General features: G+C 40.4%; 4 protein-coding genes and 1 gene segment (V, D, J or C); 1 reads left to right on the plus strand and 4 right to left on the minus strand.

Moving 5' to 3' along the window:
• Positions 1–1047: 1047 nt before the first annotated feature.
• On the minus strand, positions 1048–6864 carry LOC113583926. The segment is given in 3 exon segments: positions 1048–1186; positions 6379–6694; positions 6779–6864. Coding segments are annotated over 3 exon segments (504 nt in total).
• A 2300-nt stretch (positions 6865–9164) lies between these two features.
• Positions 9165–13039, minus strand: LOC113583930 (solute carrier family 2, facilitated glucose transporter member 1). The gene is given in 11 exon segments (XM_027020567.2): positions 9165–9311; positions 9313–9429; positions 9725–9928; positions 10058–10159; positions 10381–10479; positions 10776–10960; positions 11212–11374; positions 11495–11735; positions 11879–12039; positions 12602–12700; positions 13025–13039. Coding segments are annotated over 11 exon segments (1449 nt in total). The 3' UTR covers positions 9165–9248.
• A 7393-nt stretch (positions 13040–20432) lies between these two features.
• On the minus strand, positions 20433–53440 carry smoc1 (SPARC related modular calcium binding 1). 6 transcript variants are annotated; one of them, XM_027020562.2, is made up of 15 exons: positions 53098–53440; positions 43525–43690; positions 43294–43374; positions 40004–40116; positions 39423–39522; positions 37977–38027; positions 37217–37264; positions 35767–35820; positions 35388–35468; positions 29665–29857; positions 28511–28593; positions 26964–27069; positions 26309–26556; positions 25841–25891; positions 20433–21221 (listed from the first exon to the last, which is right to left on the minus strand). In XM_027020562.2, the coding sequence occupies exons 1-15, from the start codon at positions 53197–53199 to the stop codon at positions 21112–21114; spliced, it is 1587 nt and encodes a 528-aa protein (XP_026876363.2). In that variant the 5' UTR covers positions 53200–53440; the 3' UTR covers positions 20433–21111. The 6 variants fall into 6 exon arrangements, with proteins under 6 accessions (XP_026876363.2, XP_026876361.2, XP_026876359.2 ...); XM_027020560.2 differs by having other exon boundaries at positions 26309–26553; positions 35767–35853; XM_027020558.2 differs by having other exon boundaries at positions 35767–35853.
• Positions 53441–59075: 5635 nt separating this feature from the next.
• On the plus strand, positions 59076–67220 carry ccdc177 (coiled-coil domain containing 177). Of its 4 annotated transcripts, XR_003411362.2 has the most exons (4): positions 59076–59383; positions 60204–63334; positions 66601–66684; positions 67135–67220. XR_003411362.2 is itself a non-coding variant. In XM_027020570.2 (2 exons), the coding sequence occupies exon 2, from the start codon at positions 60210–60212 to the stop codon at positions 62718–62720; it is 2511 nt and encodes an 836-aa protein (XP_026876371.2). In that variant the 5' UTR covers positions 59076–59383; positions 60201–60209; the 3' UTR covers positions 62721–65193. The 4 variants fall into 4 exon arrangements, 3 of the variants coding, with proteins under 3 accessions (XP_026876371.2, XP_026876369.2, XP_026876370.2); XM_027020570.2 differs by lacking the exons at positions 66601–66684; positions 67135–67220 and having other exon boundaries at positions 60201–65193; XM_027020568.2 differs by lacking the exons at positions 66601–66684; positions 67135–67220 and having other exon boundaries at positions 60204–65193.
• Positions 64303–72089, minus strand: part of plekhd1 (pleckstrin homology domain containing, family D (with coiled-coil domains) member 1) — an 8647-nt gene continuing 860 nt past the window's right edge. Inside the window, exons 2-13 of one of the 3 annotated variants that reach the window (XM_035533048.1) lie at positions 71913–72006; positions 71562–71651; positions 71381–71457; positions 71131–71222; positions 70764–70816; positions 70233–70327; positions 69941–70034; positions 69543–69769; positions 68221–68353; positions 67205–67349; positions 66615–66758; positions 64303–66265 (exon numbers count right to left, since the gene is read on the minus strand). In XM_035533048.1, the coding sequence (XP_035388941.1) occupies positions 66111–66265; positions 66615–66758; positions 67205–67349; positions 68221–68353; positions 69543–69769; positions 69941–70034; positions 70233–70327; positions 70764–70816; positions 71131–71222; positions 71381–71457; positions 71562–71651; positions 71913–72006 (1399 nt within the window). In that variant the 3' untranslated portion in view covers positions 64303–66110. Of the gene's footprint in view, positions 66266–66614; positions 66759–67204; positions 67350–68220; positions 68354–69542; positions 69770–69940; positions 70035–70232; positions 70328–70763; positions 70817–71130; positions 71223–71380; positions 71458–71561; positions 71652–71912; positions 72032–72089 lie in introns of those variants that run through there. The other 2 variants (XM_035533050.1, XM_035533049.1) reach the window with 2 other exon arrangements.

The following is a 72089-nucleotide window of genomic DNA, read 5'->3' on the forward strand; positions in this document are numbered from 1 at the left end:
CTTTCATGTATACATACGCACACACACAGACCACACACACACAACACACACACACACACACACTGTCACCTATACTGAAACTTCTGCCACCGCTACACCTAACAAGCACAATAATTTATTCTTCAATATCAGCTGAAGTGTTCTCTTTTTCTTTTTTCTATTTTTGACAATGGGACACAGAATATAACATCACATCAATATGTAATTATACATACAGGGCCACACATCAGGGCCACATAGCATCTATAATGTGAATTAAGTTGGAATTATTTTTGGCTCTATTTTGGGGACTTAGTTACCAGTATCTGTAAAGAAATAATGACAATGATAAATGCGACCATAAGTTGTTTTTTGTTTTGTTTTGGTTTTTTTTGTCATATTGGAAGTATAGCTTGAAAGGAATAATAGTAGAGCTGATTGGCACTGCAGAAGGTAATGATCAATGACACCTTTTACAACACTTTTTTTTTTTTCCTATTCTGTTTACTCTGCCAAGTATAACTTTTTGATTTAGTGAAAAAAAGTATAGTATAGTAAGTATAGTTATGACGGCCGAGTTCAAACTGGTCAACTTCAGGTCTTCTGGATTGTGGCAGACACATGCACACATATATGTAATCTTTTATTGCTAGACTTTTGGGTTATTTTCATTGGTGTGTATTAAAACCATGCCCATACCTAAACCACAGCTTAAAGTTAGTAATTCTTTTTTATTTTATTATTTTTTTACAATATGAATTTTTATAATTATGACCTCTATTCTTTAGTTGCAGTTTTTGTAAAACATTTGAATTACCTTTCCTCTGAAATATGATATTCAAATATATGTGCCTTAAATGTGGGTACCAACTTATCATGGTAACACCTGTGCTTCAAAAATAGCTAAATACATGCATGCACATGTACACACACACACACACACACACACACACACACACACACTTACACTTTGTTTTTGTACATCTCTGCCCTGTGGTTATGTCACTGTTTACTCTTTATACATTGCAATGTTGGTAGAATGCAGATCATTCACTGTAACGGCTACTCTCAGGAACTGTCTGTTTTGCTGAATTTCCAGTCTATGGTGCCAAAGCTGGTCATGTACACAATGAGCTCTCCCCATGGTGCTGACAGTACCAGTACATCCTTTTGAAAGTTGAACCCTTGATGTGTCATTGTGGCATAACTAGACCAAAACACGAAAAACACAGCAAAAACAAGACAAAAATGTGACAAGCTATAAACGTTCTGAAAACATAACAGGAACGCCAAAATGTAGCATACACAGGGTCAAACACTGACAAAGAACAATAACAAAACAGGACTTTAAATACAAACGTTAACAAGGGCGATAACAAGGGACATATGTGACACATAGACCAGTTAACAAGGGAGAGGTGTGGCAATGAAGACACACACACACACACACACACACACACACACACACACACAAACAAGACATCACACAGACGTGGGGGGAGCTGATGGTTATATTTGCAAGGAATATTTACATACAGCAGCTCATCAGGTATATTTTGATATCAGAATAAATTTTGTGACCACTTACTGATCAGAATATAAAAGAAAATAGAATAGAATAAAAAAAGGAGCATCAACAATAGAATGATATGAAAAATGTATGTTTCCATACGTATAGTAAATCCAAATGACTTCATTTAGATGTCTATATGACAAAGTAAACAAAAACGTATCAGGTAAAACAAGATGTATGTCTACTGACTCACTGTTATGCAGAAGCACATGCTCAAAATATATGATAAAGATCATTGTGAGAGGCTGCAGGTTTGCAGTATTATATTGGCCCCTTCAGGTGGTTTTCATTCATTCTACATCACACATACAGGCACAGTGTGTTTTTGTATAGCTCTGTACTGTGATTATGGCACTGTGCTTACTCACAGCACAGAAATACACTGCATTATCCATAGAATCCAAATCATTTACTGTAAAGGAGCCACTCTCAGGAACTGTTTTATTGACTGAAAATTTATGATTACTGAAATTTCCAAAGTCCACAGTGCCAAAGCTTGTAGTAAAAACTATGAGCTCCATACTCTCTCCATAGTGCTGACGATACCAGTACATCTGATTGTGAAATTGGTCCTTGGTGTGTTTGCAATTCATTGTGGCTGATTGGCCCAATGTAGCCCAGAGTACATTAGACTGAAAGAAATCACTTGCCCCTTCAACACCTGTGGATAAACAGATAAACACTTCACATTTACTGTAACAAATATGTGTTCCCTGTATGCTTAGCAGATACATTGTTAAAATAACTGCCATTTAAGGTTTTTTTTTTTTAGTTACCATAGATCCAGAGTAGTGGCTGAATGAGTATTATAATAGTTCTAATCATCCTGGTTCTGAATAAGATCAACAGATGGAAATGGGACAAGTCAAACTCTGTTTACAGTTACAGGATATGACATGAAAAGGGACTGTTTCAGGCCAGCCAATTAACCCTTCCTTTAGTATTTTTATAAGGTGATATGTAGAACAAAAAAAGTATAACATATATAACTTTATAAATAAAAGTAATTATAACCACAACATATTGTTTAACATATGATATGGGATATAAAATTAATTGTGTGTTTGAACTGGTTTAAAAACTAAATATTCTTTCACAATATTGTTTTACATGCCTTTCTTATATAGTATATTTACTATATATTTTGCACTAAAGCATTTTGAAAGAATGTAAAGGTCACAACTATCATACTAATGTTGCTTTCATTATAATTTTGTAAACTTAAAAACAATGATTTGCATCTGAGTTATCAATAAAGAAGCTTATTTAAAATGTGATGAAATGTCCACATGGTATATTATTATTATTATTATTATTATTATTATTGTTGTTGTTGTTGTTGTTGTGGTGGTGGTGGTGGTGGTGGTGGTGGTGTAAGAATTGGAAAGGCACATTTTAAATGACTGATTAATAGCCACACTACTACAGACTTGCATACAGCATATTGTATACAAGCTTTAATTTATGTTTGTTTATTTTATTATTTATTTGTATGTCTGTTCATTTTTTTTATTTGAACATGTATGTACATTGTCTACATCACATCTTTTTTTAAGCAAGTTACACTATTCCAACCAATATGTGTGTGTATATTATGTGTTGGCAAGAGTATTTTTGATGCATTGGCAACAGTGATACTAGTATAGTCCAACACTGCTGTGTACTGGTGTTTTTGGCTTTGTTCCTGTTTCTTTGCTCACCTTGTCTTTGCATACCTTGTCTTTCCTTATGCAAGGCTAGTTAATTAGCTAATTATTCAAAACAAGTTAAAGATCAAAATACACATATAAGAAAGCACAGGTTACTAATGTTATGAGCAATGTTTTACAGACATTCTGAAATTTTTTTTAATGTATTATTATATAATATAGAGCATAAGTCATGGATACTTAAAGTTTAAAGTATGAAATTTAGGAAACTGCTGAATTATTAACAAGTGACACAAATATTTTACTACAACATTTTTGGGGTATTTCAATTGCTATGTATTCTTGCTGATGCAAGTTCATCCCTGAAGCATAATACCTGCTTCTGCCCTTCAGACCATCCTGACCACCATGGACCCTCTGGCTCTACTGATCAAAGACTGCTTGGATTATCATGGAAACTTCAGAGAACAGCCCTTCACCACCTCCATCGGCTCTCCTGGTAGACCTCGATGTAGCCTTGACTTGCTCAAGGATCTGGATTCTCTGTATAGGAGATTCCTGTAAAGCTACAAAGTGAACTGGATTAGATTAATGTCATGCCTACACCTAAAGCTAACCTTAGCTTTATTTACCTTTCCACCCAAAGAGAAAATACGGAATACAAATATTGGAATTATTTCATTGTTAAATCATTTTTGCCTTGCGGTAAGTGTGGATTGCACAAGGATTTGTGGTTAAAGTTATCTAAATCATTGCTGCATATCTTGCACAGAAAACCACAACATTTCTATCCACTGAAAGCTTGGTTATGGTGAATGAGTCGGACGCTGCACTGTAAAGTCAAAATGTCTTGTAGGAAACTTTCCACTCAATCTTACCATTGACCGGCAAGCTAACACACATATGATACACACCAAGGCTTCACCAAGAATGGCTTTGTGATGTCCTTATATAGGAGTGTGACCACCTATGGGTTATCAGGCTAATGTACACTATTTAATTCACAGCACATGGTCTCTGGTGGCAAAAGGCTGGCACTGTGAGCCACCTGTTATACCATGGGCTCCCCCTACTTGGATCACTGGGAATAACAGACATTGTTTTGATGTAACCTATAACTGTGACAATACATGATATAAATATTGCAGTTAGTGCACAAGGCATTTTGACTTTAGGTTAATGTGGCTCCTATGAAGGTGTTTGTGGTTTTTGGTAATAGATATATCACTGCATTCATATTTGAGTATTGGAGTACTCACTAACATTGGCATTCACAGTTTATACTAGTGTCCACTGAATATGCATGAAAAGTTAGATTCATTTTTAAGCCTTCTACAAGAATAACTAAATGCAGGTGTGCTGCAGTTGATAATCAATCTGTGGTAGAGTGCAACAATTTCCAACAGCAGGGTTTATTGTACAGGAGAGAAGTATGAGACACTGTGTAGATGCTGCACAGAAATACACTGCACTTTCATCTGTTGTTACAGTATTTATCCTCAGTGCGGTTTTACTATTTCCAGTTCCAGTTAAATTTACTTTATTGCTGAATTCAGGCTCCAACTGGGGTGGTGATCTAAGAAGATATCCCATGAACCTGAAATGCTGGTCTTGGGTTTGTTTGTACCACAGAATGTTTTTGAAGCTGTTACTGGTTTGGGAACACTGAAGATCTGGAGAATCTCCTTCCTTTATGATCAGGTGTGTGGGAAATTGGGAGACTTCATTGATGACAGCTGAGACTGTGTGAAGAAAAAACATGACAAGAAAACACTTTGTAACACGCATATCAAGTGAAAATAGATTATGCAAGTGAAAAGAAGCTGTTTTAACATGTTTGCTATGTGCACATTGCAAGTAATTGCAACTCTGTTCTTTCACTTCTGCCCACTACGAAACAGCGTTTCCAAACACTGTAATCGACTTATACACTGTTTCAGTGCAAAACTTAGAGTTTGGTATTCATAATTCTAAAGTTTCATAGATATGCAATTTAAATTAAACAAAATGTACCTACTAATTGGATTAAATAAAAAATGAATATTGCGAGAATAAACCGAACCATGGTTTGTTTGGGTTTTTTTTTTTGTTTTGTTTTGTTTTGTTTTGTTTTTTTCTGGGAGATTAAGAACAGCTTGAGAAGAGTAAGAGTTACTGGTTCAAGAAACCCAATATAAAATCTGACACAACAGAATTTGCTAACACTGTGTGCTGAGAAGGAGGTTTACAGATACAACAGATACAACACCGCCTCCTCTTTTTCCAATACCAAATTGCACTGCAAAAAGCAATTAATAAAAGATGAGGGAAGGGGGGAAAGAAGCAAAGTTATGACACTATTTTGAGTCATGCACTTTACTGTCACCAGAATCCAGATCGTTCACTGTAAGGGAGTCACGCTCTCAGACTCTCTTCATAGTGCTGATGATACTAGTACATCCAGCTGTGTAACTGGTCTTTGGTGTGTTTGCATTTCATTGTGACTGACTGGCCGATTTCCGTGTATGTGAGGCTGAAAGACAGCAATTACTTTGTTGAAACTGCTGCCATACATTTGAGCTTTTGTGGTTTTTTTTGTTTTTTTTTCTTGTTATGTTGACTAAGATCTACAAATTAGAAATGGAATCATTCAAACTCTGTCGTTATATACACAATATAAAATGATAAAGTAGTGGTCATGTCCATGCAGTATATTTAGAAATTACAATGAAAAATAAATAAAACATTAGAATATAACATAAATATAAATAAATTATAACCTATACATATTATGTGACACGATACATCATATATGTTTCTTTTATGTCTTTACAGGTTTAAAACTGAAATATATTCCCTAGTACATTGTAATGTTTTACTATACATTTTGCTACCAGCTATGCTGAAAGAGCCATTGTTTCTTCCCTCTCGTCTCATTTTTTTTCCTTCAAATTCTGCCCCTTTGATTGGGGTCTGAGCAAAGAGTTACCTGTCACAACAATGTGGCAGAAAGTGGGATGAGAACAGTATCCATGATCACCCTCTGTGCTGTGTCGCTCTGCTCTGAATTACAATCTACACCATATTGTGTTATTAAGTGTATTTTGATGCATTGGCATTACAAATGATAGAGTTCCCTCTAGTGGGCAGCATGGTGTATGTTATATTTGATTAAAATGGGATTTTGTGCAGCTATACCATTTGTCTGTCACACTGTGCTGTCTTACTGCGCAAAAATATAAACCACTGTCTTCTGCTGTCAGTTTGTTCACTGTGAGAGATCCATTCGAGGCATTCTTTTTAGCAGCATAATACTTATCTCCACTGAAGGAGCCAAAGTCTGGCTTGCTACTGGGAGTTGTGAACACTATGAGTGTCAGTGATTCCTGGTGCCGCTGACGGTACCAGTACATTTGGAAGAAAGCATCACCCTTGGTGTGTCTGCACTTTAGATGTGCCTCATGGCCCTCTGAAGTGAAGATTATGCTGGGATTCTGTATAACATCATTCTCCCCTGCCAAAGGAACAAAACATCTAATAAGTTTGTTAGCAAAACAATCCTCAAGTTTATGCAAACACAGTTAGGAATCCATGTTACCTGAAACACACTGCAGGCTTACAGTTAGTACAATGAGAAGTCTTATCATGTTGGTCCTCAGGGTAAAAGGGTACAGACTGGTTCTGATTTTTTGGTACAGTATGAATATAGCACACAGCCCTAATTTATAAAGATGTTCAGTATGCTGAGAAACCCTAGAGATGTGGTTATGAGTCAGTTTGGGAGTAAACATTTCAGTTAACAATTGCTCGTAGTAGTCAGACTTCCTTGCACAAACCTCACACTCATGTTATGACTTGGCACCAGTTCAAAACCCAGAAGTCATGTGTAGCTAACCCGATGCATTTGCTAGTAACACAGTGATAGATTAAATGCTTTTATTACCCATAGCACTTTAGAAGCCGGCAGCACAAAAATACACTACATGCTGCAAGATCCTTAATGATTAGGTTGCCACCCTTAGTAACATTGCCCTCGGAGTCAATTCTATTTATATATTCAGGCTCTTTATTACCTCACCAGATTTACCTGTTGTGTAATCTCTTGGCACACATATTGCTTGTATCATGGTGTAGCACTGTAGTATGGTATGTTATATAGCTGTCACAACTGGCCACTCTCCTAGCCTCCCTGTCTCATGTTGTTGATTCCCTTTCTCTTTTTCTTTCCCATTCCAGTCCTTGTGGTTTTTGCTGTTTTCATTATTTGCACCTGGTCTCGTTTAAGTCTTAATAGTTCATGTATTTAAACCCTGTCTTGGTCCCTGTGTCTTGGCTGTTCATTGAAAGCTCATGTGTGAATTGCAAACCAGTGGAAATCAAGCCATTGTTTGTTAATCGTAGCCTCCGTGTATGTGAATTGAACCTTGCATCCCCTGTTCGTCTTCGTATGCTTTTGTTTCGTTTATCATGTATTCTCAAACTCTCCATATTGGTAATTTGACCCTGAACTATTAGAATGACTATGACTCTGGATTTGTCCCTAATAAATCTCTTGCTGTTCTCCACATACACACACACACACAAAAGTGTGAAAAGACAAGATAATGGAAATATGTCTTTTATCATAAAAGGATATATAACTGTCTGATTATTTATGTTAACAACCTTTTTAAATGACCTTTTAACTTTAAAACTGTAAAAGTTTTCACAACTTTCACAACTGGTTCATGTGCAATGAAATACACAGATCAGCCATAACATTAAAATCACCTGCCTAATATTGTGGTGGAGCTCCCTCATGCTGCCAAAACAGCTCTGATCCATTAAAGCATGGACTCCTTAAGATCTTAGAAAGTGTCCCATGGCATCTGGCACCAAGACATTAGCAGCAAATCCTATAAATTGAGAAGTGGGACCTTCTCACACATGCGCCCAGCCATCCTCAAGATGTAAAAGAAAACGTGACTCATCAGTCTAAACCACCATCTTCCATTAAATTGCTGCGGCTTCTTTCAAGTGCTGAATTTTTTCATTCTACAGCTTTATTTTGTTTGTTTTGTCTTTTTTTATAACTTTAAATCCTATAAGAAACTCCCTTTCTTCTTGTAATCCCCTACTCACTTGACTTTCTTTGCCCCGCCTGACCAATTCTTTTTGCCACTCCAAGGCCTGGGGCCTTAGTTCTGGGGTTGCTGGAGTGCTCAGATCCCCCGCATTCTATATCATAACACAGTCATGTACCCAGTAACCCAACTGCACCACTGCCTCATTCCTGGTGTAGAGTGGTGCATATATGTTTGTGATCTACACCTGAGGTGTCACTACAATGGCTTGGACATACCAGATGGCTCCAGTGACTATCATCTTATTGTATGCTGGCATGTCATATTTACTTTAACATTCACAAGCATATTATAAATGATTACCACTGTGGGGCACCTTTTAACAATCACAAAGAAACAAAGTTTACAAGCATCATGTATTCTATTTATCAGTGCCAAACTTAAATGTTGGTTCCCCTGCCTTCTGCTCCTGTAGAGAATTTATATTAGTAAAGAAGGAATTCTCACAGGCTCCCCTTCTGTTCCTGTAAGGTGGTGTGGGTTATTATCTCATCCACACACTACAAAGTGCAGGCAAGAAAAAGGTCAAACTTTAGAGACACATATTATCTCAGATAATTGCTTTTGAGGATGTAAGCCAAGGACTACACAATAAAGCATTTTTTGGGGGGGTGAAGTCTTTGGTTATATAACCAAAGTATAACCAACTTATTTGGCTAATAAGTCTTTGGTTTTGGGATCCATGTTAGATTACATGTTTCACTCTGGTGATACCTGTTGAAGGTCTCAAAGTACTAAATTACTTCATTTTCTGTCTTTGTTTTACCACATCTTTGCTCTTTGTTTTATTTGTACAATTAATAAAGGCTTTGAGCTGCAGCTTTTACTCAATGAAAAGTGACATAAATGTATAGAGTTACTACTTTTACATTATAACTAAATCATGTACAAGCATTGAGGCAGAAGAGCCTGTGGGCTGGACTTAACATGTAGTAACTGTTGTCCTCAGGTGAAAGTATTGAAACCCATCTTGTATGCAGGGGAATGCAACTCAGCCCCACGAAACTCCTGCAGCAATGTCATCAAAGGTCCGCCCCTTGGTTTCTGGTAGATGCAACATGTGGACATGAATGCGAACAGGGCCCATCGCCATGAACATAAGATAGACGTAGGCACCACACAGTTTCTGCAAGAGCCAAGCACATTCAGAATGCCTACTGTTACCACAGTCAAACAACTAAATTTAGATATATAAAGCAAAATAGTCCAACACTGTTTAGAATCAAATTGTGTTATTTACTGACATTTGTGCAGCAATGGTGATAATAGAAGTAGATCCTGGATAATGTCTGTATGCAATTTTACTATACGATACTAACATATACCATATGAGGTCATTTCCATCAAAGACTTGGATTTTATCATTCATTCTACAGTGGGGTAATTCTCAGTTCTTCCTCGGTTCAAAAAGATGAACATACCAATAGGGGTGGGAAAAAGAGGGCTAGCAAGAACTTTCCTCCCCAGTTAAGCATGCTGGTGAAGGCCATGGCAATGGGACGGGCAGACTGGTCAAAAAGCTCAGCAGCAATGAACCAGGAGATGGGCCCTGGTCCCACCTCATATGCTGAGATCAGGAAAAAGACCACCAGTACCTGAATACTGCGAATGTCTGGGGCTACATGCTGAGCAAGACATACAACAAACAGGAAGGAGATTAGGGAAAATCAAAGTGAAAAAAATATATATTATTGAGTAGTGTGTAACCTTATGATATTTTTTACGATTATTTTCCAAATCAGAGTTAATCTCACCAGCATGGTATCTGTGATGGTCATAAGTAAATTGCAAAGGGCTACAGACAGGAAGCCAGTGAGGAGCAATTTCCTGCGCCCTGCCCTTTCTACCAGGAAGAACTTTGAAGAACAGAAAGAAAAAAGTAAAATCATTCAGTACCACAAAATTATTCATTTTAGCCATTTGTTGTTAAAGGCAACAGTGTCAGATAAAATATTGTTGTTAATACAGATAAATGAAAACAATATGGTTTGGAAATATTTTAGCCAATAGCTGTAAAGTTTTGTGTTTGTGTTCTTGCATTACACAATACACTGTATATAGTGTTATTAACACTTACCGCTACTATGGTGAATGCCACATTAATGGCTCCCACTCCCAGTGTCAGATATCTTGCTTCCTCAAATTTGACAAACATTTTAGTTGAATAGTTTATGATCTGTAGGAGAAGTCAGAGACATGAGAAAATCCTGGGGAGAATTCTGAAATATGAACCAAAGATTTTATCCAAGAAAGTAAAGGAGAGTCATTAGCATGACAAGTGTGCATTATTATTTTTCTTCAGATGGGATTTATTTAAAAACACCCAGGTGTATGTTATTGGTTTTATTACTGCACAATGAAATATATTCCTGTGACAATTTAAAAAAAAATTTATTTTTATCAAGTGCATCTCATTATCTAACATAAATATGAACATCAATGTGAGTATTCAGTTCAATTTAGAAAACTAACCGCATTAAATCCAGATAACTGGCTGCCCAGGTTTATAATCAGTACAAGTATTATGGGATGTCGGTAGCGACGCCTTATAAAGAATTCCCTGATAGTTACTCCTGGGTCGCTATGGGAGGCTTCCTCTCTCATCTCCTCCATTTCTTGCATCACCTGGTCATGGTTTCCTCTCAACCTTCTCAAGGCTGCAAATTTGAAGATCAGATGTCAGATGCATGTTTTCAGGTAAGATACTGTCAATTTGCTAGTGCAATGTGTCTCAGCCCTATCCTCAAGTATTCTGAGTCAGGATCTTTGCTATAACCCAGGTATTATGGTTTTTAATTGCATTGTTCCAGTGTGTTGAGAGCTCCAATGTTGACTGTCCAAGGAAACCCCGGATGTGAAACCCTCCTCTATAGCAGAGCAGGGACTTTCTACACCCTCTGAGACTCACCAGCCTCTGCCTCTTCCTCATTGCCATGATTGATGAGGAGGTAGCGTGGGCTCTCGGGGCAGAGGGGCAGGATCATGTACTGGAGGAGAGCTGGGATGAGGGACAGAGAGAACATAAGTGCCCAGTGCTTCTCTGTGCCAAGCACTGTTTCCAGTCCCACCACCTGAAACATACACCACAAACAGCTGAGAGGTTAAGCTTGCACTGATGAGAACTAGGCCACACATAATTATTTAGCATTTGAGGGCAGCTTGAGAGATGAAAAGTGAGTAGGTTGTCTCACCATGCCCAGGAGAATGCCTGTTGCGAAGGAAACCTGGTTGAGAGTTGCAAAGGCACCACGGAGGTTAATCGGGGAGACCCCCTGGATGTAAAGTGGGTTCAGACTCATCACTAGGCCGCAAAACACTCCGAAAATCAGTCGGCCCACTATGAGAACTTCAAAGGACTCAGACGCCTTGCTGAGGAACATCAGACATGCGCCTACAATAGACAGGGAGTTCACTATGAGAATGGCGTTCCTCCTGCATGAGAGAAAAAGGGGACACAAATTAATTAATTATTATTAGTTAATTAACAATTAATTAATTTCATTAATTGAGGACCCAACAATAGCCTATGAGTAATCAATGTTTCAAAAATCAATGGAACTTTGTCAATTTGCCACCTCCCAAAGAAATCAGCAAGGCCTTTGACTCCTAGTGCCCCAAGAAGGGCTCCGAAGTCCTTGATGCTGACTGAAAGAGACCACATAAAGGTAAGACTGTGCTCCGGCATGGATTGGTTGTTTCTTGATTTCCATGTCACATTGAAGAATTCTTCAATGACCTGAGTAAAGGAAGAATAGCAGAGACTGGCTAAGACAAGGACATATTTGGCACTGCTTTCACTAAAAATTTTAATTTTTGGTTCTACTGTAATTGCATTGTGGCTGAGAGATGTGTATTGTTTTACAAGATGTTAAATTGTCATATTTTAAGAGTACTCCACTAGGAATGGTTTCTGGGAGCATAATGTATTTGCGATGTCAGATGCCATTTGCCTGCCTTACCCAGTAAGTCTAAGCACGCATTGTGTGAGGCTGCATTTCACTAGCTTGAAAGACATGACTAATAGATGAAAAGCCATTCTGTGAATTTAGAACCCCCACCCCCCACTCTCCCCAATGAAGAGAGCTGGTGTCCACGCACAAGGCTGGTAAATCAACACAGTCCAGACATCATAGCTACTTGTCTGTAAACACTAAACCTTCCAAAAACCACAGCCAGCGGAATAGAAAGATTTCATAGGTCTGCAATGTTTACCCAGTTTTTTTTCTCAAGGAAAGTGAGGTAATGATGCTAGGAAATATGACATGCTATCATGGGTCTTTTGCTCATAATCTACTCACTCTGGCTGGAGAGTTGATATTCCCAGTGTGATATCCAATCTGCAGGGAACCAAGTACGGCTGCCACCACGGAGGTTACCAGTGTCACTGTAAACTGGCTCTGGCCATGGATACACACTCAGTTCAATTGGCTAAGTACAAACATGAGCTGGCTAACATGAATGTTTGCTCTCTCAAGAAGCAAACATTTTTTCTCATTTTCCCTCAAGACATTTTTCTCAGCACACTTAGTTCATCATATTTCCAAATTTTAAACAGAGCGCTTGACTGAATAAATTATATCCAAATGTTTTTATTCACTTTACTTATTCACTACCATTGCCAACATTATTAATCTCAATTATTCACCATTATTATTCACAAAAAATATTTTTTCATAAGTACAAAAATGTAAGTAATAATTATAAAAGAACAAAAAACAAACCTGTTGGAATGCCATCAGCCTGTCATATGACTCTCACTCCCTGAGTATCACAGAAAACAGGTTGTCTTTTTAAAATGTATTTACTTAAGATCTTGTATTTCCAGCTATAGCACCTCAGGTTCTTAAAGTGTTAAGGCACATTAATGAAAGCATATGAAAGCATAGGCTAGCTCTCGAATATGTATCATGAATCAATAGAGACAAGAAGACATTAATACACATAGACAACATCTTTAAGTGTGAAAAGTGCTTATGCACTTTAATGACCTTTTAGGACATAATAATGACAGTAAGGTCCTAAATAATTAAGATACTTATAAGGGACTAAACATCAAATTCTTAATTAAAGCACAGCAAAACACTTGGTCCCTTACCTGTATAGGAGTGAGAATTGACAGGAAGTCACCAGATGTGTACACGGTTGGCTTTTCCAAAGGTCCTCACTCTTTCTTGGCACCTCTTATGTGTCTAGACTTCGTACATGAAGTAGTACATCACAGTTCACAAGCAGCAGGGGTTCCAGATCCCTCATTTCCACTCCACCACCCTCTAGGCCCACTGCCCCCTAGGCCCACTGCCCCCTGCCTACTGACTTTCAAGAAAACCATTGCTGCCACGCTTGTACTTAGCCGAGCCACGCGGCTGCTTCCCCGCAAACCCACATGATGCGTGATGAAGTCTCACCACTGTGGTGAATTTGAGCAGGGCCTGAAAGAATGGCAGCGATGGGCCCTTTGTAGGCTCAGAGGCTTGGGTTATCCCAGGCTCACACAAAGCTCTTTTTCTCTTTTTCTTTTCGATGCCAAAACATACATCATTACTTTGTTATTTTTGTTTTTTAATCTTAAAGGCTTCCAGGAATTTTATGAAAGGGCTAGTTTTATTACTAAGAAATTATATTAAGTCCACATAGTTCAATTTCTTTTTGTTAACAGTGTTTATTGAAAAGTGATGATTAAAATATATAAAAAATTTAATGTTTTGTAGAGTTATTTGTCAGTCCCACAAACTATTCAGTTATGTTTTAGTTAGTTAATGCATTAATGGATTAAGCTCATATTTGCCCTGGTTGGGTATATGTGTGTTATGAGTATATATATATATATATATATATATATATATATATATATATATATATATATATATATATATATATATATATATATATATATATATATATATATATATGTATGTGTGTGTGTTTGAATGTGAGGAGGTTACTATCTGGTGCTTTTCACATGTACTTGTCAGAATCCACAGTAACTGGGATTTCATTGGCTACATTGAGTGATAAGAAAAGAACATTACTTTGGTGAAGAAGCATCTGTGTGTGTGAGTGTGTATCAAAGAGCACAAGAAAGAGAGATGCCTCGTGAACGTTGCACCTATTTTCTTATTTATTCATATGAATATATACCATAAATGTTCTTTGCTTTTGTTTTTACACCACCTAAAATGAAGTGTCATCCAATCAGAAGGCCAAAAATCAACTCATGCTTTTCTGCGGGTTAAATGAACAAATGAAACACCATTCTACTTTCGTGATAATGGAGACTTAACAAAGCTTGCTTTTTTAACCACTTTGTGGTTCTGTCAGCCAATAATTCAAAAAAAAAAAAAGTCTGTGGTTGTGTGCCACAGAGTGTAGACAGATGGGCATGCTTTGGGGATGGTCTTGCTCAAACTTTAGAGGACTAGCTAATCTAATCCAGATTCTAATGGAGACAACATGTAAAAAAAGGAGAAGCAAAAGAAGTATGAGCATCCTGACTTATTGTGGGGAAAAAATAAGAAACAAAAAACAGGAAAACACATTGTTGATGACAAGTTAATGGCATAATAAAAGGGCTAAATATACAAAGGGATAACCACAATGTGGGGTCAGTGACTCTCTATAGGTAATTTCTTGTGTTCTCATTGTGTCCTTGAGACAGTAATAGCTAGCAAATGTCAGGAATGTGTACATTTTAACTAAAGATTGAGAAATAATAAAGGTTCTCATGCAAAGACAATTCAGTAATATAAAATGGGGAAAAAAATGTGTAGGTAATAAACCTGGGTGAGGAGACATTCCTATGCAAAGACCATGTGATTTAACAGAGAACACATCACAGGGAAAGTTGAGTTAAATACTATAAAACTGTGGTGCCCCCTGTGTGCCCTGTTACTTCCAGGTAATGCCTCCCACAATACCCTCTTCCCCCACAACCAACTTCAGATAAAAGTGATTCATCACATATAGTGTGTTCAAGTATGTGTGTTCTTTTTTGCTAAAATGTGGTTTTGAATAGCATTCATTGTCTCTGCAATTTCTATCATTGAGCAAAAAGGTAAGAACTTCTAACAATGTGACTATGGATGGTAATACCTTAAAATAATACATCAATGTTTAGACGATCATCACAAAAACAAGAATAATATTTTTTTCTTTATGGTACCAGCAGGGGGCTCACTCTGACATATAATGACCCTGGAATCTTTTAGTTGAAATAGCCCCAATGGAAAGCACAATTAAAAAATAATGGCAAACGTTACCTTTCTAGAACCAAATACGCCAAGAGTATATCAACAATTACTACATTGTATTAGCATGAATAAAATATATCGGCCCTTGAAAATCTAAGAAGAAGAAAACACTAATTTGTTTTTGCATCAGTGTGCATTTGTAATGAGACAGATGCAGCATGAAAAGAGTATAGTACATGGATAAAAATGTGCGGTCATAACTTTGACCCCTTTAACTGGCTATAAGAAATTTTCCAGGCTTTTATATATGGCATCACTGGACAGAGACTGGATTTCAAAGTCAGTCAAAACATAATTAGTACCCATCCAAAATGTAATAGAAAACAGATGGTTCAATACCAGCTCTAAAGGTGCATACGTTCTCAAACTTACTTGCATTTTTTTTCTGATGTATCTCTCCTTTGTTAATGACTTTTTGGAAAGAATGTACATACGCTTGTGTTTAGTAACGTCATAAGCTATACAAGATTCCACTGTTAGTTCCAAACTGAGAATGCCTCATAAAGACGCCCCCTTCCTACCCCGCAAAAAAAAAAAAAAGGTTCGAAGAACAAGGAGTAGAAAAAAGACAGACACCTGCCCCAGTTAGGCCAGCTGTATTCTCAATCAGTCAATCCTTTCTGAGACTTGACCTTTGACAATGGACATTAGCCGCCTGAGAGGTGACCTCTGGGTCTGGGGATCCACAACACAGTGAGCAGGTGCTGCTGCTGAGAGCAGAGCAGCGCATCAGACAGAAATACTTAACACTGCTCACCTCCCATATTTAAACACACACACACACACACACACACACACACACGCACACATACCCCCATTTATTGTAACTATTAACTATGTGATCTTCCAGCTAACCTACTTTAATAAGCTGTAATGGCCTTTAAAATATCAGTGAGGGCTGTTTGATGCATGTTGGGAAAGCTGTGTGCGTAACATCTTTGTTTTGCATGTTTCTAGGGGCTGCACTGGTAAGAGTACAAAATCCTCTACATTTTACACATTTGGCAAACACGCTTATCAGGCAACTTACAATTTTTAGATTATTCTATAGAGGTAGGAGAGCAGAGTATTAAGAGTTTTGCTCCTGGCCATATTGCTATAGCATGGAGTATTTGCTCAGACAAGGACTGAACCCCAGTCCCCCAGGAGAAGCAGCAGCATTACACATGACACTATAGCCACCTGCTAACTTACCTGCTCGCCTTTATAGGATTGCATGATTTATGTTTAGTTTACAAATATTTCAGAAATCGAGCAACAGTTGACATACTTTTGTTCTTTATGGCCATATTTGATGTGATTATATGTGACTTTTTGACCAACAGTGCATGTGCTGGAAAAAAACCCAAAAGTTTCACCTATCTATTCATACACTCTTTCTCTCTCTTCCTTTGTCTGTCCTACACACACACACACACACACACACACACACCCCTAAGCAGCTGCGCCATTATAAAACTCTTTTGAACTTCACACTGGAAGTCAAATGCCACATGTGTCAGTGTAAGACAGATGTACTGCAGCTGCCAGTAAGATCCTTTTTCATCCACCCACCCAGCCACCCATCACCTCTCAGCCCCATCAGCACCACCCTCGAGACTCTCTTTGACACCATCAGCATCTCTGTCTTCAGAGACGAGCCAACGTCACTCAATAAGGCCCTCCTCGGTTTCAGCTTCTGTCTGCCCTCTCTTGACACTTTACTGCTTTCTTCAAGCTTTGACTTTTTACATGTGTAGGACTTTTTCACACTGGATTTCTAGCCATTGGTTAAGCCCGGTCTTCCATTCCATTAAAACTGATGCTAGTTTCCCAAACATACCTTCAGCTTAGGCCTGGACTGCAAAAATACAGCCAGTAGGTCATAATATTATAGAATTTAATTTCACAAGGAATCTGATGTAATATGAAATATACAAATAATTTAAATAATTTAAATATTGTGGCATAAGAAAATATCATATTAATGGAATAAATATTGCCAATTTAATTTAATTTTGGAGCCCCAATTGAAAATTCAATTTGTGACGAACATGTGTTGTACACTGCTCAAATATGTTAACTGTGTATATTATGAACTGTGGCGTTCTATGCCGGCATGCCCTAATGTGTCAATTCTATTACAATACAACACTGAATGAAAGTGACCCTGTTTCTTCATTGAAGGCACAAAGGTTTTGTTGAAAAGGAGGTTTGAGATGAATTAGTTGCAGGTATCACTGTGACTGATGCATCCTGACCCTGTAGCTTGGACAGGAATCTGTGTGTCTTCACCCTAATGATTTGATTGGATGTGATTGCAGCCATTCTCTCTCAGTCAAACAATGTGAAACACTTGGAGCAGCATGGCTGCCCAGCTGCAGTCTGGAAGCACTTGGGGGGTGGGGGTGGGGGTGGGGGGTAGAGGGCACAATGAGCTAGCTGCCCCTCAAGGTGGGGGTTGGGGCAAATGGAGGGCAGCTGTGACCAGAAATGAGAGGCCCTTTTCCCTAAACCTACATAAAGTAACATGCTCCTTTCAAAACCTCATCATTTTGCATTAATTTAAAAAAAAACAAACCAAACAAAACAAAAATCAGTCAACCACATACATGCTGATGAAATAATTATATAATGAAATAGCTTATTGTGACACTGACAGTCAGACAAATAAAAGTGAAAGTCCTTTGATTTATTTTTTTCACATTTTCTTGATTAACTAGAATTTTAGCTTTTAAATTTTTGAAAAGCACATTTATCAAAGATGACTAATAAATATGTAAAGCAACAATTTAAAATAAACAGACAAACAAGAAAGTACATTAAAATGTGTATTTTGACTGACAGTCATTAAATGTTATTTGTTTATGACTTTCAAACAAATTTATGATGAGAAAAAATATTTTACTTTTTTTACACATTTTTTTCAAAAAAGAAAAAGCTCTAAATGATGTTGATGCTGTGTTTGCCAAAGATTGTTGCAAGATTTATGCTGAAAAAGAAGACCAAGAGCACATATTATACATATTTACAACTTGACTATTTCATTTCTTTTCTTCCATGAGCCAAAGCAATGGCCTACCAAGGATATGTCCATAAACAAACAGATACACACATGGAAACCAACAACACATACACACGCACAAAAAAGAAACAACAAGCCTCATCTTTCTTAAATTAGAAGGATGACCACATCACTGTTGGGGTACAAATTGATTTTTTTAATATTTTTGTTTATTTCTTTGTTTTTGTTTGTTTTTGACAATTTTTCTGTTTGTGTGATGAAGAGATTATTCTGTGGAATTACTACTACTATTATGATTATTGTTGACAGCAACCGCAGTCACACAACAACATACCATATCTCTCAACTTCCAAGTCAAAGTTCATATTTCATAAAGATTGTATTAGTGTCATCTGACACCTGTTTAACTAATTCCATATCTTTTGCATTTTCAGTTGTGAAAATGGGCTGACATCCAAGAATCTTCAAGAATAATAACACCGAAATTCAGAGGTTTTAAGAAATATGGACCAATTGCCTAGATTAATTTACAATTAAAGACCCAGGGAACAGATCATATTATTATCAAAGTATTATCAAATAATATTTGAATATTTTGAAAATATTCAAAATATTGATGATACTATAGCATAATCTTATATAATTCATTCAGTATTTTTAACTAAAAAAATATAACAGAAATGATAAAACGCTGCTCAGACACCACTCAAATTGTTTTAGCAGTTCAGTCCTAGCTAAGAACGGTCCTAGCTAAAGACAGTCGTAACTAGAACAGTTTCTAGATAGGAACAGTCCTAGCTAAGAACAAGCTGGGTGTGTATCTAATATTCCTATAAGCATACCTGACCGACAGCTCACTGTCCCAGGCTCATAGCCTGCTACACTGCTTAAAGCATAGCTGGATATAACACAATCAGGGAGAATCAGAATCATACTATGTCTGAATGAACCTACTAATTAGGCTTTTGCAGATAATTCTGAAATTACCAGGTGCTGGCAGAATGGTATGTTTTATGTTTTCTGTCTTATGTTTTTCTATCATAATGAAAATTAAACTCTAGGCACAGACATAAATGGCTAGCTCTGTGGATGAAAAAAGATTGCATCAACTTCACTGCGAGATTAGCACCTTATCACTGTCTACCCTGGATTGTTTCTGCAGTAAATGTCAGTATATCTTATATTGGTAAAGCTTATTTAAACTTTACACAACATAAGACCAGACATTTTTATATTAGCAGGGGAGAAATTCCTTTTAAAATATATTGGCTTTTACTTGACTTTGGAACAGCATTAATTTCTATTTTAAATATGTATATTGTGTGTCCATGAGAGCAAGTTTAACCTAATTAGAAGATAACACATGTGTAGGATTCCTGGAGCTTTAATAATAATCCTCCAATCAGCCACTACACAGAGGAGGACAGGGTTGTAATGTCCTCTATCTGGCAGGACTGAAGAGATGTCTAAGGAAGAAAAGATCATGTGAGTCTGCACCTCTGCATGGGCTCCAGCTGACTTATCTCCACATCAGGCATCTCTTTTGAGTTGTACTACAGTCCCAAAGCACTACCCAGTCAAAGCAAAGCAGTGAAGCACTATGACTACTTTACTGCATGGTCATTACCATTATAGTCATACTGTTTATGCACATTACTGGACCTATTAAGGCTTTTTTTGCTAACAAAAGTAATAAAGTATATCACCATGGTTCTAAAATCAGTGTATTTGTCCTAATGTAATATAAGACCTAGTTGTTAGGGAGTCCAGAGCCTTGCTGTGCGGAAGCCTAACAAAAGTAAAACAGAGCAACAGTTCATTAAACCACGGCGTATCTGATATGTTGCAATAACTCAAGAAATATAATGTCTGATATAATTAACGGCACAGGCAAACTGTTTAATAAAGCATACCAGAACATTTTTTGCCCCAAGGAAACTAACAAAAAAATGTGATATAAGTGTTTAAACTGGCAATTATTGAAAGCGCTTTGATCTAATAGTTAGAATTAAGTAGACATGAGTGGAAACTATTATTGAATGTGTTCTGAAAAATCATTCTGTTCAGTTTATGCTTACCACAAATGTTCCACTTGCAATTGCTAAAAAAAAAAATGCGGATTTATTTATTTATTTTTAAAGGTAATGAAAAAACAAACCAAAAAAAGTGACCATGTAAGAAATTGGCCATGTGGAACTTTAAATGAAAATCTGTCACCAACAAACTCCTGCACTCTAATGTTAATATGAAATGTTACTTCCTAATAAAGACTTGCCTGTTATGTACTGCTGTACTGTAATACTGCCTAAGTCTTTATGCGAGTTTATTTCTCTTTAGAACACATCATAAGTCGCTCTGTGGATTCAGGCAGGTAGTGAGTGACTTGTACGAGTGCCATATTCTTATACAAAGTTTTTGTATAAGTATTCTGTCCAACATCATAAAATGTTTACACACAACTAGAGACAGAGAACATGTCTACCAAGGCAGGAGAAAGTGCAAACAATTTGGCTCCATAATTTTTGCCATCTTTTTCTTTAGGAACCTCATTCATGTTTTAATGCTCCAAAACTCTCTCATTCCATGATGGGCAGATGCTTTTTTCATTGTGCCCTCTGCTCCTGGCTGATCTTCTGAAATCTTCTATCTTTACACCAGACGACCCTACTGGGAACAAACACGGAACAAGGGTGAAGAGCATGTTCGTTTCACTAGCCGTCCAAAAGACGCACTGACACACACGTTGCGTGACGTGACACCGGCATTCCTGAGCCTGCTTTGTTCTCATGCAAGAATCCCCACCCCCACGCAGACACGCACACACGTACCCCAGTTGCACCTGGGAGCATATTACAGAGGGTGAGGAGAGAGAGACTGATGGGTCAGGCAGCCCGCCGCTGACCTGAACACTGACAGCATGAGAAGTGGCTGTAGGAGCAGGGGGCCTCGTGTGCAAGCAGAACCATGCCAGATGCGCGCACTCCACTGATGGCAACTCCCAAAATGCACTCCATTGTAGTGGAATGCTCCAAATGCCTAGAGTTGCCTTGACGCATGATGTGTGTGTGTGTGTGTGTGTGTGGGAGAGAGAGAGAGAGAGAGGACAGCCTATAGAATGAGAGGGATACAGGCAAGAGTGTATTTTGCTTGCTCCTGGAAGTCCATGTGGGAAACAGATCGTTTCTGTGGTCAAAGCGTAATTCTTTCTCTGCCACTTACCTTCTTGTTGCTCATCCCTCCTTTTGTTCTCACTATCTTTCTCCAGTCTCCAGTGCCCTCCCTGCCTCTGCTCTGCACACTATCACAGCTTTAGTCAAAACATTTCGAAATCATCATAGACCCCATGAATGCAAAGATGTACAGTTATTACATTCATATCCACTGAACTATGAGATACTGTAAAGTATATGACACGACACTTGCAGAAGGCCCCATCAGAGGCGGCAAGATGGGGCAGGGGACTCCCTTTTGGACCCATTAATCACTGCAGAGTTGAGAGGTTGAGAAGATAGGTAGGAAGCCCAGATTGCTTGCAGATGGCTTCTAAACAAGGGGGTGGGAGAGTTGTAGAAGAGCATTCTCCCTCACCACAGCCCACGGGGGAAGGGCCAGCTAGGAGCCTTACCCTAGGGAGCCCATCACATGTTTGCCTGTGTGGTGTCTTTGTGTAGAAGAATGGAAGGTTACCAGCAGGTTTTTTGGGGGGTAGGGTACTGCAGGTGTGCTCCACAGCCAAGTCCTGGTATGTTTGTGTTTTATTACCACCACCCCCCACCCCCCCACCCCCTGCCCCCCAAAAAACAACAACAAAAAAAGAACATACTGCTCACACTACTTTAACAGAGATGTAGATGCTTGCAGACATATCACAACAGAGTGCCCTATCAAACGCAACTATATATTACAGCAGCTATGAGATAACGCGATGTTTATGTCTGTTCTTTAGAGAAGGGACATTAAAGGTGCTTTTGGAGTGAATTTGAGAGTTTGTCTTGTTTGTTCAGCAGCCCAGAGGAGCCACTGAGATCCTGGTGTGAGTGTCTGTGCCCCCTGTCTCCCCTATAGCACTGTCCCCTTTGGCAATTAAGAGGCTCCAGCAAAGCAGCCCACTTTAGCCTCTCCGCATTCAAGCCAGGAGAGAGCAGTAAAATAGCTGCACCAATTAAGGACACAAGCGTCTCTGCAGACACCATGACCCCTCATCTGATAAAGCGAGGGAAACCAGATCCAGTGTGTTGTGGAGCAGCCCCGCTGAACTACTGATCTCTGATTAGAGCAAAGAACGGGTCAGGAGGCCGGGAACAGAGACAGAGCTCCAGGCCAGGAGAGGCCACACAGTGCTATAGTGAAGAAACAGCACTGATACTTAGAGACCAGAGCCTCATAATCCTCATTTTACTCCAATATCAATATTCTTCATACTCATCCAGTACCTGTAAATGACCAGGGATGCCATTAGGGCAAAAAAAAAAAATGTCGGTAGACCTCAGTTATATTATGCAGAACTGTAGAATATGAATATGCTACTAAATTGTTTTGAACCTACAGTACATATAAAATATAAATAGTTCATACATTCTTATATAACTCAAATAACTGTGGACATTCAAAAATGATGTAACCCCCCCCCCCCCCCCCCCCCCCCAAATTGCTAAAAATATTACAGGTAAGACCTTTCAATAGGTGTGTCTCTTCTACTCTTCTAATGTACTCCACAAAATACATCAACATGATGTCAGATGTCTGTAAGGTTGTTTCTAAGCAAGTACGTCAGTGTCTCTAGCTTGTGTATAAAGCTGCTATTTCATAAGGCTAATGACCAAAATCCAGACTTTCTCTGCCTCTCTTACACACTCCACACACACACACACACACACACACACACACACACACACACACACACACACACACACACACACACACACACACACACACTAACTTCCCTCTAGAAGCCAAGGGAAAAGTTGACAGGACAGGACAGAATGAGTAGCAAGAAACATTTTAGGTTCAAAACAAATGACCAAACAGACACATCTACATTATCCTTGTTCTTAAGTTATAAGTATTAAGTTATTACTAAATAATGATAGTGTTTGTCTTTAGATTGTTGGCCCTCCTCTTTTTGATCATTTTAGAGCATCTAAAAGTGTAAGAGCTGTAATCAAGGGTACAGTTGTCTTTCAGAAGACAATCTATACACTCTGTTCTAGCCAGAAAGCACCAAACAATACTTCCAGTGCAGAAGGAGAGCTTGGAGAATGGGCAGAATAATGTATAGAGCAGGTGGGTCTCAGAGAGAGAGAAACAGCCACCCAAACAAATGGTGTTGAACCACTGACCACCTCTGTTTAACAGCCCTCCTAATTTCCAAACAAGGACATTAAAGTTAAGATGTTCCACTGGGAGGTAATGATTATTCCAGTTAGAGCCCTGTGTTTTTTCAGGGAAAGCAGAAGAATGGACAGTGTGACATTAAGATGATGAGGTAGCGAACTGTTAAGATTCCCACACTGTTAAGATTCCCTTAGTTTTAAAGACTGGTAAATAGCACACTACAAACTCAGTTTAGTCACTTGCATGACCCAGTTTAATTGTATTTTTTTAATTACAATTCCTAAATACATAAAGCATGCTTTATTCAATTCATAAAGCATGCTTTATAGTTGAAAGTGCCTCAGATCTTTCTGACATTACTATGTAAGAAAACATATCAACTTTGCTATTACAATGTCAGGAAGGACCTTTATCTCCTTCTTCTCAGATAAGAAATCATCTACTGATTAGACACCTCGGGTGTGAAACAGTGTAAATTGACCTTTTCAAGTTCTGGATGGATGGTGTTATTTTCCGTGTAGAGCTATAGGGCTATATTTTAATCCAAGTTCCTTACAGTGCTCAGAATCACAACCAAAGTGTATGTTTTGGAAACGTTTCTCTCTTGAGATACATTCACTGTCAATTCAGCTGCTGCCAGATTAAGTTCAGGAAATGTCTATTGGCTCTCATCATGTCTTAGATATTTTGGCAGGGCTGAGTATTTAGATATTTTGGCAGGGGTGCGTCCCAAGCACCGACTACATTCATCAGTTTTATATTTAGTGTGCTCCAGTGACATGACATAAAACTGTCCTTACAAGAAGCTTTATCTAATTTATCAATCCCCCGAGTTTAATCGAGGAAAGGGGTGCCTGGGGGATGAAAGAGAACCCACTGGCTGGGGGTAAGAGAAGCCCCTTCGGTTCCCCAAACGAGCTCACTGTTTATCCTGGCAGCGGTGGTCGATGTCTGCCAGTCCCTGACGTTATGCCCACTCCCAGCCACTGTTTCTCAGCTTGGAGCGGTCAGCGCCAGGGTAAACACATGAGCTCAGCCCTCACTGGATCTCAGCAGGCCCACCACGGACCATAGGCCAGGGTAAACAGGCGCAACGCGACTCATAACAAGGGAATCCCATCGGTGAGAGAGATGTGTGTGCGCAGAGGCTGACAGCCTGTCATCACACGCTAACCACCTTGCTCAGAACAAGATCTTGGGCTAAGAAAGAGACCCAGAGTACGAGAGCAGAAAAGAAAAGAAAGAGAGTAGCTCATGGTCTCAGAAAACAGCGCAAAAGGGAACACACAGTAGCATTTTACATAAATTGTTCTGGACATTGTGAAATGTGAAATGTTTATGTCTAGTCTTAAGAAAATATATATAACAGATGACATTTGACATCCAAACGATAACCCTCCCATAGGGTGAGTGGGTATAACTGTAGAATAACCTGCAGTGCTCCATAAAAGCCTGGTGTGAGAGGGAAGTGACCCAGTTGGTGATCAAAGGGAGATCAGATCCCACATAAGATACAATGAAGAAAATGATGTGTGAGCAGGTATATCCTTCTGTGGCAAACCAAGCTGGCTTGGCCAACTGTAGTTATTCCCTCTAAAGGCAAAGCAGGAGAAGACATGACGATCATCAGAACCCCTGTAATTCCAGATCTATAGCTGTTCAGTACACTCTGAGTTTACAATGTGTGCTGAAGTTGTTCAGCTTCACAAAACTGTGATTACCAGCTTATACTGTGATTCTCTTTTAAGAATATCAGAGCATAATGTAATTATGCAGTATCTTTGCTATGACCCTATGTAATTAATTGATACCCCCCCAAACACACACACACACACACACACACACACACACACACACACACACACACACACACACACATACACACGGATTACATTTGGAGCCATCTGCTGTAGTTGAAGCAAACATTAGTAAAAGCGATTAGGGGGCCTTACTCAAAGGTTTTGTTCCTTGCCTTGTCCCCTGACTGATGCTTGCTGTAGTCCCTGTGGAAGGCAGAGAGACACCTACATTAGCTCAGGCAAAGCACTCTACACATGCACACGCACATGCACACACATACTTTTAAATTAATTATGTTTCAATGAAGAAAAGGGATTATGAATGGTTGAACCTCTGTAATCCCCACAAAACTAATCCTGGTTCCTATGTTTGGTTAAATATTCACTTCTCTCTACATGGAATATCCCTTCTCTTGTACAGGTGCACTCTGTAGTTATAAGTATGCTTGTGCTCTCAAAAAGACACTCTCTACAACCTCAGTTAACATCAAGCTGAATATTACAATGGCTTTCAGGATTCGTATAGTTTGATATGGGGAAGGATTCCCATTTATTCATCCATACTGTTATCTATTCATTGAGCAGGCCTGTTGAGCCCCCTCATTGCTCTACAGTGATCACCTTCTCTGCTGACTCCCAGGCATCCTTTCAGCTCCTGCAGAGAGATGGCTTTGTCCTTGTTCAGGTCACAGTAATCACTGAACTTGCGTGCGCACCGCTTGGGCTTGGCTTTCCGCTTCACATATCGTTTGAAAGGCTTCATCTCCTTCCTGCTGATGTCCTGGCTGCCGTTGCTGTCGAGCTGAGCAAAATACCAGTGCACGACGCGCTCTTCCAACGTGTGGCTGCGCTCGGGCTCCACAAACCTGCTGGATAGGGGGGTGGGCAGAGGAGGGGCGAGGTAACACAGGGGCGAGGCGTGCCATGCCACATGTTCAACCATGAAGAGGTTAACCCTGGGCTACTGGGCTTTCCAAACCATTTGCCCATCATAGAAAATTACATAACTTGGCACTTCTACCATTAGACTTCAAAACATCTGACAGCATTGTTTTGAAATTGGCAAACGCTGGCAACTTTCATATTAAAATTAAGAAGGAGAGAGAGAGAGAGAAAGAGACAGAGAAATTGCAGGACATTTCAAACAGAGATACCTCATCAGCTGTGCAAGCAAAGCACAGCACACATTAATAATTTGAGGATTTGACCACAGTATCAGATTAATCATATTACAGTGTTTATAAAGAGAAATGTTACTGGTAATAGCCCTTCTTACCTCCCACCACCAGAGGGAGTTGGCGAATTAACAGTCTCGACCATGTCTTCTGTAAGTGCATCCATCAAGCTGGTTATGAATTCTCCTTTCTTTCCCTCTGGACAGCCTGCCACATTGAAACCAAGAAGGATCCACATGAACACAAGCACACTGAAGCTGCAAAATGTCTTTACCCATAAGTCGGGCACTCTATCCTCCCCATCGTCCAGAACAGCAGCCCTGAGAGCTGTCGCAGTTAAACACTCAGCGTGATTCTTGTTTTTTTTTTCACTACCTGACCTAGAAAAATGCACAAATGGTCACAAATATATTCTCTTGGCTGCACTTACTGTTGTGGAGAAGGTGAAGGTGTATTTGTGAACACAGAGGAGGTACGAAAGAGCTTAGACACAAAAGAGCTGAAGGTGGCACAAGCGGTCATCGAGCACCCAGTTAACTTTTACGACGCATCAACGAACACCTTGGTTTGCGCTATTTAATTGCTCCAGATTCAGGGCCCCAGCAGCATGGGTCAACAGCCCCAAAGCTTTCACCCTAATTGTGTCTCTTAAAGCATGACTTCAAACAAGAGAAGGTAATAAACTAATCTACTAGTTTTACAGTTTTGTCCCTGTCTTGGTCTCTTTGCATTTCTCTTTAAGCTCACAGTGTCTTCCTGCACAGCCTCTTGTCTCTTCATTGCCTTTCCTCTGGCCTCTGGTGGTCCACAGTCCGTGGGTGGACAGTGGGCTTCTCTGGCATGCCAGGTGAATCCAATTAGTATCAGTGTAGCAGGGACCAGTGATGGGATGTGCCATTTCATTGCCTTTCATCCCTTAAATTGGAGTATATGGACTTGGGTCCATGTGTTTCAGACATGAAGTTTTATACACCTTGGATGCACAAAATGTGAATGCAGCCAGAAAAAAAAAAATAATAATAATGTGCTTACTTGTGCCTTCTTTTATTTCTAGCTCAACTGTGTTTCACTCAGGTGAAAGGACTGACTAGCTGCTGGAACTAACCTCATGACATGTCCAGAAATGTGCTTCTCTTCATGGCTGTGGCCATGGAGGCTGTGATGTGGCAGCGCATCCAGGCTAGAGTACGTAAAAATAATTCTCCTCCACCCCCCATGGCCAGCACCACCCGCCCAATCCCCCCTATTGCAGGCAGTCGACAGCGGCCCAACCAGCCATAAACCAGGGCACACATCTGCTGCACAGTCAGGGGCCATGTTTTACTCTGTAAACGTACCAGATGGGGAATTAAAGGGGGCTAACAATGAAATTTTAAATGAAGGGGAGAGAGTAGATCAACCAAAGTAAAGGATTTAGGAACCTCATGAAAGCCTGCAAGTTGAAAAGGAGACCACCGTGAGGTGTCAACACATGGCAAGCATAATCTTATAACTGTATCAAACAATGTTCCTGAGCACAAACGGATACTAGAAGAACTCTTACTGTGGTGCTCAGATGTTTATAGCTAAAACCAGTATCAGCAGGGATGTCTCTTTTAACTTGAAGTTTACCAAGACCATTCTGAAACTGGATAGCCTCTTTCCTCACCTGTCAGGTCTCTGTCTCTGAAAGAGTTCTCCATCTCGGACACCTGGGAGTGGGCTGTATTGTCACACTCTGGCTCTTTATACCTGAGAAGGAGAATGAGAAAGAGAGAGAAAGAGAGAGAGTGAAACAGAGAGAGAAAGACAGACAGACATTAAAAGAGAAGGATGAAAAGAGAGAGTCAGAGAAAAACAGACAATCAGATATTAAGAGAGAGTGAGAGAGGGAAAGAGAAGGAAAGAGGTGTGGGAGAGCGAGACAGAGGGAGGGAGACAGAGGGAGAGAGAGGTAGGGAGAGGGAGATGGGGGGCGTATGAGATTCCACATTCCTGGTAGAGCTTTAAACTCAATATTAAGGAGCTACAAAATCCAAGGCCATGAGTCCAGACCTGTTAATTTTAAGAAAAGAGGGGTCTATTGTTATAACAATCCTGGGAAAGTGATCCGTAAAAATCACTTTAAAGCAGAAGTGTAAACCTAATGCTATTTAGACTAATGTCTTTGCCTGTGATTTAAGGGAAGTGGCACAAAAAGAGCTTGTTTGCAGAACCTGGTGTGCCTATGCTTTATGTAATAATCATTAATACTGACAGACAGACAGAAATAATTGTTTTCCAAACACCTCTTCAAACGAAGGAAAGTGTAAATGAATGTATTTTTTTTGAATACCATCAATAATCACTCTTGCTGATTCTTGGACAAGTTGATGTGGATTGTGCATTTAATTTCACTTTTTGATCAATGGGCTTGCCTTTTTTCCCATTTCAAAAACTTTCAGTGTTCCAAGCACAAGTGTCTGAGGCAGGAAAGAGGCACGTTGTCTCACACTTAACAAGAGTTAAGACATCCAAAACATCTGTCTGGCAGTTAAAACTCTCAACCTGAGCAGAAAACATAGGTAGACTGCAGTCTTTTTGCTTCAAATTTAAACTGCAAACTTTTCAAAGACACTTCATTTATCACCTGCTCCATTCATGTGCCTGGCAAAGAGAATCCAGCCATGTATTTCTCTCCACAAGATTTCTCTCCAAAGAAAATATTTTAATTCTCAATAGATTTTCTAAAGTTTGATTCTAGTTGCTTTTCCATAAAGAAGATAAGACATAAAAAAGACAACGGGATATTTGATAAGTTCTTTGTTCTTTCCCTGTACTTGCCTGGCTGAGGTTCCTGGTATGGGCCGCCCCGTGTCCACCACGACACACCAGCAGTACCCAGTGGACTGGTGGCACTGGACTGGCTTGTACAGGCCCATTGACCCACAGTCCGGAATGAAGGTGGCATCTTGTGAGTTCACCCGAGCCTCCTCCAGGGCAATGTGCCGCTCCTGGTCACAGGAGGGAACTTTCTCTAGAACCATGAGAGACATGCTCATTTTACCCAGGGTTCAGGCAGGAGGACAGCTCAAGAAACAGAAACACATAAATATCAGAGGCATTTGTGTGGAAAGCACAAGCGCAAGTGTGGAAAGCACAAGTGCAATATAATACCTTGAAGAGACCAGAACAAAAGTTGGTGGAATAAAGTGTTGAATGCAGTATTTCATATTGATACTACAAAATGGAAATATACTACTGGGCCTAAAACCAAGTTGTTATTATGCAACATATAAACATATAACCATCCTTACTGGAGTACAAAATTGTTTCTTGTTGCCCATATTGATCAAATTACAACTGCAATCTGAAATTCTGTATTGACACAAAACATTTGATGGAATGTGGAAGTGTTTATTTAAATTATAACAGGCAGAAGCTCAGTGATGGGAAAATTCTTTAACCTTTCTCTGAGGCCTGAAGCCTCACACAGGATTTCAGCCACCCAACCTCTCCAAAACCCACACAGTTAAATTTATTAACACAATGAACACTTAAAAGATGTTCGTTTAAATGTTTTTACGCCTTGTCTCATAAATCTCTATTTATGTTGAAAATCCATTTAGTGCATCACTCACTCACTGTGACAGGGCCCAAACACGGCAGCTAATCCTGCTAGTGCTCCTCTGAAGAGGGTTCTACTGCCTCTAATTCATGTCCTATTTAATCGAGTGTGTTTATGGAGCATTAAGCTCAATACAAGAAGCCTCCTCAAGCTCTCTCCCTGCAGTGGATTGCCTCTGTGTGAGCCTTTCACTCAAGCACACAGTTCAAGCTGGCCAACAGGTGGGCCAGTAAGTCAACTGTGACCTTATACATGCTGTCTGTCTCTCTCTCTCTCTCTCTCTCTCTCTCTCTCTCTCTCTCTCTCTCTCTCACACACACACACACACACACACACACAACACACACCACACACACACCACACAGTCTTGTATTATCATCTGCGCGAAGACCTTTACTGTGGCTAACTATTCCTACACCTATACCCTTGCCTTTAGTTACTGAAATAAAACCTCTTGGTTTTTTTATTGCTGCTAATAAAATATGTGTGTGTGTGTGTGTGTGTGTGTGTGTGTGTGTGTGTGTTGGTCAAAAAAGTCTTTTTTTTTCTTTCGTAAACTCATGCAAATTTTTATGTGCAAAGCATGTCAAAATGTGTATGTTTTCATAAGGACATTTGAACATCTTACAGAGATGAACACCTTCATCAACACACACACACACACACACACACACACACACACACCACACACACACACACACACACACACACACACACCACACACACACACAAACCCACTACACAGCAACCGCCCCCACCCCAAATAATCTAATGTCCCCAGTCATGTTCTACCAGCTCATATTACTCCCTGGGTTTGTGTTGTGGCTAAGCAAATTTCTTGGATAAAGAGGAGGGGGTGGGCTGTATTGGGCTGACTCCAAACTGTGGGAGATTTAAATGGTAAAGCATGCCCCAGGCCAACCTAAGGCTGCAGGAGCCAAGAGTTGTCGGAGCCTCCAAGTAAAAAGCATGATCTACAGCTTCACTGTCTGGAAGCAAATGCTGCTTTTTTCGCTTGTGCGTCCCTTGCAAACAGTTCTGGTGCAGAGCTTCACAGTGCTGGCATGCCTTGGATCAGGCCTGAAGCATCTGAAGTGGGACCTGGCTGGAATGGGGGTGGCAGTGGTGGTGGTGGGGGACCTGTTTTCAGCAAACGTCTGCCATCCAGGCGCGAGCATGAGTCAAGATGCATGCTTTATGCTCAAGTGTTCTGAGTAGCCTGTGCTTTTGGCCAAGGCTCTTCACATCCAAATTATTTAGCACTGTTTATTATAGCGAGGGTATACTGGCGCCAAGCAGCTGCGATTCCCAAAAGAATTTTTTTTTCTTCCCTTTTTTTATATACACAAAAGTGGGGGAAAATGTTGGACAGTTGTAATTCAATCTTCTTTTTTTCCTAGTATGCATGTTCAACTTTATCAGTGACTCTTCTTCTATGTTGACTGCCTTTTGTTACTTTGGTTTTTGTCTTTTTATTGTTGCTGGGGCATGAGATGTCAGGGAGATTCTGCGCAAACCAATAAGATGTGAGAGGACAACTGAGCTGGGAGCACATTGCCTCGCTGTATTGTTTGCCATTTCTCCATGCTGTTTAGTCTTGTATGGATTAGCTGAGATGAAGTGAGCTGAGATGAAGTGAGGTGTCATTTCTCCACTATCGCAGCCGAATAGAGAATCCCTCATTCCCATGCAACGACTGCCAGCCAAAAAAACAGCTGTGAAGTCTGAAGTGTTCAAACTTATCAGTCTCCTGTAAACATAATGTTCTTTTTCTCATGTTCATTCTCTCTCTCTCTCTCTCTCTCGTCTCTCATCTCTCATCTCTCTCTCTCTCTCTCTCACTTTCACACAAACACACACACAAGGCACAAAAGTCATCTGCTCAATTATTTTCAGCTGTGGTCACTCTTATACCAATGCTCTTAGAACAGATAAACTAGTGGGAGATGCAGGCATGGTTTGCATTGGTCAAGGTTATCTGGATTAGACTCATAAGGGCACAATTTTTTCTTTGCCTTTTGTAATATTTCCCATATACACAGTGGCAAGTAGTAGTAGGAAGAAAATTAAAGCAATAATACCTCATAATACATTATGTTGTATGTCATCAATGGTCACACACTCTAATACTTCGTTGAACTGCCTTTATCTTTGATTACGCCACACATTCGCTGTGGCATCATTTCCACAAACGTCTGCAATGTCACAACATTTATTTCTGTCCAGAGTTGCATTCATTTTTCCCCAAGATCTTGTATTGTTGTTGGGAGATTTGGACCACTGGGCAAAGTCTTCTCCAGCACATCCCAAAGATTCTCATTGGGGTTCAGGTCTGGACTTTGTGGTGGCCAATCCATGTGTGAAAATGATGTCTCATGCTCCCTGAACCACTCTTTCACAATTTGAGCCCAATGAATCCTGGAATTGTCAGCTTGAAATATGCCTGTGCCATCAGGGAAGAAAAAAATCCATTGATGGAATAACCTGGTCGTTCAGTATATTGAGGTAGTCAGCTGACCTCATTCTTTGGGCACATAATGTTGCTGAACCTAGACCTGACCAACTGCAGCAACCCCAGATCATAGCACTACCCCGACAGGCTTGTACGGTAGGCACAAGGCGCCTCTCTTGTTACCCTGATGTGCCCGTCACTCTAGAACAGAGTAAATCTGGACTCATCAGACCACATGACCATCTTCCATTGCTCCAGAGTCCAATCTTTATGCTCCCTAGCAAATTGAAGCCATTTTTGCCAGTTAGCCTCACTGACAAGTGGTTTTCTTAAGGCTACACAGCTGTTTAGTCCCAATCCCTTGAGTTCCTTTCGCATTGTGCATGTAGAAATGCTCTTTCACTATTAAACATATCCCTGAGTTCTACTGTTGTTTTTCTACGATTTGATTTGACCACACATTTAAGTGATCGCTGATCACAATCATTCAAGATTTTTTTCCAACCATATTATTGCCTCGAAGATGATGTTTCCCCACTGTCCTTCCACTTTTTAATAATGTGTTGGACAGTTCTTAACCCAATTTTAGTAGTTTCAGCAATCTCCTTTGATGTTTTCTCTGCTTGATGCAGGCCAATAATTTGACCCTTCTGAAACAGATTAACATCTTTTCCATGACCACAGGATGTATCTTTCGACATGGTTATTTAACAAATGAGAAGCTACTCACGGCATCTGTTAGGGTTAAATAACTTGTTGCCAGCTGAAACAATCACCCATGCAGTAATTATCCAATGGGAGGGTCTTACCTATTTGCTTAGTTAAATCTAGGTGGTGACCTTTTATATATATATATATATATATATATATATAAGGTATATATATATACCTATATATATATATATATATATATATAAATAAAAGGTGTATATATATATATATATATATATATATATATATATACACTACAGTGTTAAAAAGAATACTTTTTCTTGTGATTGCAGGTGAAATGTCAAAGCAATAGATAATGATCTAGGCTGTCATAGTGAATTATTTTAAACTTCACCCAAAGCACATCATAGTACCTGGCTCTCTTGAGAATCAACATATGGCCATGGGGCTTTTGAATATAAAAAAAAACAGATCGTGCAACCAGCTCAACAACCTTCATGATGTGCCCAGAACTACCACTACATTCCCCTGATCTAGGATCGAGGGGTTTGTCCTCCCAGACTGTAAACTCTAATCAGAAGCAGGAGCAGGCTTCCAAAAGGGTCCCGAACCGCTGAACTGCTGTCAGCACAGATCAGGCTCCGCCCTGCTCTGAGCGAGACCTTTCTTCATCACAGAATGCCCCACCATCACAACGACATGCTGCTTTTGCTTGTGTTTTGCGGGAGCCTGCAAACAGCCCTGCCTGCTCCTCCCCTACCAGTGTAAGGCATGCTGCACACACTGTGTTCCCCTGGCCACGTCAGGGACCACACAAGCCTTTTTACAAGCTGCCGGAATTTCTCATACATGGAGACATACATATATGCACGTGTGATACATATATGCAAAGGCACAACATGCATGCACGATCGCACGCATATGCCACTCTGCTTCCAATCACATCAGCCACACTCCCATAATTCAGTCCCCTCTCCATCCCGTCCCATGCTCATATGTGCGACTCCCCTAGATGGATGGAGCTGACCAGGCAAAACCAGGGTGAGGTCAAACTTATTAGAAGTAAATTGAAGAGGAGACAAAAAAGAGCTAAATAAATTACACTGAGGAGAGCAGAGAGAAGAGGGTGTCATAGTCCTAGCGGAGTTAGGTTTCCCATTTCTGGACATGTTTTATATTGAATCTAAAACAATTGAAAGAAAAAGAAAAAGAAAAAAGGAAAATGTTGCGCAATAAACATCCCTCAAGTGCTTGAGCCTGGATGCTGTTATTGTAATATGACTACAGGAGAGGAGCTTCATGGGAGTGTCTTTGAAATGTCAGATCAATCCACAGACACATACATTACACACCCCTGCTAATGACAATACCACTTAAAGAGAAGTAACATAAAGAAAACTTCTATGCAGTTTCAGTTTTGTTAACATTTACTAACTAAACTGAAAACAGAACTCAACAGTAGTATCAGACAGCAGTGGTTAATGCAGTATCAGGTAACACATCCATTGTGTCCTCGTACTTGTTTAAAGGTTTATGAAGTAAGCAATTCATGCTGCTGGTATACAGAGCGGCCTCTGTACTAACTCTGTATTCAAACCTGAAAGACTGAAATGGTGCTGCCTGTCTGAGCAAAGAAATTAAACCAGAAAGACAAAAAATCATTCCGCAAGCACATGGATCATTTACAATATACAGTGCAAGAATAATGTAGATATGCATTATTTCAAATGTCATCGTTCTTACACGGTGAGAGTAAAGCGATTCTACTCTGTGATAATCCTGTGAACAGGGTGAGGCGACAGTGTGGAGTCCCACCTGTCCTCCTGCTGCTGGAGTTGTTCTGTTTGTTCTCTTTATAGACCAAGTGCTTGATCCACAGCGTAGGTGCAGTGATTTCTGGCAGCCCAAACACAACACAACAGTGCATGATAAGGCACACGCAAAACACACTAAAAACACAAAACACACAACACACAAAAACACACAAAACATATAAAATACACAAAACACCTAAAACCCTCAAGATTCATAACATACAAAATACATAAAATGCACAAGATCCACAAAACACATAGAATGCACGAAACACATAAAATACACAAAACACATAGGATGCACAAGATCCACAAAACAACATGCAGAAGAACAAAGCAGCCTCTGTCATGATTTTCCTTCATTTGGGAGCTGGACTCACCGTCGCCATCGGGGCGATGGGTCTCCATGGTGGGCGTGGGCTTGGAGCCATCATCTGGGTTCAGGGTGAGAAAGAAGCGGAAAGAGACTACAATTATTGAGGTTAATACGATCTACTCTCCAGAACTGTTGAATGGTTGGGATTTGCATGTAGCCCGGCCAAGAGCACAGAAGACAGACAGATAAGAGGAGCAGAGGTACAGAAGATACCAGAGACCAGAGCAACATTCAGCACATTCAGGATTCAACATTCAGGATTGTGCCTCATCCACTCATCCATTCTATGCTTTTCTCACACGATCCTTCACACTTCACTCACATGTAAGGCACTGAGAAGACCTGTAAGCCAGCAGGGTCTACAGCAGATTTCTCTGGGTCGTTTCTCTTTGTCCGAAGGTTCAGCAATTGATTAAGGTCAATGTGCGGTGCAGTGGCAGTAGGCTCCTCCGGTACTCACCCAGACATGTGCCAGACATTCCCTCTTTTCTTTGGAACCCCATCAAGCATATGCCAGCCCTGGCAATGCTCAGATCGGGTTGGTACAGGAGGTTGGGGCACAGAACATAATTACTTAAACTGTCATTAGAGAAAGAGACAGCGGCCAGAATAGGCCTCTCCACTCGAGGGCCCACAGTGGAACACTCCACTAAAGATTTTTTTTTTTTTAACTAGTCTATCACTAAATGACAGCAAAGTAGTCAAATTTAAACAACAGTGATTACATTTCCATATAAATCAATTATGTATAATCAATTATGTGCTGGCATGCTAAACTATATAAGCAGATTAAAAGTCCTAGTTTTTCTCTAAATGTCAGAACATAATTTGTCCTTTGAGGATGGAACTGGTTGCTAGCACATTCACATAACGAGTAGCCCATGAAGATCAGGTGCGGTACGGGTTCGTCACTGCATAAAGTGCAGCATCATCTCTGTGTGCCCACATCTCTGCTGTTAGCCTCTGTTGTTAACGCTTGCTTTAGTGGTTTGGGATTTCACTGCTGCAGTGGGGAGTTCGAAGACACTGGAGGTCATGGCGCAGAGAGAGGGGCAGGCCGACACAACTCACCCTTTGATCAGAGGTAAGGCCTCTCCTCTGGCCGTAAAACCTAACAACTGGAATACTTTTTCATTGTTTATGGTCCCTTGAAGCCAAGCACCTACTTACAGAAAAGTAAACCCAGGGTCAAGCTTGACTCAAATAAGCTGGTGTTGTCTGATACGAACAACATAACAAGATGACCCCCAGTCATTTGAAAAGATATCCCCTATAGTTCTTGATCATTGATATTCCAGTTTCCAAATGCATTTTTACACACACTCATGCATGTGCAAGCTCACACACACACACACACACACACACACACACACACACACACACACACACACACACACACACACAAACAAACAAACAGAGTGATACAACCACATTCTTTGAGGATCTCAACTCACCTTTTCGGCCAGAACTAGGGGGTCCTGGGGGTTTATCAGTTACTGAACCTTTGGAGAGAGAATACAAGGTTGGTAAACCCCTGATCATGGAGCATTTACGTGAGCTTCAATTACATATAACAAACATGATTTAGAAAAGTTCACCATTTGCAGAAATGTGCTGTTGATGATGAAACATGTACATGTTCTAACACAGTCAGGTACAAAAAAGGCAACGCCTGTGACAACTGCAACATTGTTTGGATATAGTCTGGAACTTGACAAAGATCAGACAATGAGCAGGTTTAAATAACAATTTAATGTCTATTAAAGACTGAAAGAAAAACATTGAAAAACTCCATGCACATCTGAATTTAACTTACTGTATGTCTACCCCACTAATTCTACCAGACATTTCTAAAATATGCAGTATCACCTAATGACAATATTATTTGTTGATTCCTTCACCAAAGATAAAACAATTGAATGGGGACAAGGCTGCATTAGGATGCCAGACACCTGTCACCTATTCTGCAATTATTCTTATTGATTAGTCACACATAATCTGTTACAAAACAGCACTAATGAAAGCACATTCAGTGTAAACAATTGCAATGTTTATTGTTACTATGTACAAGGTCAAAAGTCAGTGGTCATGGATCCAGGTATGTGCAAACATTAAGGCTGGCATGCAAAAATCCACCAGATTACATTTACACCAATCAAAATGTGAGGGAGAAAGGAATCTGAATGAAAGGCAGTTTGAAGGAAACTTTACTACCTGTCAATCCACTTGTCCCAGTATGAGTTCTCATAAATTCACGGAAGTTTCCTGCAAACGTGTGTGAGATATTTCACTTTTGTCATGATTCATTATATTATTTTGTTTAATATTCCATGATCTTCATCATTTGATCCTCATCATACAGGTCCTCATCGTTTGAACATTTAACGAAGGTTCTGACACCCTAGTTTGATTTATAATTTATAATGAATCATTGGCAGAACATAATTAATGTGAGATCTCACAGGACCTAGTTTAAAATCAGTCATAAAAAACAACACAGTTCTGAAAGAGTGTGGACGTCTTCAGGAGCTCATAGACAAAAGTGTGACAGGATACCTTTTCAAGAAACAATAATGAAATTAATGAATCTTATGCAGGACAACAGGGCAACAGGTAGTGAGGCTTAGTCCTAACTTCAAAGCAAAACATATTCAGTCTGACAACTCCTGAGGAGCTTGAAGAGCAAATTTTATGACAGGTTTCAATGGTGTGTCTATGCTTGGACACAGTTGGGCTCAATGTGGGAGTAGTGACCAACCATACGAACAGCCTGGGGAATCCACGGAAGCTCAGGTCAGTGTGAGGTAACCCGTAACTACACAATGTAAAAACGTGAAGAAAGAAAGAAAGAAACAAACAAACAAACTAGACTAGAAACAGGTGCCCTAATCATACTGCAATCTAATTCTGGCAGGAGACCAGGGTATTATCTTCAGTAGGGAAATTATAGCCATTACAGTAAAGTTTTCCCATTCACTTTCACAAAGAACCACTCCTCTCACATCAAGTATCTTCCTCAGAAAGCAAATTGCATATGTGTGTATGTGTGTGTGCATGTGTGTGTGTATGTGTGTGTGTATGTGTGTGTGTATGTGCATTGAATGGTGGGATGGGGGGGGGCAGTTGTGGAAGAAGCATTGTGATGTAGGTAGAGGGCAAAAGTAGAGAGAGACAAGTTTGAACATTTTAAGTTTGAAAAACTCTTCCAAGACATCCATCAAGAACAGACACAGTGCACAAACAGAGGACATGTAGAATAAACACAGAAGTAGCTGGCCTTTAACATCGTGGTGAGTCAAACAAAGAGCAGAACCTGGATCAAAGAAAGTCTAATAGGTTTCTTGGTTTTGATGCACAGATCTCTGCTGCTACACTACAGAACACATACCTCTTAACACACACACACACACACACACACACACACACACACACACACACACACACACACACACACACACACACACACACACACACACACACACACACACACACACACCCCAAACACAATACATTTAGCTGAATTAACTCCAATTTAAACTAAATCAAAGCTACTATCATATTCATGTTCATCCTATCCTATGTTCATGCATACACAAACCCACCCACACACACACACACACACACACACACACACACACAGACACAAACGTTCTGGAGTACCTGAGCACACTGGGGTCTTGTTGTGCACTGAGGAGCCACTGACAGGCTTGCCGTCTGTGGTCACACACCAGCAGTAGCCCGTGAGAGTGTGGCACTGGACCTACCATTGACACATACATATATGCATGCACACATCCACCCACACACAGAAACACACATGTGCACAAACACACACACACACACACACACACACACACAAACACACACACATACACAAAGAGACCTCCATGAAGCTGAAGATGACAGAAGATATAGGCAGACTGATGAAAAATAGCTCACAATATTCACTGACAGCTAATGTGGATTTGGCAAGCCTTTCTGACAAATTATTGCATAGATGGATCCAGTGGGCAGAACAGGTCTCTGAAGTGACTTAAGGTGCACTTTTCCAAAAGTGATCCCAATGTTTAGCTATTGATGAGAAACACAGATGAGCACAACGTTCCTTGGAGTCAGACCAAGGTTGCAGGCAAATCTCGGAAGACTCTTTCCCCAGGGTACAGTGCTGTACAGAGAGTCCTGCACGCCTGTGGGTGTCAGAGGTGAGATGTGGAGCATAGTGGTAGAAAGTGCTGTCGGACCTGTGCAAATGTGCCATCTTCATTGCACTCTGGGATGAAGATAGCTTCCTGGGGCCGTTTGGCTTGCTCCAGTGCCTGGCTCCTCTCCACCCGGCACTTAGACTGACCTGCTTCTGCAACATACAAGCAGCTAAACTCACTCTCAGGCAACTGCTCTTCGAGACACACTTCATTAAAACATACAGCATCTGTGTCACTGGAATATATGTGATATGTACTTAATATATTGTCTGCCATGTCAAGTGTCATGGTTTTCAGGGTGCTATTGGGAGACCATTAGAAAATCTGTAATACAAATATTATAATAAAATATTAATCATGTACCATCACAAAAGACATGATGCTTTTTTAAAAAATCATAGTGATGCATTAAATACATTGGCAAAGTAGGAATAGACAAAATTCCTAGTTTTTAACAAACTAGAAGGTTTTAATTGGGGTAGGCCATGACGTTCCAGTATGCAAGCACTTGGACACTGAGCAGAAACACATGGCCAGTGAGTAGCCAGTCATTTTGGACAAATAAACAACACTTAAACCCTGGATCACAGTCCTGGACTGATCCCAGGGAAAAGAGAGCCTAACTACCATAATAGTGCTTAATTTTCTCACTGTTAAACAAACAAGTCTCTGTTCAGTTTTTTTTCTTTTTCTTTTCACATTCTTACAAATTGCTAGACTGCAGGTAAAATGTGTGCATGCAAACTAAACTCCCACCCAAGAAAAAACACATCTACACACCTGTAAGCAACTTGGAGAATTTTAAGGTACCAACATAACCGTGCATGTACAGAAAGACAAATGAGGATCATTTGCTGGAACTATTAAGTAAGTAGGAAATTAGTTGACCTTCAGAAACACACAGAATTTCACAATACATGTGTACCTAAGTGTGACTTCTTTTACCCTTCTCCTTCACCCTAATGACTGAACAGGTGTTTGAAGTGATTAAAACTGTAAGAGATACTTCAGGCCCACAGGCAAGATGGAAAGTAGGTTTCTACTCTCAGTATACACACTGACTACTGCTTGATTAAGCATAATGGCACACAGCAGGAGAAGTTATCTCCAAACGGATAACAAGCTGCCAGTTATATTGGCCACGACAGTTAGGTGTGAAGCTGATGAAGAATGATCTGAACCCAGGGAAGGCAGTCCATCCAGCCTTCAATCTTCAATAAGTATGGGAATGAAGCAATGGGGATGTAAAATGACCTACACACACACACACACACACACACACACACACACACACACACACACACGAAACTCCCCTAAGCTTTGTGATGACAACTTTGGTACATGATTGAAACCTGGCATAAACACATTGATTAAAATGATGTTAATGATAACTTAAATGGGTCATCTGAATTCAGCTGCATTCATTTTTGTGATTACTGTTTTCCCAAGAGAATGAATTCCACTTGTATAAGCCCAGAAAACATTGTCAGAGATTACAAAATGCTAAAAGCAGTTCTTTATAAGAAAACCTTTCTTGCTTTTGGTCTGCAATAGTAATAATATTTTATTAGATTTCACTGCCTTTTCTCATTTCACTGACTTTTCTCATTGAATGTGCAATAGGGGAAAATCAAAATACAAAAACTAAATGTGCAGTCAGTGATCAGTAATTTTTAGCTACTTTTATTTTTTACTTATTCATTTTCAGGGATTTTTTTTTTACTTGTTACATTTCATAAGCTTCTCAATGTACATTTTAGATATTGCTTGTGTCCCTGATTTCAGCCTCCTTTTGTTTAAATGCCTTATATACTTATACACATACCAATGTGCATAAAGAGCAAACCACACTGTGTTGTGGTGTTCTAATGTTTTAACTGATCTAGTCTATACATCTTGAGACCTGTACTGTTAAGCTTCAATAGCTAATGCAAGTGCACCTTCCTTTATACTGCCATAATCTGACTCAGTTACTTCAGAGACCGATACAATAAATCTACTCCATGTGAACAGCAACTACATTTCATTTAGCTATTTTTTTTGTCACTATGACAAAGAAATGTGAATTACTTTCCATCTATACACAAAAGTCAGAGAAAACAAGTCCCCCCAAAATGTTGTACCAACAAGCATGTATGCACCATCTGGAGCAATGTTATATTAAACAATGTAGCTTGTGGTTTGTTTCTTTGTACATGTGTATTAAGGTATAATATAAAATGCAGAATTTCCATCCCTTGCACCTACACAAGGTCAAGATATCACAAGCACAAGCAGTTGCAAGCACAATTTAATATTTGGTTGTTTTCTTCTAACACAGAGAGCAAGAGCTGAATTATTAATTTGGTGAGCCCATAAAAAGGGAACATATGTCTTGTACAATGTTACTTAAATGCTAATATTTAATTCAACACTATTAGTATTATCCTTTAGCATCATTTAGTATAGTTGCTAAGAAATCCAATCTGCTGGATTAATGCTTTAGTTTCAAGTGGAGTGGGAGTTTGGGTTGAAAGCCTACGCCACTCAAAAAGGTGCTTCAGTACAGTATTGCAACATTTATTATCTTTGGGATATATGCCTACTGTTGCTACTGGCTCAAATAAAGGCACTGGTTCAATTCCTATTGGCATGTTAGGAACTTTGGTCTGGCAGATGGAAAAGTATTGTCATAAAACAGAAAATCAATCAGAAAAACAAACAGAAATGTAATTGTTATCAGAAAAGGAATGAACTGCCTAAAGGCAGTTCTGTGATGAAGGCTGAAGGCAAGTACCCTACCCAGGACTCAAACCCAGGTCTGACAGGAGTTAAATGTGAGCTCTGACCACAAGACCTAAAAGCCACCTCTGTGGCATAACAGTCAGAGCATCCATTTAACCTTCCTAAGGAACAGCCTCCATCATATCATCCTCCCCTTCAGAGCATGTCAGTCTCCATCACAATAACTTCACCACCCAGGAGTGCCCCTGTGCATGATACTGTCCATGTGCACACAATTGCCCTTCCAATCAGGGTCATGCCCATGCCACTCATCAGGGGTCCCCACACTGGGCTACATGATCCCTTCACAGCAGGACAGGGCTCATCAACATGGGGCATGCTCCCAATGTCCTCACTGCCATCCCACTTCTGACACCATGTGTGATGAAAGCTGAAGGCAGGAACCCTACCCAGGACTCAAACCCAGGTCGGACAGGAGGTAAATATGAGCTCTGACCACCAGTCCAAAGAGTAAACTCTTAGGCAGAGCAGCCAGAACACTCATTTAAGTCTCCATCACACCTTCAGGCTTACACAATACTGAGTAAGGACCAGGTGTACCATACCTTTTAGTTCCAGCTCTTTAACCTCTGGAATCAGTGTGGAAGCAGGAAGTATGGGAGGCTGATCAATCCGAAATGATTTCCCTGAAATTAGAGTCAACAGTCCTGGACAGTGGATTTAAACTACTTAACCTGAATCATTTAATGCCTGTGAGACATCTTATGCATAATAGACTAAACTGTTGTAACAGGAGGTTATTATGCCAAGAAAGCTTCTGGTCTGTGGATACTGACCTCTGCAGCGCCCCCTGTAGGCTAGGCTGAGTGTGCGGTCTTTGCATTTGGCCTTCTGCAGGTCACAGCTGGTATCATAATTGCGTCCATCTGAACCACAGACGGGTTTGCCGTGGGTCTTGGAACAGATGATTCCGCAGTGGCTGTCTCTGTCCCCAATTAGCCACTGGACACATGGAGCATGAACAGTTAGATACAGTTCATTACATGCAGCTGTCCAAATATGGCCAGGTTCAGCTAATATTCACATACACTGACCTTCATGTGTCACATACAGTTTTTACACAATGAAGTAAAGAATGCAGAGCACACAGCTTTGACTCCCGAAACGAAGCAAGCTATAGCTGAGAAAAGTGGATTCCTTGGATTTAAGATGTTTCGAGTAGTAGGACCAACCATCTGCACTGCTACATTTAGTTGAATCATGCGTCTGGAAACGCTGAAACCAAATTACCCATGGTGTTATTATTACTGATGCATTGAGTTACCCAAACAAAACTGAAGAATAAATAGGCAGTCAAACATATCTATTCATGTTATAGTTAATAAATGCATAGGCTTATATGTTTCCCAGATTCACACAGAATCTGTTCACTTTCTGCATCTAAAGTTGATCCACTAGCATGATAAAAACCAGGAAGGCAGCTGATAGAGAACAGTGACAGCACTTTTCCCTCCTGCAAATGAGCCTCAGAGCTCGGCCCTCATTCCTTGTAGCTCTACTGTCCTGACACCAGTGGCATTACCACTCTCCTCTCCTCAACACAAGCATGTCATATTTCACTTTGCAAGATTTCAGCACAGAATTCAAAATCAACCCAGAGAGAGAGAGAGGGGGGGGGGGGGGGGGATGTGGAAACACAGTAGCCATGAGTCATCAGTAGCCATGAGTCATCAGTGCAGGAGCATGGCAGTCATGGCAGCAGACGCTTGCCATCCAGCTATTAGCTGATCATGCAGCAGGAATAGTGATTAACTCATAAGCCAGCAAGTTATACTCATGAAAAGAGAAGCAAAAAAAGAACAAAAGAAAAAGCTGACGTTTTCCTCACAAGAAATCTGAATTCTGACAACACACCTGCACATGCTTTGAACTACAGAAGAGAATGTTGTTTAGTTACTGATCGTCCCATAAAAAGCAAGTTGGTAAGACTTTATATATTCTTGAATGTTTGAACCAAATCTAATTAAAACAGCATTCAATATCAGTAATAAAGCTGTGAAGATATTTGTCCTCTTAGTAATACTACTGGACATACACTGAGCTACCACAACATCACCGACCAATAACTATCACATATTTATCCGTCTATAACAAATAATATTAGGTAACCACAGTATAAACCTACAGCTCTGAATGTTTGTAAGTATGCAGGCATGATAGTGGCTATATGTGAGAAGCATCCAGTTTAGCCTATAGGATCAGCATTATACAACATGCTTATATATAACTATATAACCCTGCAAGTTTTATATATATATATATATATATATATATATATATATATATATATATATATATATATAATTTAGGTATTTAATTATAGAATTATGTAACTTATTTAGGTATTTAAGACCCCATACCACCTTAATTGGCTGACTTCTCTGCCTCTAGAGTAAGGCATAATAACTGCAATTTCATCCTTATGGCATTTTATATAGCATTTAAGACTAAAATAAAAGGATAATGTTGAGTGTAAGGTAAATATGATGGATATTACGTCTTGGTCACGTCTTGGTGGAGTGGAAGCAATCTTTTGAAAACAGGGTAAATAAACTAAATTGCTGTTGCTGTGGCAACAGTTGGGGTGGGAGGTTACTTGCCACATTTTCACTCTTCATTTTTATATCTTCTTACAGGCTTTACTCAAAAACCCAGTCAAGAAAGCCTGAAAGCCTTATTGAGACAAGCCGAATTGTTCTGGGTAAAGTCTCTCCAGTTTAAACACTAGGCTATAAATGCAGTATCTGAAGCAAGCTGTTTCAAAAAGGTGAGTAAGAATACAGCCAGCTTTCATCTACCATCTTATGACTGCTCTCACTTTTCTGTGAGGGAGAGAGGTTTTGGGGGGACACCTCATGGGAAATGTCACTATCTCTGACTTACCACAATCCAGATTTATTACAGACAGCATTTGCTGTTAACTGCGCTGCTAATGGACGGAACTTTTTGAAGTTCATTTTTTGTTTCATGCGCACCGTGCAGTCACTAGTGGTGCCTCCGAAGGAATTCTCTACCTGACTATTCTGCTGCCATCACCCTGCCATGGCTTCCAGTAAGACAAAAAAGCAGCATGCTTATCTTTACCAGATAACACCATAAATCTCAGCGCTTCAGCAAACTGAGATACTAATTACAGAGTGGCGAGAACCAAATGAAACCCTCTGATAAAAGTGAATTCCTGTGATTAACATTCTGGAAATTCAAATCAGATGGCATCCCCAGAAGCAAAAGCAATCCAAAAACAAAGCTGAAGCTGAACCATGGTTTACACTGGGAGGCAAACTATGAAGATGCACTTCTAACAGTCCTTGGCAAAATGAGTGTCTCAGATGGCACCAATTATCAACCAAGTTTGGAGCTTCAGCAGTGCCAGAGTGGCAATCCTTAATTAAAGTTTAATGTTGACAGTTCTCTTGGAAAACCTAGACATGCTCTTTAAATATTATATTGTCATATAATATCAGAATGAAACCACTTTAGTAGTGAACATTTTAAGAATCCTTTGAGATGTCCTACTCAGTTCACATAACACTAATAAAATTCAACCCTTTTGTAGAACAAGTATATAAATGCAGGATTTTACCATCACTGCAAAGAAATACATTTTACTCTGGTATAGATTCAGCTACAACTACAGATTCAGATTTGAATAGGTTTTTCACTCTGAAACTAATCAACTCCAGAGGTATAGAAGAGGTATCCTTTCACGGACTCTCAACCTACTTCGACACCTTTGTGGTGTAATGTGTGTGTTCTATGACCATTAAGTGAATTCTGCCATTGACTTTTCTCTTGCTGGACAGACTCATTTAGACTGCATTACAGCACAGCATAAAACTTCTCAGAGTATCCCAAACTATTTACAGCTTATTTATCTACACCATAAACATTAATTTATTTTTGGGAAAGAGGGAAGAAGTCTTTCAGAACCTCAAAAAATAAATGTCAACATCAGTAACTTGAAAGATCAGAGATAAAAGCATAGAATGCTTTTCAAAAGAGCTTGACATTTCAAAGATTTTTAAGCTGCACATGATGATAATTTACAGCTGAAAGACAATATGAAAATACAGCAATTATTCTTTCAAAGGCAGGCTACACAGATGAGTAAAAGTGTTTAATGCTTAAATATCAGTTTGACATTTTTTAATACACTGCAGGAGAGCTCAAAATATGGGGTGGGAATGCAGCCTCCACACAGATGCACATGTACTCTTGGCAGCATAGTCATTCAGTCATCAGTGGTGTGGTAGCTATAAAGTGCCAAAGCTCCTCACTGTGCTCACTGTGTGTGAAGAGATTGTTACCCTCAGATGGAGCAAATGCAAAGATAATGGGGCAAAAAAAGCTCCCTAAAATATATATATATATATATATATATATATATATATATATATATATATATATATATATATATATATATATATATATATATATATATATATTTATTTATTTTATTTTTTATTTTTTATTTATTTATTTTTTTCCCCCCCTTCTTCTACTGTAGTAAGAGATGTGGGACATATTTAAAACTGTAGTGAAGTACATAAGGTTTCAAGAAAAACAGGATGTTGTTTTGCATTTATGCCAGTCAGTGTGAACTGGCAAATGGCATGACATGAGAAACCCAGTCCAAAGAAAAGAGAAGTCCTGGTCAGTCAGTGAGATTTCAGTGGATTTCATATGAATGAACCTGTAGGAACAGCTATGGCAGCAAAAGCAACCTCAATCCATGACCTTAACCACTTATATCTGATTATTCCTCTTGGTTTATCTGGATTCCTGTGAATTTTCACTTGTAAATTCCTGTTGTAATGGGAAGATGGGCAACACATACTGAACCATAGTGAATCTTTAAATGCTGCCAGACCCTGTAGTCATACAGATTCTGAAAGGAATTGTCAGAGAACACAACCATCGCCACAACCTCTTTTCTGGAATTATTGAACAAATGATTTCAGAATATAGAGGAAATTGTATAATCTTATTTATGTTTCAAACTGTAACAGCCAATCTGACTAAAGAATAATCAAGACAGCTCATGATGTGTGCCTGAGTAATCATAAAGGCACTGGGCAGAAGGGAAGGATTTGAGTCTTCTGATGGAAAGGAATATGAGAAAATATGCAACAACACAGAGGAGCTGAAAAGTCTGGCATTGAAAGCAAAAGGAACCGTTTGACCACTGCTATGCGCCTAATGTTGGGGAGGGAGATTAAAACTTATTATGCTGGCTGTGAAATATTTAGCTTTTTCTGATACATTCTATAAGTCAAACAGGCAGACAAAAAGCCTATGCATGAGCTCCATGTAAAACACAGTAGCTTATGATTAACTAGCACATGAGAATATCAAGCTCAGACCTGTAGTTAAAAACGATGCCTTAAACCTATTGTTCCGGACTGATATTAATTATGTTGATTAAAAAGACTTATAATTGACCATGGAGTACATCTGTTTTGACTGAAGAGCCATCACAGCAGATCAAGAGGCACTCTGATTGGACAATGATTCTGCAATGTATTAGTCTGAGAGTGATTAAAATGCACAAAATGTGCAGTGTATGTGGACAACTTTTTATTCAAATGTCCCTTGTTTCTGCAGTACATCTTTAGTAGATTTTCTTGTGTGGTGTGTTTAGGTGTTAACAAAAGTGATTTTCACCACTGGTCACTTACTTGCAGGTGGACACTAACTTTTGAAAAGGTGGATGACTGTGGTTGACCAACTGTTTCTGGCAAAATTGGGTGTCTTGAAATGTTTCCTAAAGCATGGCTTGGCCCTACAATTAAGAAATACATCAATAAATAATAAATATGCCAAGATATGCTTCTCATGACTACAGAGGAGGGAAAAAAAGCCCCGCTTTTATCCTGTTGTAATTGAAGGCTCTGGGAGGCTGGCAATCTCTACGGTATTTCCCACAGTGTGCCATATCATTATGCTGATACCCACTGCTATCTCTCCCCAGCAAAATGCCTTAGCACTGACCCAGAACACATTCTCTGTGTCAGAAAGCCTCCCTTATCCAAATCCCAGCCGTTTCTCATTGTGTATCAAGCACACACTCCTGCCTGCGGCCCACACAAGGAGCACTGCCTTCCGTCGCCTGCCCCTCTCCCCTCTCACTTTCTCTGGCACTGGTCTATAGCTACCCAGCTCCCTCCACTTTGTCTTATGTAATTAAACCTTTGTTTGCCATAGCAGATTATGAGTGGTGATGCTCTGATGGACTCACATATGTATATGTAACGCGGGCATGTGTGCAGACTCTCTATCTCTCTCCTCTCTCTGTCTCTGGCTTTATCTCAGATGCACACAAGCACTTGTAATAAAAGAGAGATGGGAAGAACTATAGAGATGCAGGCACTGTTCTTTAAGGCTGGAAGAATAGAGACTTGGCATGGGGCATAGACTCACCTGGCTCTGTTTGCTCTTTACACAGCTTTACGAGGCTTGGGTGATGCATTCCCCCACATCTGAGCTCATCTCCAACAGTCACTGCAAATTTAAGCTATTTACATGAGCAACTTCCTTGCCCTGATGTGAGTTTTCTCTTCTCAATACAAAGTATCTGTCCAGCATCAAGTAATCAACTGCTTACAGAAATATGCGATATGTCTTCAACCATGTGTCTTCAACCATGTGACTACTTTGCATTTGTACAGTTACATGTGTTTCTGAACTGGAATGTAAGGATTTGTGTAACTGTGAAGAGCATCTGTCCACAGGAAGTAATTTAATCTGCCAAGAAAACTGTGCCTTGGATTACCAAGGCACAGTTTTCTTGGCAGATTAAAGCTAGCCTCAGTTTATAGACTAAGGCACGAAAAAACTCTCTAATAAAAATTATATTCAATTTCAAAATATCCCCCTAACTGGTGCAGCTATCATAAAGCATTTTGATACTACCTAGCATGTTTTTGCTTCTTACAGACTTTTCTAATATCTACAAGTCTTTTTTCATGAACAGGTCATCTGGTTCTTTCTTTTTCTGATAGGCACATGACCAAGCAGTTTTATGCATGGATGCTGTACCTGAATATTCGTGATGGTACCGATTTCTACAGCCTTATGGGAAAAACACTGAATCATGCATATGTGTGATTCTTTTACTGAGGTCTTTTTTTTAAATCAAATTTTTAGATGTACTCACCATGGCCAACTGAATTACTGTCATTTCATTTATTTTATGCATTTTACAGCTGAGTGCCTTCCAAGCAAAAGTAACATCTCTCAAGGTTATATAAGATGGAATGCATGTTGCAGATAGACATGCAACCCCTTGCATATTCATATAAATCAGAAACACTACACACTGCCTTTTGCTTTGTAATGTTTCCTTTCTGGTTTGCTCACAAGGAGTGTGACTTTATGTTCTGTCACACTATATTTAGAGAAATAACCTATGTTTCCTGCATGCTTATATATACTGACAATGATTACAAATAACCAAAAATGTAGATCAGATTTAGAGATTTAAAAATTAGTCCCCATAATAATGTTAACTATTATTATTGCAAAGCAGGATGGGTTTTCCTTTTGAGTCTGGTTCTCCAAAGCTTTCTTCCTTATGCCTGAGGGGTTGGTCCTTAGCCTTGGCCTAGACCTGCAAAACCGCTTTGAGACATGTGTGCTGCTGAAAGCACTATGTCAATAAAATTGAATTAGCTAAGATTTGGATGTTCAGCACACTCTGCACTGTTTTTGTCCTGCTTTCTCGTTGTTAACTGTTGCTGGCACTCTGACACCACACAGACTCAAGGGTCATGTTTGTCTTACTACAGGACTCGGTAAACAACTGGGGACACATTCGGGTGGCCTTCATACATTATCAGTTTGTGCTGGATGGTTCAGTGGCCAGTTTGTTTCCCTCAGATGCTTCACTACTTGGTGTAAGCCTGACCTCTTTTCTTCTGCTGCACAATCTCAAAAACGAAAGGTGACAGTAATCTCAAACAGAGGGCCTAAACATGGAGAATTGGAAAATTAGGATTCCTCAGACAGCAAGAGAGGCTTTTTACCCTGACTTATTGGCAAGACATAATGCGTACAATTCTGTTAGTTCAGTAATTGTCCAAATGTACCTTCCAACACGGAGGCTTAAGGCTTTCCATTCCCTGGCCAATGCTGCCGTGACAAGTTAGTCTTAATGACAAGCAAAGGGGAGGACAATGTTTAAAGCATTTACCTTTAGTCTTTTTTAATATCATAACCTTCCTGACCTCCTGTAATGATTACATGAGGGTGTTTTTTTTTTTTAATATCATAAACCCCTGTGACCTCCTGTAATGATTACACCAGGGTGGTTTTTGAAACTCTCTGAAACGCAACAGGGAGAATGTATTGTGGACATGTTTCAGCATTTTGCTCTGTTATAGAGCACATCCACGTATCTCTCTCCCACACAAACAACCACACACACACACACACACACACACACACACACACACACACACACACACACACACACACACACACACACACACACACACACACACACACACTCACACACCACCTGTTACAAGTGTTGTCCTGTCTCAGGAGGTCCACCAAGTGCCAAAAGCAAATATAGTAAATGTATATCATACCGAGGTTAGATCAGGAAAAGTTAAAAAAGATGTCTTTATGACCTTGTTTTTATATTTTAAACATAAAATGTGAAGCAATTTTAAATTGGTGAGTTGGTTGCAGTGCTATTGCAATGCTCTATCTTTGAAGTAAAGTATGTGTTACACTGTATGTATATAGTGAATTAATTGGGACTCCCTCTGAGTACCTGTTATAAACCCAGTAATAACCTACTGCAATGTTTAGCCTACACAATGCATGGCAAAACTGCATTCAAACCTGATGCTTATCTTTGCAGATTTACATGGCCAATGTTATTCAATAGCCAATACACATTGCTAGAATAATGGTTAATAAAACAGCATAATAGTTTGGGACACATACAGATGGTACATTACTATTGTCAGTGTAGTCTGTCATTGCATCACAGATTCATCTATGATTCATCACCTCCTCGGACCACAAGTATGGCAGTCACTCTATGCCATCCACAAATCACATGCACTTTGTCTTGTTCTTTCACTCATACTACATCTCCTGCTCTTTCTTCTTCATTTTCATTCACTTTCACTCTTTCTCTTGCTCTTCTGCAGACCACTAAATGTACATTTACCAACAGGACAGTCTTTGCCAAATCTTTCTTGCATCTGAATGGCTGTCAGGTACTTGAGGTTTCTTTCCCTCTCTCAGATGGAAAAAATGCTGCAACTGGGCTGTATTTTAGAGTTTTGTCTGGCCAGTGTCATATCATTGATTCAGACTACAGGGGATAAAGGAAGGAGAAGCAAAAAAGGGGGTGGGGTGGGGTGGGGTGGGGGTGAAGTGCAAAAGAATAGAGCTCATCACCATGACTCAAACTTTCTCACTTCAGAAAATGACAGCCTGACAAATGAATGAAAAACAAAGGTTGGCGAAGGGAAAAGTATCGGTTTTAAATACAACCATATAGTGGTACTATTCAGGACCACGAGCCCCCACCAACTGATTCAGCTGTGAGAGGGGGAAAAAAGAAATCCACAATGTTGTCTTTGTTGAAAATGTATAAAATGCTGTGCAGGGAAGGCAATGTCTCACTCCTTTCTTACAACACAGAGGGGTGCAAAGAGAGCAAAGGAACTATACGACAAAGGGGCAATGGGTGCACTCAAGTATCACTGACAAACTCACAGGACAATGTGGCTCCTTCCACACACAGCTGTACTATTCAGCCTATTCCATAAATTAAGTAATTCCATACAATTTCAAACAATTTTAAGATTAAATCTTTTTTTCTTACCATAGCTGTTATGAGTGAAACACATGAAAATCAAGGGCATTCTATAAAGACTAATGATATGATCAGGACATTGTGTGTCATCAATTTATGTAGGCTTATTAATGATGCTTTATGGAAAGGGCCAAATTAGGCAAACTTCATCAGCAATAATAGGATAACTTATTTTTCTATAATCCATTCTATAAGCCATTTATTATGGCTCCATTATAACTTGAATAATTAATATCCAGCTCATGCCACACTACTCCTTTTGGTCAAATGGTAGCAGGTAGACATAAAATAGGAACATGACCTCTGGTTTCAGGCACTGACAACTTTCAATGACGCAGATCTACGAAGGCCGGACACCCGATCACGTGACAAATTAAAGCGTGCGAAATATTCAGTGATAAGTCTATATTCCAGGTCACAAAAACACGCACTGATGTGTTCTATCAAACTGAAGTGGAACATCACTTTGACAGCGTGCATCTGAAACTGCAGAGAGCTGGTTCTCACTCACCCGCGGACCATTCGATTTCTGCGCGGCGATCCGTGGCAGGAATATCATAAGTAGCGTATAAGAATACAAAAATACAAAAAGGATGCAAGTGTGGGAAAACATGTCCTCTTTTGTTGAAAAGTCACTTTTGAACAAGCAGAACGCTAAAGTGTCAGAAGTCCCAAAGTTGCAGGAGAAAATCCAAAATTGTGTTCTCGTGTCCAGTTTTCGTCCTCAGTGGGTTTTTCTTTGTATGTGTATAATGGTGTATATTCACATAGTGCCAGGAATGCGCCCACACTCTCACAAACTGATGATCGCCATAGTAACAAACTTTATCCACTGCATGAGGTCATACGGTCCTTGCGATAGCTACAGGTTGAATAGTTTAGTTTCCATTGGGACTCATTTAAAGCCCGGGAGGTGGGCTTAGAAAGCTTGATTGACACTATAAATGTCCAACGAGCGCACTCTTTATATATATATATATATATATATATATATATATATATATATATATATATATATATATATATATATATATATATATATATATATATATATATATATATATATATATATATATATAAAAATCTCGTACATTCAGAAATAAACACATGCGCTCTCCTCAGCCCTGGGTTATAGCTGACGCTTTAATTAATAGGCTAGATATGTACGTGTAGTATAGTATTTATATATACATTTATTTATCTATTCAAATTATAACACAAAGTATTATAATACGGAAACATATCGACAATAGCAAACAGTGTAAAAGAAAGCCCGATTGGGTATTAATTTGGGGTTGAACTGCGCACTGTGAAATAAATTGTTTAGTAGGAATCACTTCTGGGAAATCGATCCTTAGACTTGTATAGTTATCGTTCTTTACCTTTTGGGTTTGTGTGAGTGGTAGGTGTGTTTAAAAGAGTGCAAAGCAGAGAAAAAGGGGCTTTGAGTTTTGTGCAGGTGTCCTGCTAAATCCCCTCCTCACGCGTACACGCACACATGCAAACAAACGAGCGCACACACATAGAGAAATGTTGCCTTTGGCAAAAAGGTTTTGACAGTTCCAGCAGACCTTTCTTTGGTCCTCTCTTTGTACAGCTCATCATTCAGTAGGTCATGAAAGTGAAAGGCTTTTTAGTGATCATCTTTGAACAGGCTTGTAATTACAACTATTAAGACCATGGAATTGTCACAGTCCGAAGAATTTAATGGTGTATGTTTGTGGCTGTAATAGTTTTGTGTTGTAAGTGTTTTTGTTATATATATATATATATATATATATATATATATATATATATATATATATATATATATATATAGAGAGAGAGAGAGAGAGAGAGTAGAGAGAGAGAGAGAGAGAGGAGAGAGAGAGAGAGAGAGAGAGAGAGAGCGAGAGGAGACTGGAAAATTAAAGGGAAGGAGGATTTGTCAGTCAAAAGTGATCTCAGCTGAGTTTTCAAGACAAGCCCTGAGTGTATAGCTCAGGGCAGCTTGTGCTTGGTATTGCTATCAGGAGCAGAGGGCTGGGATGTGCCCGATCTCTCCCTGGAGGCTTGGCTGGGCTGCACTATTCCTGACTGTGCCAGCTGGACTGGCCAGACCTGCGTGAAGTTATTCTGGGGGAGGGGAAGGCAGGATGAGAGGGGGAAGAGGAGTGTCTAATGGAATGTTAACGAGATCACTTTATGTCCTGTATCCACTCTCCCCTCCACCTTCTCCCATAACCAGGCCCTAGTACCAAATAAAGATGCAAGAGCTTTACAGAGAGAGTGTGAAACCTGGCATTGAAGAAACATTTGCCAATACAGTCTGGTGTTGTCACTTGGCCTGACTTGAAACAGCTGCCTGACAAGGGGGAGATGGAACAGATAAAGGGCCCAGTTTTAAAAACAAAACAAAACAAAAAAAAACAGGCTGATGCCCAATCATCATGCCAGCCCTCTCAGTAGATCAGTAGCCCTCTCAGTGGCTGTCCACTGTCTATTTAGAGCACAAAGAGCAGGCAGAAAATTAGCAGGTGTCTGTAGATGCAATCCAAACCAGTGGCACCCTGCCGACTTGGATTCAATTATGACTAGGCTATGGATGTTGCATGCCTTTAATCAGCACAAAAGTACATTGCATGTGCATTATTTTTATGACAAAGATAAGCATGACAGGACCGCTTCATGCTAAGTGACCTTAATGCCTGTGTAGTTTATATTGTGCATTTCTCACCGTTGTTAAATCCAGTTGCAGCTTGTGTAATTAGACATCTGGATGGAGCTTTATTGTGGTTTTGTCAGATCAAGGGGACTGTTTTTTGTTTTTTTTTGGTCCAGCCTTTTTCACACTGTCTGGGCGATGACTGAAGTTTCCTTAATTGTTAATAGGCTTTTAACAACAATTACCCCCTCTGGGGCTCACATACCCTCACCAGCCTCATAATTATTCTACAAACTGCTTCAATACCAGCATACTATGTAACATCTCAGTCCAACACACAATGAACTCTTGAACATTTCCCTTCATTAGCTGCACAGTGAAATGAAGCCTTCCATTGGCTTACAGTAGTGATCACATTTTCAAATGTCCTGTTTTATCCCATAAAAAAAGATTTCTCTTGATGTGTTGCTATAAATCTGGTACCCTGAAATTCCAATTTTCTGCCCACTGTCAGGATTTGGCCTGAAGAAATTATTTAATCCATGCTATCCTGAATCTTCTTGTTAGAACAAAAGAAAGGAGAAAGGTGGAAGACATAGGGGGAAGATGGACAGAGAGGGGACTGCACTCAGAAATATGTGGGGTCAAGAGAAGAGGCCACTCCCTTTAATGTCTCTCATCTGGCTTTCATTTGATGAATTCCACATTTTTAACGTGTACAGGTTTCAGTGGGCTCTGTGCACTGGTTCAGTGGAGCCCCTCTCGGCCAGACCATCCAGGTATATCTTTACTCTGTCACAAATACCCAAACATGTATCGTCTGTGTGTGCACACTCAACACATCTGAAACTAACACACAAATTTGGGCACTTCTTGCCTCATCATTACAGCACCTCATATAATGGAAAATATAAAGGAAAGAAATAAGATTGTGGAAGTGAATGAGTACAGAAAGAATCCGGGTGTGAAAAGAACCATTGAGATAGGCCCTGGGTGTCCAGCACCTGCGCTGCCTATTCACCCAACTGTTTACACACTGTCATGCACAATTAATGGCTCTCTGGGGTAGGCCTGTTTGCCCTCTGCTGGGCCCCAGGACCCTTCCTGGGCCCTTATGGGTGCCTAATTGAGCATACCACCCTCCCGATTGAATTAACAGCTTGGTCTCTGGGACCTTTTCCCCCACCAGCGAGGGGGTTCTCTCCCTCCATGCCAGCCATGACAGAGGGGGATGTGGGAGTAGGGCTGAGGAGTGCAGAGCTGTCAGAACTGTCAGGGAAATGTGGGCCTTGGTGTTGGCAAAGCCAAGCTGGAAATCTGAACTGGGAGCAAGCCGAGGTCCCGGTCTTCAGGAGGACAAACCTGCCTCGGAGACACAGGGTCCTAAGGCTCGCAAGACAGATGCACTTCATATATGTCTTCCACATAATATTCATTCTTCCCATTCAAAGGAATGTGTATTAGATACATGATAAAATTCTAAAGTAGTTCAAGTGTACACTCAGCAAAAAGGGTGATGCGAAAAGCCATGTATGGTGACCTTGATTAAGCAAAACATTTCAATATATTGCTGTGCTTCCAGGATAATGGTTATTATTGTCAAAAAATCTATTAAAACATTATAGTGTGTGTATATGTTTATCTATGTAGTAAAAAAAGGTATAACATAGTAATGCAGTTTGTGATTTAGTGTATTTGTAAAATCATTGAAACACACCTCATGGTTCTTTAAAAATCTGTCTACTTTATTAAATGTGTCATTTTTCTGTGTTTTTTTTTTTTTTCTTCAGTAAAGAAGGCATTACCAAGAGGAAATCCAACATTATATCAGGGGTTCGGATCAGATATGATTTATAAGCAGTGTGTTCAACCTGGCCAGCAAGTTATCCAAAACCACAAAGAAAAATCATTCAGAATTCTCAAGCATCATGTGAAGTCTTGATTAGGATACGGGACCTTGCGTTCACAGGCATAGATGCACACACCCAGCTGTACGAGCCCCACTCCTGTCTCTGATATAGCTCACCTCTCTATGACCCCCCAGTCCAGCTCAGGGGACATACCCCGCACCAGTGAACTGTGCTGGACTGCACTCCTTTTACCCCCCTGTAGATCTCATGCCCCCAGTTTACAAGGCCAACAGCACCTTCCCTGTTGGCCATTCTCACTCGCGAGGTCAGATGAGCTTGCACGATTCCCCCGGCAGGTCAAGGGTTTAGTGGGTCACCAACTCAGACTCCACCAGTTATCTAATGTAGCTCCCTAGACATGAAAGCTCCCTGTGAATCTACAGACACATTAAAAGACAAATTAATGGAAAACATAATAACTAGGTTACAATAAATTAACTGTTCCCACATCAATTTAGAAACCATAATACATTTATATCTAATTAATTAATACTTAATTCATGAAAAATTTAGATTTAGTTTGTTTTATGACTTTTATGTCTTCAAATACTGAGAATAAGGAAGTATTTTCCATATTACTACTACTACTACTACTACTACTACTACTACTACTACTAATAATAATAATAATAATATGGGAGGAAATTAAAGAAATTATTATTATTATTATTATTATTATTATTATTATTATTGTTGTTGTTGTTGTTGTTATTGTTATTATTATATCCCATGAGGAAGAAAAAAATCACTGACATTATTTAGAGGTCTTGCATGCACACACTCTCTAAGCACTACTGTGTATTGTGTCTAAATAGCAAGGTAAATAACTGTTTCAGAAATTATTCTGTAGAGACCATAGAACACAACAGTTTCTAACTTGTCCCTTGGTCTACTCTCTGTGGTATCTCTAGTGGAGAGAGCTTTCACAATAATATAAACAGGAATCTCGGGTTCTGGGAAAAATGAATCATTGCCTATCTGAAATTATTTTTTTATACTTGCTCAGTTGTTTGAATTATTTTGTATGGCAATAAAACAAAAAAAAATCGATTGAATTCCTTATACTCTCATGCATTCAGTGGACAAACCGCTAGTTATAGAGCAAAGTATTTTTATTTATAATTTAAATACACTTTTTTTCGCACATACATGAAAACTACAACTGACGGATAAAGTGGAAAAAGTGCTTGAATTTGGGTGACACTCGGTAACACTTCGGTTACTCGGTAACAAACTGTCCTGCAGAAATTAGGTTTGCGGTGTCGTACCGCATGCAAAGTCTGATGTACTTTGCACATGGCGCCTCCGTGTGTATGATTTGGCTCACTGCAGCTCTTCTGATCTAGGCCTTAGGACGAAAAATGAACTACGGTTTATGATGAAACGAGGTTGCTTCGACACAGCCTAACCCGAATACAACCGATGATAAAGCTATAGAAAAGCGGTTCCAGCAGTGCTAGAAAAGTGAGTGTTCCTAAAATGAGGTCTTTTATACTTGATATTGACAACTATCTGCTCTGCGGATATTTGTAATTTGTTAACACATTAAAATGTTTTCTTTTTCAATTAAAAACTATTTTACACTAGAGTAGGCCTATAGCCTGAGTGAAATATAAGGATGGCAATCATCATTTAAGACGACAGATATTTTTAAATTTTAAATTCAAAGTGTCTGAATGAGCAACCTGTTTATTACAGGGAAAAAAATAAATGAATAAAATGCAAGAAATGCAATACAAGAAATAAAAGCTTCACTATTGTGTCCTTTTCTAGCCGCGGGAGATTGCATGAAGCGGATGACAGGAGCAAAGGCGACAACAAACTGACCAAAGGGAGAGAGTGCGCTTGATATTTTTAGACTACTGCCACGGGGAGGCGGGTCATGGATGCTTGAGAAACAGGAGGCGAACAGCAGGTGGAGACTGATGCGAGAAAGAGGCGGGCACGGACCTGAAAACATTTAGAGCTGTCCGATTAAAAACGATATCCTTAGCGTTAGTCGTTGGCGTTGTATTGGAGCTGGTTGCGGAATTTTGATAGTCATTTTCCCTCGTGGTTTGATTTATTCTGCTTAGCAAGAGTACCGTATGCGACGTGTCGGTCTTGACAGCCTCTTTACACGCTTTGTGGGCAAACGAAATGCCCCCCTGCTAAACAGATTTTATTATGCAGAGGGTAAGCGGGACTGAATGCGTCCGGTTGGAACAAATAATCGGTTCTGAAAATCATCGGCGAACTAAGAGGTCAGTTGTGCCTTGATACTTTGTATGTCTGAAAGGGCGCTTATATGCGACATTGCTTCTCGCAGACTATTCTTGTTTTGTGAATAACTGCTTTGGTGTAGTCCTGCTGGGTGTCATCTTAGGCCGTAGGCCATAGGGGTTCTTCTTAGAGCTGAAGAGCTTTATTTATTGCAGTCTAATGTCACATAAAACATCGCCTCGTACAGCTTCTATCTGGAAAACATAAACCTTGCATCAAAGCTAGATTCAGTTTAATATAGCATCGTGATATATGAAATTTATTCCGTGGAATAATACAACGCAAAAGGTTTTTTTTTAATTATTATTTATTTATTTTATTTATTTTATTGTGGTTAATGTGCTTGTGCACAGTAGCGTCTGACGCATTCACGTGGAACAGTTTGCTTGTGTAGTGTGACTCATATATGTAGAATATCTTGCGTGTAATTGTGTGCTTGTAAGCTGTTGGGGAAACAGTCAGATAGCATGTCATACAGACAGACAGATGGATACAAATTTTTCACGCTAAAAATAGCAAACCCATGATTTCATCATTCTTGATGTGAACCAGTGGACTTTTTAAACGATACTGAGGTAATTAAACCTTAATAGAACAAACAATGTAAACATGAAAACATGTGTAAGCTAGACTGCATGCATCTCTGATGCTTGGATTGCATCATCCTTGAGCCTACAAACTCTGACCTCTGGACAAAGCAAAATACCCTCTGTGATTTTCACTTGACCATGTGTGTGTTTTATACAGTTGCATGACTTAAGTACCCATTTTTCCTCTTTCTTTGCCTCTGCTTGTGAGCAGCCCACCATGGTGGATCCACTGGAACCAGAGGACCAGAGTAAGATCAGGGATCCACAGATTGAGACCCCTACTGCAGCCTCTGAAGCCCCATGTCTGCCTGAGCAGGGGGAGGATAGGGAAAAGGAAGAGGCTACTGATGGCGGTCCAGAGAAAGCACCCGCAGCTACACCAGAACAGAGTCCTCAAGGCAGCCAGCCCCAGAACAGCGAACCTGAACATCAAAAGCTGCACTTGGACCTGTACAACTTTGACTCTCCGGCTGCAGAGGGCAGCCGCTATGTGCTGACCAGCCCTCATTCCCTGGAGGCGTGCGCGCGATGCGGAGTTAAACCTGTGGAGCTCCTGCCCCGGCTGCTGTCCGACTTTGCACGTGAGGCTCCAGGGCGCAGCATGCGTGTGGCCACAGGCATGTTCGAGGTGTATGAGAGAGACAGGCATACTAAACTCAGACAGTGCAGAGGCGAACGAGAGAGGCTAATTCAAGAGGAGAAGCGGAGGCTTCTTCAGACATCGCTCAACAGCAGCAGCAGCAGATCACTGGCTTCAAAGAAGCCTGAAAACACAATCAATGTTGGATTGTCTCAGCAAACCAGCCACAGTTCTATTAGCACTGGTCCCGACCCAAAAATGTCCCCCACTACCAGTGGTCAATCCAAAACACATACGGTGTCAACTTCACGTCCCACCTCAAAAAACATGCCTCAAGGATCTGAACATTTGTCAACACCTCCCTCATGTGCAAGTTCCTCCAATAAAGCTAGTTCAGTAAGTTCTGGTCACACACTTAAGGGGGTGTCTGGAAAGCAGTCCAAGTTGCCTGCTGCCGAACCTGCTGGGCTAACTCAAGGATCTATACCTGCAAAAACAGTTCAGTCAACAGGAGCAACAGTGTCCAAAAAACCTTTCAGCACTCCAGCAAAGGCTGCAAATACTTTCCCCAGATCAACACCAAAGCCATCATCTTTCCCAAGGATGCCGACGTCTTTAGCACCAATCATATCCAAATCTGCAGCACAAAGCCCAGCCAATGGCATCACCAGTCCATTTGCTCAGCACAACGGACATGTTGTGCCCGGCTCAAGAGTCCGAGAGAGAAGCCATTCTTTAGAATCCCTGCAAAGAAGACAGGAAATGGTTAGTTCCTCTACGGCTTCCACTGCTACCACGACTACAACCACGTGTGCCTCTTCAGAGTCGGCATCCTCTTCCTATAGCTGGGAAGGAACACGGGATCAGTGGGGGAGGAGCTCCAGCCCACGCACTCGCGCCTTAGCTACATTCAACTCCCTGATGGGTCGCAGCCTGAGCCTGGGTGACCTCAGCCACTCTCCGCAGACCACGCAGAAGGTGGAACGCATCGTGAAGGAGGTGAAGCGGCGCGGTCTGAAGGCCGTGCCGGAGCGGGACCGCAAGATCGCGGCACTAATGCTGGCCAGGTACCAGGAGGAGGACATCATGAGCCAGACGCGCTACGTGGCACACCTGCAGTGGGACAGTGAAAGGCGTCTGGAGGAGCTGCGTCGTGAGCGGGAGGAGCGCGAGAAGCAGCGCGCCGTGTTGCAGTGCCATCGTGCCTGGCACTCGCAGGTGTCCACCAGGCAGCGGAGACTCAGTCAGCAGGAGAGGGAGGCGGCGGCGGCCAAGCTGCGGCAGGCGGCTGAGAGCGAAGAGCGCCGGCGGGAGCTGGCTGAGCAGCAGGAGCGAAGCCGGCTGCAGAAGCTGCAGCAGGCCGCCCGTGAAGAAAGGCAGAAGAAGGCCATGCAGGAGCAGAACCTCAGGGCCCTGGAAGAAGAGCGGGAGGCCATGTTGGAGCAGGAGAGGCTGCTGCTCAGGGAGAAGCTAACCATCGCTGAGCTGAAGAGGCAGGAGCGTGAGCACCAGGTCCAGGAGGAGCGCCGCGGTCTCAACCGTGCCGAGAAAAGGCGCCACGCCGCCCTGATTCAGGAGATCGCACGGCGGGAGGATGACGAGCGCGAGGAGGTGCGGCGGGCAGCGCAGGAGAAGCTGAGCCGCTCGCAGGAGAACTACGAGCAGATCCAGGAGCGGCGCGGTCAGGAGCTTCGGGAGAAAGCCAAGCGTGAGGAGCAGCTGATCCAGAAGGCGAGAAAGGTGGCAGAGCAGCGCGAGCGGCAGCAGAAAGAGCAGACCGAGGCCCGGGCGCGGGAGGCAGTAAAGAGAGCGCAGCAGGCTGCCCTGCTGGCTGAGGAGAGGGCCCGCGAGAAGGCCCAGCGCGCCGTGCAGAGCAGGCTGGAGAAGGAGCGCCTCCAAAGGTTGAACCGGCAGAGAGTGGAAGAGGAGGAGCAGCAAAGGCGCCTGGAGTTGCTGCAGTCGATCGAGCGCAAGCTTGAGAAAAGCGAACAGATCTTCCGGGAAAAGCGTGCCGTGCTAGAAAGTGCCCGGTCGGTGGCACGCGCCTCCTTCCACGTGCGTGACCGTGTACGGGAAGAGACCAACATGCGCACGTTTGACAAGATGGCCCTGGAGGCGCAGTTAAAGGCCAGTCTGGATGAGAAGTGACAGCCCCGACCTGTCTACCCTTGCCATCGACCTACCACTAGGAATGAACTGCTTGAGCTTCTATAGTAGCCTCATCATTGAACAAGACCCATGTCATTGCTGGATCTGTAATATTTCATCACATACAATAATGATTTTATCACAACTGCTGGGCCACTTATGTATAAAATATCTTCTCCTTATTTTTGTTACCTTTGGCCTTGGTACCTGGTTGTTGTGGATGAATAGTTTTCTACTTTAGCAAATAGCCAAAATGAAATGATGACTGCATGTAAAGGGACTAGGTAGTCACTATTGCATCACTGATGGTTTATTTCTCTAAAAGAGAACAAAAAGAGGGTGCAGACTGCTTTGTAAGACGGAAGTGGATATTAATAATACCATATTAAAAGTCCTAGAGACCACCCCTTCAGAAATCTCTGCTCAAAGTAAGCAATGTCTGTACTATGTGTGATGGACAGCACTGGAGTGCTGACCATGCCACTGTGGAGTGTTGCCATAGCAAGAGAGAGAGAGACCTCATCACCCTGCAGGTGCTGACAAGGTGATGGAGAGATGACCCTGAGTCAGGATCCCTGAGCTTGTACTGATGTTCAGAATTCCATCCCAATTGGGTATGTTCATTTTCTATACTTAAATCTGCTTTAATAATGGAGAAATTACTTCTTTCTGATGCAAGTTGGTGAATAACTATCTAATACAGAAACAGTACTGATGATTTCCATTAAAAAAATAATACAATCTGCTCATCCAGTAAAACAACTCTTATTTTGAGCAGAACATAATTCTACTGCTTTAATGCACTGTCTGAAAACAAATTAAGTTGCCTTATGTTGTCTTACAGCAAATACATTGACTACACACAGAACAGTTGATTATTCCCTACAATTATCCAAAACACTCTACAGAAGGGAAAGAATGTTTGTAGAAATCTCCATGACTAGGAAAATGGGGACAGAAAGAAAACAGATAGTGAGTCATGCTTTAATGCTGTAGTTGCCATAGTAATGTGCAATGGAGAAGGTGTCCCAGTCCTTTGATGAAACCACTAGGGATCATGGGAATGTGAGTGGGTTGCCAGAGAAGGGGGGCAAGGGGGGTTGGTGAAGTGAAGGAGCTCTTTTCGTATGCATGGAGCAGAAAGTGCCATCTTATTCGACCATGTCTTTAGGGGACTGCAGAGCTTCGACTGGTATCTGTGAGAAAGCACCACAGTGTGGATTCCTGGATGTGCCTCCCAGTGAAATCCTATCAGACCATGACTGAGCACAACCTGCCATGGGCTTCTTAAAACTAGTCTGCAATAGAGATCGTGCGTAAGGGTATTTGCGGTTCATCAAAATTCATTTTAAATTAGATTCGCAATCCACCGGCATAAAGGACTCTTATGGAAATCTACAAAAGTTGTGCATTTCTTTTACTGTTGATTGAGAACAAGTCTGAGGTTAGAACATTGCCAAACACTGCTCTCTAATGTGCTGTATAGCTGATCTAGGCATCTATTGTCTGAAAGACAAATGTAAAAGTGAATGAGACATTTGATGTAGGTTACACAGGATTACAGTATTATCAGGACAATGTACTCATTAGCATGTGCAGCGATTCTGCTATCTTGCTTTACGTTACAGGTGCTCTATGGCTTAAGCGTCTCATACTAATATAGTATGAACCTTTAGGTGTCAGTATGTCAGATTGAGAAAAATCTATATAATATTTCTCTGTGAAATGTAATAGAGAATATTAAAGGTTCCTTTTTAATTGACTACCTAATGGGTGTAGTAGGTATGACGTGATCATTGAGTCAAATGGTCATGTAACCAGCAGACGTCCAGTGATGAGCATAACAAAACAGACAAAGCCAAGACGGAGATGTTAGTTACTGTTAAACAGAGTTAAGTTACGAAACAGTTTTCAATGCAAATGCAAAGTAGTAACATTCTTGTTTCATTCATCTGAAATGTTGATTGTCACTGTTAAATAGTGATATTCTTATTGTTCTTGATCATTATCTTTTATATTGGCAAATGATAAATACTAATGAGTGCATGTTTCATTTGCTTCTTAGAGCATATGTTTATCTAGTAGTGTGAAAGATGATAATGATGAAGATGAACTCTACTGAATGATCCCTCACAGTCACCAGAGGATGCACTGGAATGTTGTGATCCCATATACAGCAGTGACTAACCTAAGCATGGTTTAAACAACCAATCACTATTAAAAGACTACATTTTCTAAGGTACAACTGAAGTCATTGACAGTTAATTTTAACAAGCAAAAAAACCCCCCAAAAAAAACCAAAACAAAAAAAAAAACAAAAAACAACCTAGTTTTGTCTACATTATCATGAAACATTTCACTGCATTTCATTTCTGTATTTCTGGTACAACACAAAGGATGGCCAGCTGAAAGCAAATTGTGGTGCTTGGTGAACAAAGTGTACAGTTTAAATAAATCTTCCTTTCATATTGTGCATTTGCTCCTGTTCTGGTTTTGCTCTAGAATGGTGATACAGGGTATTTTGTCCAGCTATAGAGTGAAAATGTGAATAACATTTCCATATCTAATAACACCTTATGAGGAAAAAAGGGAAACACATTTTTTTTTGATTATATGATAATTATATGATTATTATTAAGATCAGTGCCATATTCTCTTAACACTTGGAATTGTTTGCAAAACACAATATAAATATTCCAAGATAGAATGTGCTGTAAAATGAGGCCAACATGTAATTAGCTACAGCAGAACTGATACTGTGGCAGTTGTCCATATGTTGAGGTGCTATGCTTTTTTGATCTAGCACTGCACGTTTGCTGTTTTTGTTGCCGAAGCTCAGGAGAGTAAATGTGTTCAACCCTCTAACGAGGCGGAAGCTTTGCAGCATGAGTGATAATGTTGCAGGATTACAGGATTACTATCTTTTTTTTCCTTTTTCTTTTTTTTTTAATTATCAGACGAATGTTAAATTGTTAATATTCATTTAGATTTAAATGGAACCAAAATATGTTCATGCAGTAACTACTAACCCAGTACATGTTTCTCTAGACACAAATACCATAATACAGAATAGTATAGGAAATGTTTTTATATGTTTTGAGCAGTAATAAAAGAATGTACTAACTCTCAAACATTAACATTTTAACAAAGTAAATAACACATTCCTGGGGTAACTCACGAACAGAAGTTTGAGACAGACTGTTGGCCTCATACTGTGAGACTGTTCAGTCCCATGATCATAAGATGTAGCCTCCAGTGGAGTTTTGAGGCAGAGCTGATTGCTAAACAGGAGTATTGCCACCTGATTCCAGATCTGTTCTTCAGGTGTTAGGTGTTACAAGAGGGTTTCAAAAAAGGGTTACAGCCATCTGGCAACGCACCATCCCATTCTCAATCCTCAGGCTTTACTTTGTCCTCACGGGCAATGATGTTGTAGACACGCTGTCTAAAGGACTTGTCTGAGGTCAGGCGCCGGGCGGTCTCTTTCAGGTCCTCCAGGCCGGAGGTGTCACCACGTGAGCAGACAAATGACTGGGAGTGTTTCACTGTGCACACAAATAGAGAGGGGGGGCAGGGGAAGTGTTTGTAAACACTGGTGAAACAACAGGCTGAAATCATTCCATTTAGCTCCAATTTTAATGTCCTAAAGTGCAACACTAGACAATTGTCCATCATCATGCCATAGCAGAAGTATGCCACTGCATTTCTGTGTAATTTGGTGTAAAACATTCTTTATGTTTATTCTAAGTGGAATACTAAGTGATGCTAGAATGTCGTTATTTTGTGTCTGTGTGTGTGTGTGTGTGTGTGTGTGTGTGTGTGTGTGTGTGTGTGTGTGTGTGTGTGTGTGTGTGTGTGTGTGTGTATGTATGTTTGGGAGAGGGAGATGCTTACAGCCATGTTGCCTGGAGGCATGCCTCTGAAGACGACAACTCTTGATCCGCCGGGCAGCTGCTTTATGAAGGTATACAGCATTCTTCATGATGGCAGGCAGTTTTGCATCAATCTCCGCAGCACAGATACACTCCTCGAAAAAATCTGCAAGCAAACATTCTCAACATTCATTGCAGTCCAAGTAAATTTTACACCAAAATAATAATAAAGACTTTGTTCTTTTTTTAAAGGTAGAAAAAATTGATTTGTATTAATTTTTAAAATGAAGACTTCTAATTCATGAAATTGCATCAGTAAAATGCATCTTAGAATTTAAACAGAAGTATGCTTTCAGTCTGATAAAATTTTTAGGCAGAATTGCAAGTTTAGAATTCATGCAACTTTCCAATCAACCAGATGCATTCCAAACAAAATGCAAAATGTATTAAGCAAAATCCAAGTGACATTTCCCATATTTGGCCCCTTTTGCCCTTCTTTGAAAGCCGATTTATTAACCGACTCTATTCTGCCTGTTAACAAGAGGCAACGAGATGTAGCCATTCAGGAAGAGCAGAAGAGGGCACCTCATGAACACGCACACATGGACTCACTGCGGAGGTGGCTGACGTCCCCTCTCAGTTTCTCATCCCGCTCTTGGCTCCGTTCTGTGCAGCTGAGGCCCTGCTCCAGGTCCTGCAATGCCTCCTCGGCCAGTTTCAGCCTGCACTCCAACTGGGTGCGGGACTCCATCTCAGCCTCGTGTATGCACACACACACACACACACACACACACACACACACACACACACACACACACACACACACACACACACACACACACACACACACACACACACACACACAGGTATATTACATGCATCATACTTATGTAAAGAGGAAGACATCATATTCTTGGGATGGTAGTGGCTCCTAAACTCTGGAATTCCTTGCCTCTACATTTACATAACTGCTCATCCACTACAACATTTAATACTGAATCAAAAATGTAACGTTTTGACAAGCATCACATATCTTCCTGTTTTTGATACCTTGCATTGTAAATTTGCTTTGTTCTGTTTGTATGCTTGGTTTCTGCTTTTTCTTTTGTTCTATTTTTGCCTTTCTTCTATGTCAAATTTCTCGTATACGTCTGCTTTTGTCTTCTTCTGGGCTACTTTGTAAAGTGACCTTGGGCCTGGAAAGGCACTATATAAATTAAACATTATTATTATTATTATGGTACCAATGACAAAATAAAGAGGGCATCATATGAGAAATATGTTTCACTGGTGTGAAAGAGTGCAGTACAGATTTCAGCATTTTTGAAACAAGAAGTAATGTGTCTGTATATGTGAACGTACATGTGCGTGTATGTGTATAGAGAATGTGGAATGGGTATATAGAGAATTTCACACTGTAGTATGATAAAACAGTAGGCAGTGACATGAATCTGTCTCCAAATACCATCACAGCCTAGCCAGTATTCATTAGACACAGATTTTCTGCGTGTTGTTAGGCTCAGTATTACTGGCAAATGACTGGGACAGTGTAACATGAGAATGACGCAGGACTGATTCAGTAATCTTTCAAAAGTAACAAAGGCATCCGGCTTAACCTCAGTCCTTACCTTCAGCTCTGCCTCAGTCTGCTGCTTGTCGGCAGTGAGCTGGGTGTAGGACTGCTGGAGGACTCGAGCCTGTGAGGAGTAGAACTCTCTCTCATCCTGCAGCACCCTGGCTCGCTGCTCATTCTGCTTCAGCCTGCAGGGGGAGACAAAGCAGCACACAGTCACCCTCCGCAAGCAGGAGAAAACAGCAGCGGATGCTCGAGTGCAGAGATCCACTGAGCAAGGTAAACAAAGTCTGGAATACCTGCCTCAGGTGTGGTATGATTTTTAACAAATCTAAAATGTGGACTGGTTTTTGAATATCAGCTCTAGTGTATCTGATATTTCTCTGATTCAGTGCGTGTCTGGTTTCTCTCTGAGCACTCAAGTGAGACTCGCTTAAATAAGCAATGCCTGCACAATCTGCATTGCTTCAGACAGGATACTACAGGTAGGGTGTTCTGTATTCAAATGGGGTTACAATTACTCCCCAACCATAGTATATTGTAAAGCTTTCTGTACTGAATTACATCAAGTCATAATTCCATCACTTATGGCTACACAAACTAGGAAAAGCATGTAAGTTAAAGTCATCTTACAGTACATTATCACCCAGACTTGCCAGATATCTCTGTAAATAATAGAGATTTGAAATCAATAGCCCCATGAATGCATGAGGTTCTCCATGGTTTGCATTGCAACAACTTTGCCGTAGGATCATTAATCAGCCTGAGTGAATTTGCGAGGGTAAACAGCTAATCCTTATTCCAGTGTTATTTGTCCATGGGGCTCTTGTGAATATGGTTTCCATAGGGGACTTTATGCTGCTGAGTGCACTGCCTGTACTGCCTGTACTGCCTGACTGCCTGTCAGGTCACTCCTAACCTCCAGGCAATCTAATTCTTCCCTGCCACTCCCTGCTCATGGGTATCTGATCGATGCTGTGGCTTGTTTGCAAATCGATGGACATTTCCACTCAGTGGCCTCTGCCCTCCATTAACGGGTTGGCCAGTGGGCCTCGCACACATGTCCATTCCTTCACATACACTGCAACACGTGCAGATAATACATGTTACTGGTAAGCAGGGCATAGAATATTTAAGTTCTCAGAAAACTAGCTCTAAGAAAACAGCTAACATTGCATTTATTCTGCCACTAACAATCAAAATATGGAAAATGTCTGATTTATGCAGAGGAGGGTTCTCCTTTAAGATGCTGTAACTTTAGGAGTCATGAGAGGAATCAAACTGTTCTTAAGCATTGTGGATACATGCTGGTATCTCTTCTTCTTCTGCCTGTGCTTATTCACTGTGGAAACATGGCTGGTATCCCTTCCAACTTACCTCTCTTCCGCCTGTTCCTTCTCCTGGAGCAGGCTCCTCATCCGCTCCTCGATGAGGCACAGGTTTCCTTGGAGCTGTTCCTCTGGTGCTCCAGGTTGCTGAGAGTCTGGGGAGGAGGGTGGGGGAGAAGGCTGGGAGGAGGCTTGGGTGGATGTCTGCGGATTCATGCTTAGCAGCCCTCGCTCTCTGAGCAGCTCCAAAGTGCGCTGTTTCTCTTTAGAAAGTTCCTACACAGATGCCAATACAACACTGCAGCTATTTGAATCTGTAATGACTACACCACTCGATAATAATGGTACTCAATATCACTTTCATTATAAATTAAAATGTTTTATTCTTGTGATCATTATCAATCATTTAAACAATCAAATAAAATCAGTAAGTGCAGCATGGTGCACCTCAAGAGACTGCTGCAGCAGAGTGGTAAGAGCGCGGAGCTCCTCGTTCTCAGTCTCCACTACCTTCAAGCACTGAGCCGTACCATCCAGATCCCTACCACCAGACCACTGGGTCAAATACAGGCCATTCCCTTCACACACATTTCGCAAAGCCATTTCCATAAGAATCAAGTGGACAAGAAACATAATTATTTTAGTCCTGCATTTACTATGTCCTTGCCCCAAAGTGGCATGAAATGGGTTCCAAAGTTCAGGTCTGGTCATTGTATATGCAGCAGAAAGCAAGGCTCACAAACGGATCTGCTCCTGCTCTGCCCTCAGCTCCATCACCACCTCCTCGAATTTCTGCCTCTCCTCCTCCAGCACCTGGTTCAGACGCTCCAGCTCCTGCAGGACTCATGCGTGTCCAGATGCCCAAAAGACAGCATAAACACATAACATTGTAAAAACAAACAGTGTAAGAAACAAAAATAATCCACACATCACACAGGCACAACACATTTGGCATGCATTCAAAAATAGAGGCATAAATATGCACACACAATTTCACAAACTCTGCATCTTTCTCATGCACACGTAGGCACACACACAAACACAAATACACCACCCACTTACCTAGAAGCTTGAGAAATGGATATAAATATGTTTACTTATACGAGAATATGAGAAATAGATATAAATATGTTTACTATATTTTTTATATATATATATATATATATATATATATATATATATATATATATATATATATATATATATATATATATATATTTATATTTATTTATTTATTTTTTTTGCTTATATGTAAACAAAACCTACTAACCGCCTTCTGTTCCTTCTGTAAACTCAGTTCTTCAGTCTCCTCCATTAGTTTATCTGAACAACAACAAAAATACAATTAGCAAGTCTTCTTCTGTGCCATTAACATCCACTAACACCACATACAGGCTTAACTGACTATAGATAGTTATTTATATATATATATATATATATATATATATATATATATATATATATATATATATATATATATATATATATATATATATATATATATATTTATATATATATTTTTTTTATTTTATTTTTTTTTTCGTGACCAGGTATTGCTTGGATCCAGAATTAATTCTAAAGCATTATCAAAGTAAGCCTATGGAGGTCTCTCTGCTTGAGATGCTTATGTATCTCACCCAGATACTCCTGTTTCTCTTTGGCCAGCTGCAATCCCTGAGCCTCCAGGCTCTCAATCATCGCCTCTCCCAGCTGAGCATTCTTCCATGTGCTGAGGACATAGCACCACATTACTAATCCTACAAAGGGCAGATTCACTACTCTATACACATTGGTGCCTTATGCACATTACAGCCTATGTGCTCTTAAGTTTTACTGACACATACCGTGGTACCAGTATAGATTTTGTACAATGTAAAAGTTGCTCACACATTTCCTGACTCCTGTAACATTTGCAGCCATTGGCTCTGCTCCAGCACCGACTCTGCTGCTAAGACTATGTCCCCCTGTGGAGGGGGATCAAAGCAGCCTTGTCAGAAAGAGGCTTCAGAGTTTTCCCACTTCTGCTGCCAATGATGTGTTGTAGTGTTAACAGAGGAAGAGATCATACAGTGAAATCGTTGTGGCTGATAACCATGGCAAAGGGCATGCCCTGATCGCCCTTTGACTCCACCACACAGCCACCCAAAGGAATAACTCCCTGCAAAGTAACAACAAAAAATGAAATTAAATAAAAAAGAAAAAAAGAAAAAAAAAAAGGTCTGTCTGCAAGTCAGAGAATGATCACAAGCTGAAGAAAAACCAGCAGGCAAAGAACAACCAAATCAAAATCCTTTTACCTCCAGACATTGCTAGACACAATTTCACCTTAAGACAGCTAGAATTACTTCAAACTTAATGGCTGCATTATTGTATGTAGATCTGTACATCAGTACATTTCAGTACAAGTGCCTGTTATTACCTTTGGATGGATGTTGAAGTACCTGTTAGTCTCAAAGTTTCTTTTTTCACTCTCAGCATAATAAAGCAGGAAGCTGTCTTTGATGATGAAGAATCTATTCAACGTAAAAGCAAATGGGAATCAAGGCCAAATGAGAGTCAGTGCCAGGGAACAGATCTGATGTTATGCTCTAGCACT

This window comes from Electrophorus electricus, chromosome 13 (genome assembly GCF_013358815.1).
Source record: "Electrophorus electricus isolate fEleEle1 chromosome 13, fEleEle1.pri, whole genome shotgun sequence".
NCBI lineage: Eukaryota > Metazoa > Chordata > Actinopteri > Gymnotiformes > Gymnotidae > Electrophorus > Electrophorus electricus.

Coding starts and splice junctions, on each gene's coding strand:
- smoc1 (XM_027020558.2), bottom strand. CDS start 53,199: ATGTTTTCCCACACTTGCATCCTTTTTGTATTTTTGTATTCTTATACG. Junction 38,028..39,422: donor CAAGACCCCAGTGTGCTCAG/GTACTCCAGAAC, acceptor ACACGTTTGCAG/GAAACTTCCGTGAATTTATG. Junction 26,557..26,963: donor ACTCCCTCTGGTGGTGGGAG/GTAAGAAGGGCT, acceptor CCCCCTATCCAG/CAGGTTTGTGGAGCCCGAGC.
- ccdc177 (XM_027020570.2), top strand. CDS start 60,210: ATGGTGGATCCACTGGAACCAGAGGACCAGAGTAAGATCAGGGATCCA.